General features: G+C 41.5%; 1 protein-coding gene across 4 annotated transcripts; it reads left to right on the top strand.

Moving 5' to 3' along the window:
- The first annotated feature begins 12,583 nt into the window (after positions 1–12,583).
- On the top strand, positions 12,584–69,275 carry UTP25 (UTP25 small subunit processome component). 4 transcript variants are annotated; one of them, XM_072647932.1, is made up of 13 exons: positions 12,755–12,969; positions 14,272–14,311; positions 15,854–16,094; positions 17,325–17,519; positions 18,997–19,091; positions 19,775–20,188; positions 28,952–29,171; positions 32,280–32,482; positions 34,157–34,339; positions 34,818–34,930; positions 44,606–44,851; positions 64,808–64,858; positions 69,126–69,275. In XM_072647932.1, the coding sequence occupies exons 1-13, from the start codon at positions 12,857–12,859 to the stop codon at positions 69,172–69,174; spliced, it is 2,163 nt and encodes a 720-aa protein (XP_072504033.1). In that variant the 5' UTR covers positions 12,755–12,856; the 3' UTR covers positions 69,175–69,275. The 4 variants fall into 4 exon arrangements, with proteins under 4 accessions (XP_072504034.1, XP_072504036.1, XP_072504033.1 ...); XM_072647933.1 differs by lacking the exons at positions 64,808–64,858; positions 69,126–69,275 and adding an exon at positions 56,776–59,054 and having other exon boundaries at positions 12,584–12,809; XM_072647935.1 differs by lacking the exons at positions 64,808–64,858; positions 69,126–69,275 and adding an exon at positions 56,776–58,229 and having other exon boundaries at positions 12,754–12,969.
- Positions 69,276–71,779: the final 2,504 nt, after the last annotated feature.

The following is a 71,779-nucleotide window of genomic DNA, read 5'->3' as shown; positions in this document are numbered from 1 at the left end:
TCTCCCTGAGTTTCTGTTTCCTCACCTTTAAAATGGAGATTATTTTATTTGTACTCTCTATCTCACAAAGTTGCAAGGTCACTGCTTCATTAACATTGAAGTGCTATATAAGGTACTATAGTACCCTTAAAGTGCTGTAAGAGGCAGCTAGGTGGCTCAGTGGATAGAGTGCTGGACCTGGAGACAGGAGAACCTGACCTCAAATCTAGCCTCAGACACTTACTAGCTGTGTGACTCTAGACAAGTCACTTAACTTCCACCTGCCTCAGTCTCCTCATCTGTAAAAGGGAGATGATAATAATATCACTAGCATCCCAGAGTTATGCGGAGAATCAAATGCAGTAAAATTTGCAAAGCTTTTAGCACAGTGCCTGGTACGTAGAAGGGCTGTATAAATGCTAACTATTATTATATAAATATGAGTTGTTGCTGTTAACCATTTGCCCTCTCTGAGTCTCGATTTTCTCATATGTAAAATGAGAATGATAATACTTATACTACCTCAACCAGTTGTATTATAAGGAAAGGTTATTGTAAGGAAAGCATGTCTGAACCTTAAAGTACAATACAAATGTCAGTTGTTACTATCATCATTTTTGTATAGCCCTGATAAGCATTAAGAGATCACAAAAATTCAAGGCATATATGTAGTTATAATGCCCAAATACATTAAATACAAGGTAGTTTGGGGGGGAAGCCACTAGCCCTTGAAGGGAATCAAGGAAAGTTGTATAAAAAAGAGGTTAGCCTTTTCTGTATATGATCCTTGCAGGCTGTCTGGTGAAGCCTGTGAAACCCTTCTAGGAATAATGTTTTTTAAATTATTGAAAGAAATGTTGGATTTTAGTTAGAGACTGGTGAAAATAAAGACATAATTTTTTTTCCCTATCCATGTTCATGGGCTTCCTGCAGATTGAAGTATCATCTTTCCTCAAATGATTCCCAACCCAAATGATTTATCCAACCCTAAAGTTTCTCCTGACTTCCACGCTTTTATCTCTAACTACCTGGTGGCCATCTCTACCTGGATGTCCTGCCAATACCTCAAACTCAATAGTCCCAGAATGGAATTTATTTCTTCCCAGAGGCTCCTCCTCCAAAATTCTCTGTTCCTAAGACCACCATCCTTCCAGTCACCTTGCTTCATAAACTTTGGTTCATCATTCTCTTCATCTCAATCAGCAACTGTATCTTTCAGCTCCCACTCTGTGCCAGGCACTAGGCTAGGTACTTAAGATACAAAGCCAAAAAAATAAAATAATTCCAACTCTGAAAGGGCTGATATTACCTCTATGACATCTCTCAAATCTATCCTCCTCCATCCACTCATACAGAAATCATCCTAATTCAAGACCTCTTTATTGTCTCTTGGACAATATATTGGCATGGTTTCTTTGCTTCCAATCGTTTCCCTCTTCAGTCTATAATCTACACCATTGATAAAATGATTTTTCCCAGGCCATGAGGCTGACCATGTCACCCAATGTGCTTCATTGTTTCCTTATGGACTATGGGTAGGAACTACACTCTTCAGCCTGGAGTTTGAGGGTTGTTGAAAATCACCCTTTTGGCCCCCATTTCTCCTATTGACTGGTCCTTTCAGTTAGAGATAGTACTCCAAGGAGCAGTTGCGCAATAAACCACGTGATTATTTTACAAACACCAACAAAATCATATGTCAGAGTCAGAATGGACCATACCATGCCTAGTCCAAAATGAACATTTTGTACAAGGGGAAGCCAAGTCCTACAGAGATTAAGTGATTTGCTTGAGGTCACACAATGAGTTAGTGACAGTTCAGTCATTTCAGTCATGTCTGACTCTTCATGGACCCATTTGGTTTTTGTTTTTTTTTTTGGTAGAGATATTGGAGAGGTTTGCCATTTCCTTTTCCAGCTCATTTTACAGGTGAGGAAACTGAGGCAAACAGGGTCAAGTGACTTGCCCAGGGTCACACAGCTAGTAAGTATCTGAGATCACATTTGAACTCAGGTCTTCCTGACTCCAGGTCTAGCACTTCATCCAAATGAATGTCAAAAATAAACATTTTCTACATGAGGGGAAGAAAGGCTTACAGAGATTAAATGACTTGCTTGAAGTCACGTAGTGAGTTAGTGACAAAGCCAGTATTAATTCCAGGTTTTCTGCGCCACCTCTCCCCTCCCCTCCCCCTGTCATGGGAGTCTCCCTTATTAAACTATTATCTCCTTAAGCTCAGGGATTATCTTTTGCCTAACACAATGCCTGACCCATAGTAGGCACTTGATAAACACTTGTTGACTTAACTCCTAGTCCAATGTTCTTTCCATTACACCACAGTGACAAGACAAGAATTAGTTAGTTCAGAAGTCACCTGGGCAACCAAGAGGGAGGATAAAAATTCTGGATCCCTGGGAGGGGCATGACAGAGTGGGAGGAGTCTCTGAAAGGAAGATAGGCCAGCAACAAAAAGTTTCTCCACTGCATAATTTTGTGGAGCATTATCCCTAATACACTAGCTTCATTTGCAATTGTTTTAATGCACCATTGCAAGTGTTTTTGTGTATTTCAGGCATCTGTATACTGTAGCCCCTCCTCCTCCATGCATATCTCGGGAGCAGTGACGATGACTTCCATATCTTCTGTATGTCCCCATTGTGTCTATTAAGGTATATCCCCGATAGATGCCCAGGTGACCGACTGACGACACATAGATGCCTATTATGGGGAGATCAGCCTTTGGAATAGAATTATATGGGGCAAAAACCTGATTGAAAACATAAATTTCTTCTTTCTGAACACTTGTTCTGAATACTGCTCACCAAATCACCAAGCAGTAATTCTACCTTTGAGTTCTCATGCTTACCGTCGTCCGTTTTCCCTTCTTTTCTTACTTCGCCTTTTTTTTTTTTTCACACATTATAAAATAAAGTCCTGGTCCCATTCTGATAAAGAGGCCCAGCTGCTCCCCTAAGTTTGCCAGAAGACATCATCGATGTGCTGAGGCCACTGCGAATGTCAGTTGTGATCAGTCAGAGTAATTGAAGGGCAAAGCTGTTGCCACAAATCAAAGGTGGAAGCTATAAATTTAGGACCACACATCATCTCACACACTCGTCAGTGGTGACAAAAAGCCCCCACTGAAAATGACTAATGTTTTCAATTTTCAGAATGAGCTTTTAAGTAATCTAAGTTAGAAAGACCTTAGTCTGATAAGTTGGGTTCAATGATTTTTTAAGGTCCCTTCTGGCTCCAACATTTGATGAGTTCTATGATAGATAGTACCTCTAAGGTACAGAATAATGGTGTACTCCAGTACAACTGGGAAAGGCAGTTCTGCAGAAAAGGGAGGTGAGAAACTATGCTGCTCACAGATAAAACATTATCATCAAGTTAGCACCACCAAAGGCAAATATTGTAGTGCTTGGAAAGACACGTTGCTAAACCCAGTTAATAAGCAAACTTAGTGTTTGTTTTGAGTATCCAATGTTATCAAGATTTCCCTGTCTAGTACTGAGAATAGACTGATAACATTGACATAAATTGGAATTTGGACTTTTAATAAAGAAAAACCAGGGTGAAGAAAGACAATGGAATCTGAAAGACCTATGTTCAAATCCCTGTTCCACCCATCATAAGTCTCTTCATTTGCAAAATGGGATTAATAATTCATGTACTATCTCAAATGAGATAATTAGTGTATATGAATACAACTTCTGGGTTATAAATTACCAAACAAATAAGTTAGTATAAAGTGCTTCCCCTTTCATATTAAAAAATGTTTGACTAGTGAAAGGGGGCTTATAAAGAGCTTTTATATAAGGAAAAATGATGAAATCAACTTATGAAGAAACACAGTCTGTCAGATAAAATGCGGAGATATATATATCTATATATATATTAATTCTGAGGTGCCTAGGCTGGCAAGTTAAAGGCAGCTCCTGGCATGAGAACAGACTCCATGAGCTGAAACTTTGAGGTAGGAGTGCTACTCTGGCAGAAGGTGGAAGGGTGGAGTTTGTGGATGCAGAACAACCCTCTTCTTCTCACAGCTCCTACTGCCCCCAAAGATGTAGAGTATAATAAAAATAGCACTTAGACATGTTTGGGATATTGAATAAGTGCTATGTTTTTATATAGAGAAAGTTTTACAGATTCAAAAAAACAGAAAAACACAATCTTGTAAGATAACCAACTTGATGAAATAAGGTAGCTTACAGATATTTGAGATGTACATGCATGTGTATTTTACGGATTCTTACGATGCTCTCTTGGGTGCAGTCTTCTGCATTCTTATAGACAAAGTCATGCACATGAAAACTTGAAATTTGATTTATACTCCGATTTTTCCCCAGCAAATCAATTGCTTTATTTATACAAGGATATCAACATTGCAAAGAAAAACAACTTTGAAAGACCTAAGAACTCTGACCAAAACAAAGTTAACCATGTCTCCAGAAGACCTAGGATGCAGCATGTAATCCACCTCCTTCTAGAGAGATTATAGACACAAAATGCAGAAATATACATTTTTTTTTGATAGGGCCAATGTATAGATTCAGGGAACCTAGGCAGAGCAGTAGAACTCAGATTTCTAAGTTCAAATCTAGCCTAAGATACCTACTAGCTGTGTGACCCCGGGCAAGTCACTTCACCCTGTTTGCCTCAACCCTCTTTGTCTGTAAAATGATCTGGAGAACGAAATGGCAAACCATACTAGTATCATTGCCAAGAAAACCCCAAAAGGGGTCACAAAAAGTTGGACATAACTAAAAAATGACTAAACAATAATAACAACTGTATGAATTCATTTTGCTTGACTATACCTGTTACAAGGGTCCTTTTTTCCCTTTCTTAGTAAATTGTGGGAGAGACTGGTCAGTACGAGGGAGGTTAGCATTAGTGAAGCCAAAAGAGAGGGCCATTGTAGCATTTTTTTTTCAAATACACAAGAGAGAACAAAAGGTTATGTAGAAGGAAATATCAACAAGCAGGACAGTTTTGAAAGTATCAGGAAGAACTTATATAGTTTGAAAAAAAGCAAATTCTATGAAATAGAGATTCATAATTTCATGTAAAATTCTCTTTTGTGTTCTGTGTGTTGGAAATGACTTTTGTGGTTTAGGTTTGGAAAAAAATGTTCATAAAAGATGGAATAGTTGCTGGGAAGCTAATTGGTTAATTGGAAGCTAAAAGGTTAATTGGAAAAAAGTTGAAAGCTGCTTTGTACTTTATAGCAAACTGATAGAGGAAACTTCTGAGGGATGTGTGATGATGTGAGAGATGTTGCTCCCTGTTTGAGAAGGAGAAATAGGAGAAAGATAGGTTTTGCATCTGTGAGAAGAAGCTTAACTGGCTGATAGCAGCTTGGATGATGACAAATCCTGCTGAGGAAAGAGATGACTAGGTTTGTCTGAATGGCCCAAAGATTCAAACTGAGGTCTGTCATTCTCTGGATTGTGGGAACCACTTGTCCCTGCAGTAGCAGAATGCTTTTCTTAATGCCCTTTTTAAAGGATATTGATGGATTTAAAGAGCTTGTCACTGCTTTAGCAGCTCAGGAATGGAAGAGGAACAGATTCCTTCTCTCCTATCCCCACCCCCCCACCCCCAGAACAGTGGTAGGGAACAGAAGGAGAGCTGATAGTACAGAAATACCTTCCTGAAGGGTCTAAGACCTGAAGGCCAGGTACCAAAGACTCCTCAGTTTCCATATTCTCTCCCTGCTAGGTTTCTGAGTTTATACCTTCCCTCCCCCCACAAATACTATGTGCATTTGTGTCCTAGGTTAATGTGTGGACTGTAATTTTTTTTATTACTTCATTTGCCTTATAAAGAGTAACTATGATATTGTGATTATTTTTGCTTATCATTATGTAAATGTTTTAACTTGAGTTAATGGTGTCATTGTGATGACTAATTTTGTATAAATTGGAAGCATATCAGTGGGTCTTCAGGTGTTGCATTGTCAAGTACCACACCAAGGTTATTTTTAGGCCCTCTGAGTTATGACCAGCACGGTTGTGGCCTCTCTGGGAACCACAGACCTGCCAACAGGAGTACAGGTTGGTTGAGTAGTTCAATTCAATTCAATAAACATTTATTAAGTTCCTGTTACGTGTCAGGCACTGTGCTAAGAAAGAGAATGACTGTCTTCTGCTACAAGGCAGAAGCAGCTATGTGGTGCCATACGGCATAGAGGACCGGGCTTGGTTTCAGGAAGAATTGACTTCCTGAATTCAGATCTTACTTCAGACACTTACTAGATGTGTGACCATGTCTCCAGAAGACCTAGGATGCAGCATGAAATCCACCTCCTACTAGAGAGATTATAGACACAAAATGCAGAAATATACATTTTTTTTTTGATAGGGCCAATGTATAGATTCAGGGAACCTAGGTAGAGCAGTAGAACTCAGATTTCTAAGTTCAAATCTAGCCTAAGATACCTACTAGCTGTGTGACCCTGGGAAAGTCACTTCACCCTGTTTGCCTCAGTTTCCTCATCTGTAAAATGAACTGGAGAAGGAAATGGTAAACCCCTCCAGTATCTATGCCAAGAAAACTTTAGAATGACAAAGAGTTAGACACAACAAGATTCTCAAGGGGCTTGTAATTTAATGGAGGAAGGACAATGCACTACAGGATCATGGGTGGAGGGAAAGGGAGCAGGGAACATCTTGTTCAGTGAAGTTGAAACCAAATAGAGCAGCAGCTGCAAAGTGGAGTGAGCTGAAAGTCCAATTTCTGCCCTCTATAAAGGCTGGCTTTGGGAGGACTTTGATGCTCTACTCTCCAGTTTTCCAGTCAGAAGGCAGATGAGGCTAAGGGAGGTGGTATCCAGGCTTGAGTCATCAGCATGGTCAGGAGATTAGAAGTGAAGAGCTTTATCTTCAGAGTAGCATCTTGTTCAATGGAGTTGAAAGTTGAGTTAGCCAGCCCAGAGAAAAAGAGTGTAGGTCAAGGTCATGCTATGCCATGATGCTTCATTAGGTTAATAAGATGCAATTCTTCACATATGAAAATGACATTACTGATCTACTGTCTCATCCTATGCATGGAGACAACACATGCTAGTGATTGAATACTGGAGATACGAATGGGAAAAATTCCTTCCTGAAAAATGAGGGGTAGAGTCAGAATTTGCATCTAAGAGAACAAAAGCCAAATGTCAAACTGGATTTATCTGGAATGTCAAGATCCAAGGGGCTGAGGCACAACAGGCAGCCACGTTGAATTTAACATTTTAATTTAATGATTTATTATTTTTTAATTTATTTTTGCATTTGTTTTTTAAAATTTTGATTTCTGAATTCTCTCCCTCTTCTCCCTTCCCCTCTCGTGGAAAAGGCAAGCAATTTGATATAGATTATATATGTGCAGTCATGAAAAATATATTTCCATGTTAGTCACATTGTGAAAGAAAACACAGACCAAAACAAAACAAAATAAGAAGCATGAAGAAAATTTTTAAAAATGCTTCACTCTGTATTCAGACTCCATTAGTTCTTTATCTGGAAATGGAGAGCATTTTTCATATAAGGCCTTCAAAATTGTCTTGGATCATTGTATTGGGCAACCTAGTCTAGAGGGGAGATTCAAGCTGGAGGAGATCAGAAGACACAGAGGAGTATCAGTGAACTAATTATTTGACTCAACCTGCTTCCCCAAGGCTCTCACATTGTATGGTCACAAGCCATAACTATAGATGAGATGGTGAGTTTATCAAGAGGGTTGTCTGGGTCAAGAGTGCAATCTGGCCAGGGTCAACCAATCGGAATCATGGACTAGACTATGATACCACCTTCATGAGGCTCGTACCACACAACTCGAACTTTCCTGTTTCTGTGATGGATATCCATCCCCTTCTCTCCACTCAAACAGCTGCCAACCTAATTCAGGCTCTCATCAAGTGTATCTGGCCTGTTGCAAAAGCTTCCAAATTGAACTCTTCCCTCTTTGAAATTAATAATGATAATAATAGCATCAGGCATATGGTGCTTTAAGTTTTACGGGGCCTTTTACTTAAGTTTACTTATTTGATCCTCACAACAACCCTATGTTGTACGTCCTACTATAATCTCCATTTTGCAAGTGAGGGAAAGTGAGGCACAGAAAGATTAAACAACTTACTGAGGATCACACAGTAAGTGTTTGGGGTGGGATTGGATCTTTCGTCTTCCTTCCTACAAGTCTTATGTTCTAATCGCTGTGCATCTAATGGCCTTTGAGGGAGGAGCTATTATTTATCCCCATTTTACAGATGAAGAGATTTTTCCAAATGAGTTAGTTGCCAGGGAAAATAATTATCAGATTTTTCCATTCCTATTTCTTCCTACATTTAGCAACAACTGTCCTCTAAATGAGTGATTTTACGATAAACTAACTGCCACATCCAGGAAGAAACAGACCACTTGGATCAGAATTTCCATGCAATTTAGTGGATGTTAAGTAGCCAGCAGTGGTCTCTGCAGGGGCTGTGTGTTCGTCCTTCATTGCCAAAGAAGACCATGCCATCAGAGAAATGATGATATGACTTGTACTTGACTTTGTTTTGAGTGACAGAGGGCTGTGCAGGTCACCAGCCTCACTTCTCCTCCAGAGTCATCTAAATCCAGTGACCAGATATTCATCAGGATGACTGGAGATGACCCAGAATGAGGTAGTTGGGGTTAAGTGAATTGCCCCAGGTCACACAGCTAGTGAGTGTCAAGTGTCTGAGGTAAGATTTGAACTCAGGTCCTCCTGACTCCTGCACCGGTTCTCTGGCCAGGGTACTGCCTAGCTGCCCCTAAAAATCTGAGGTCGAATTTGAACCCAGGGCTTCCTGACTCCAAGCCCAGAGCTCTATCCCTTGAGCCACCTCCCTGCCCTCTGCAGGGGCTGTGGATGATGTGAGAAAGTCCTCAGGTTTGTTTCACTGAACTGGACTTCCACTAGTTATCTGAGTAGTGTAGAAGTAGGTCCAGAGTATGGGAGCTAGCACCTACTGGTTCATGAAAGATGACTGATAAATTGATAAATCATGGCTTGATTTTATTGATTGTGTACACTTAAGAAAATGATATTATAATATAGAATGAATAATTAATGATAACAACATTAACAATGCAGATTATACTTCAAAGTAATGCAAAGGTTGCATTTTTCAGAGAGTTTGTTGTTAAACATTTACCTGCACACCCCTGGGTAAGTCCCAAATTGCCTGGTGAAGGTTTCATAATTGTTGCAGCACCAAAGATTGGGGGCAGAAGAAGATGGTCTAGTAAGTGTGTGCTGGGGTGGGGTGGGGATGCAGAGGAGATTGCAATCAACACTCAAGAAGACTCTCCAGTTTTTCCTTTTTATATGGAGAAGGTCCCATCTCCAAGATCTCTGCAGTATGTCAGCCATTTTTCAATTTTCTAGTTCTCAGGGCTTCTAGGACAGCTAGATAGAATTGCAAGTGTAGATTTGGAAGGTTTTATCTGTCTTACTTCCACTTGGGATGTTGGGATCAATTATCTATAGAAGTGAAGGTGCTTTAAAATGAACATGATTAAATTTTAGAAACAGGGAGAAATCTTCCCAAACGGTTAGTGTGTATGGGGGGGGAGGGGGGAGTGGATGTATGGCAAGATAGTGAAATTATTATAAATTTCAATTCCCAAGGGAGGAAGGGGGACTGACCAAAAAGTATCCTAAATAGTTTCCTTTATCTTTTAAAGTGCTTTTTCCAGAGCCAAAGAAAATGGCCTTGAGGCATACTCCTTAGCTGAGGACAATAGAGTCTTTGCTTAAATGAGTTTTCAACTTTCCCTTGGGAATCTACAAATGAATTCCGACCTAGGCTAGGGTTTGGAGACAGAGGGATCTTAACCTTAGGCGGGAAAGGCATCAATTACCAATGTCAAATGAAATACAGATGTGTCTGCAAGCATATGCATTCTCTAGCAAGCAAGATTGATTTGTTTACATTCACAGAATAGTCCTTAGAAAATCTTCAACAGCAAGCGCATCCTTTTATACCTTAAGAAAAAGGAGTTCAAGAATTACAAACCAGACATGGTAGAAGGCATTGTGGCATTGATGCCAATACTTCTCCTTTGCATACCCTGATGTCTTAACTAGAAACTAACTCTCCATGTCAGGAGCCACTACTATGCCCTCTGATCTCTTCTGCTTATGAGATTGTGAACAAGTGTAGCAGTTACTTCTCTTGAATGCCTGCATATTCCCTCCCTTAAGGATTTCTGTTCTCAGCAAGGCCCTTGCATCAGTTCCAATCTGCATGGGGATCATTTGACCAATAATGGAACACAAAACAAGCATGAGAAAGCTGTATAATTTACAAACCCTTAGTGAGTGGCATGAAGATTATATACTGAATCTCCCTCCCTCCTTCCTTGGAAGGCTACAGTAATTGATGGAATTCTTGTAAGAAATTCCCAAATGTGAAGGTCAGTGTGGTCAATTTGGTGTCTTATATGTAGATAAAGTAGATGGTCACTCATAAAGTTGTTTAAAAAGTTTACAGAAAAAGCCAAAAAGTCTCCAGCCAGCTCCCCAATTCTAGACATTAAATTCCACAAATTCCCACAATTCCACAACTAAAAAATCACTCCCAGTGGTACTGTGGAAAGAGTCCTTTATTTCTAGTCGGTAGTTCTGGGTTCAAATACTGTACCCATCATTTAGCCACCTGTCCGTGTGACTTCAGGCAAGTCACTTAAACTTCCTGACCTCAGTTTCCTTATCTGTAAGAATCATTAGGCTGGAAAGATAACCTCTAAAGTCACTTTCAGCTTGAGGTCTATGATCTGAAGTACAAATATCTCCTGGAAATAGAAATGCCTTGTTAGTAATGATTGTGGATAAATTATTTTATCAGTTCAAGTTCTGGAGGAGAGTGCTGAGTTCTTCAGGATTAGGGGTGAGGGTGAGGAAAAGGAATCCAGAAGAGAGAGTGCCTGGGAAAGTAGGAAAAAAAGGAGGGTGGAGAACTCCAAAGACACAAATGATTTCACTTTTCACTCTGGGTTCTGTGAACGGACATGTATGCACATGTAGTTAGACAAGTGCACAGGTATGTTAAGCTGTATGTGCAGGTTTTATGGGGGGAGGGACTTTCACTGGAGGCCTATGAGAGAGGTTTAAATTCTGGGCCCTCAAGCTAAAATTTCAAGAAGGGCCCCTTTACCTTTTGTTAACTGTCTTAAAAAAAAACAAAAACACCCAACTGATCTTGAGGGGTGGAAAGGAGCTTCAAAAACCTGCTTAGGTGGTATTTATGCCTATCCCTGAGGCTGTTCTCATACCTCAGACAGAGGAAGTCCACAGATGAGGAAATCAAGAATAAGACCACCTCCAAGGGTGCCAAGAGCTCAGTTTTTGAAAATGTCATGGTTCACTTAGTCTGAGGGTTATAATCTAAAATGCAGGAGGGAAAATAGCCATTTCCTGATGTATCAGATGGGACTTAAGGTACCGTTCATGGGAGCATTTCAGAGTCTGTGTTCACAAGTCTTCCTTGATTTTAATTAGATTTGAGCTAAGGTGAAAAGAGCCTTGTGCTTGGAATCAGAAAACCTGGTTTCCAGGCCTGGCTCTGATATTCACTAACTTTGCAGATTCCTTTAGTTCTCTGGACCTGCTTTTCTTATATGTAAAAAAAGAGAAAATAATGCTTATGTCATCTACCTCATACTCAGGAAGACCTAGGTTTGAATCTTGCCTCAGACACTTTTTAGCTATATAACCCTGGGCAAGTCACTCAGTCTCACATTCCTCATCTGTAAAATGGGGCTAAAATAAAACGAGGCACTTGCCTCGAAGGGTTGTTGTAAGGATCAGATAACACATGTTGGATAACAGATAACACTTTGCAAAACTTAAAGCACTAGAGAATGGCTGGCTGGCTGGTGCAGTGGAGTCAGGAGGTTCAGAGTTTAAACCTGGCCCTGGGACCCGGGGCAAGTGCCTTAAGTTCTATTTGCCTCAGTTTCCTCATCTGTAAAATAAGCTGGAGAAGGAAATGGCAAACCACTCCATTATCTTTGCCAAGAAAACCCCAGATGGGGTCACGGAGAGTCGGATAAGACTGAAAAATAAAAAACCAGGGTGCTTGATAAATGACAGCCAGAGGCAGAGTGGTAAATGTTTAACAACCAGCTCTCAAAATAAGGGGGGACATGGTGGACACATCTTAAAGTTTAATCTGCGTTATTGACATTTTCTCCATCCCTTTCTGAAGTCTCCTTGTTCAGTCATGTCCGGCTCTTCCTGACCTTGGGGATCATAGCAGACCAGTACTTTCTTGGCAAAGATAATGGAGTGGTTTGCCATTTCCTTCTCCTGCTCATTTTTACAGATGAGTAAACTGAGGCAAACAGGGATAAGTGACTTGCCCAGGGTCACACTGCTAGCCTGTCTGAGGCTGGATTTGAACTCAGGCGCTCTGAGGCGTCCAACTAACTCTAGACAATCCGAAAAAAAAAATCAAGCCCTGATTTTTATTTAGCACTTGCGCATTCTGAAGTGCAGAGCTGTGCACAGACAATGTAACCATCCGCTTGCTTGAGCACACCCAGACTCAGATCCAGTGGGGTAGGTCCTGCGCAGGCGCACAATAGCGGCGAGGCGGGGCTGAGGAAGGGGAGAGGGGGAGGGGACGCGCCGTAGCACCGCCCATCTTGCGTTCCGGGCACTAGCGGTCCGCTAGGGGGAGACAGCGATAATTGGAGAACGCTGCGTGCCCGTCGCCCTGTCGCAAGGCGGCGCCGAGCGTGCTTTACGGCAGCCTCGCTTCCGCCGCCGAAAAGCGACAGAAGAGATTGCACGTGGGAACGCCGGTAAGTTCCGTTTCCTGCTCGGAGAAGGTAGAGGGAATCTCGTAGCGATGGGGAAACGGAGGAGCCGGAGCCGAAGCCAGAGCCAGGTGCTGAGTAGCCTCAGTAAGAAGCAGAAGAAGCACCTGCGGGACTTCGGGGAGGAGCACCCGTTCTACGACAGGTCTGGCCGGGGCCCCAGGGCCTGGCTTTTCTTCCAGGCACTCCCATCCTTCCGAGTTTATTTGACTCAAACTTTGAGCCAGTTTCATCTCCTTAATTTGGGAAAAACTCCTAGTTCTTCACATTAGGGACTTTACAGAGAGTTTGGTTCTGGGTTAGGTGAATTCAGGTCCTTCCTGGAGCGGTGACAGACTGGCTTTTGTGACATTTCCCGTCACCCCGTTTGGCCTGTAGCCTACTTTGGTGTTACCGGTACAGCTTTAACTTGTGCTCCCGCCTCCGAGCCTTTGCAGGGGCTGGTTCCCATGCTTGAAAGGTCTTTCCTCCTTAGCCCGAGCTTGCTGCAGATGAGCGGATTTGCCATCCCGCACGGAAGGCCTCTGCTCATCTCCTCATTTGTTAGTCTGTTTGATTTTGCCTTTACGTTGTTTGAAGGGGGAGGGGCTGGCGTGGCGTGGCGTGCTACTTGCCTCGAATCGAGGAAGATCCTGGGTTCAGGTCCCTCCTCTCACACATTCTTATGTCGGTCGGCAAACGTTGATGAAATGTCTTCTAGGTGCCGGGCCCTGTGCCAGGCACCTGGGGGTACAAACGTAGAGACAGCCCCTGGTCTCCGGGAGCTCCCGTTCCCATAAGGGAGGCACCAGGCAGACGACTGTGTATAAACCAGTTACATGTGAGATCGATGGGAAATCATCAGCGGAGGGAAGGCGTTGGCACCAGGAGATTGGGGTTTTAGCCGATGTCTGAAGGAAGAAATCACAGAACGTTTGTGTCGGTGGAGGCAGAGAACGTGCAGACCTGCCTTGGTAGGGGGAGTTTTCTCCTGGCCGTGACCCTGAAACTGATGAGGCCCCGGAGTCTTGTTACACTTAGATGGCTACTTTTAAGAATGTCAGTTTCCTAAGGGCTCTGTCTCCTCCAACGCCGTGCCCAGCGCGGCGTAAACACCAGTAAGTGGTAGTGCGGAGGTCGGAGGCTCCTTCCAGGGGACGTGGGGGGAGGAATGTGAGCCAGACATTTTACTAGGTGCTGGTGGCTGGTGATAGAATAAAAATAAAGACGCCCCTCTCCTCAAGGAACTTGCATTTTTGTGGGGTCTTTGATCTGGAACTGTCAAGGATCTCTCTCTGTTCTTAACTTCCCATAAGGCGTTTTGTGTACCTTTTCTGTGGTACTTATCACACATTGCCTTGTTAATAAATTGGGGTCACTGTTTTAGTATACATTTATTCAGTACCGCTTTCTTCCCCCTTCGTTTGTTGATAATTGTTAGAATCTTATGTCAGCTCTCTTTTTACAGGGTTTCTGGAAAAGAAGCAAAGCCTCAAATCTGCAAACTGGTAATGCTCTTTAGTTTATTAAAAATAAGTATAGGCTTGGTTATGGGAATTTTTTTAAGTTTGTTTGCTTGTTATTTTAATGATTACATAGCAAGGATTGATACACTTCAGCGCTGTTCATCCACATGAGAAAAAACAGCTGGATGAGTACTGTCTGTTGCCCAAATTTCTACATAGAGTTGATTAGCCACCCTATAGAGCTTGTCCAAAGGGGGCAGACAGTTTGAAGGAATAAGAGGAGAGGATTGGCTTGCATTGCTTTCAGGAAATTTGACCCTTTATTTTTCATGAAACCAAAGACTTAAAAAAATCCTAACATTTTGCTAGTGTCTCTGAATTTGCAACCTGACATGGAACATCATGGTCTCCAAAGAATTAAAAATTAGTATCACACAAGTGACAAGAGAGAGGTACATGGAAGGTGTGAACAGACAACCACATCTGACTAATGCAAAACTCTGGAGAAGAGCCGGTGATGTCCTTTTAAGTCATCTGTTATTTAGAGGTAGAAAAGATAGGTGGGCCATGTGTTAAGAGCTAGCAATGATAGGTAACAGCTAGAGTGTTCCGCTAAGTGCCCTTGAGATGTCATGAGAAAGTGAGGAAGGCCCCTGGCATGTTGGGTGCACCTTCTGTGGTGAACTCTTGAAATAACCAGGCCATGAATTATACAGGAGGGACAGCCACAGTGGGTGGAGATCTACGTTGTTGGAGAGAATTTTCAAGCAGTGAGATCATAGGTACATGAGAATATGGAAATGCTTATGGGATATTAAAAATAACTGAAGTACAAAGACCTCAGTTTTTGGAGATTGCTTTCGAAACCACCGCATGTAGCCTGGCAGGTCCTTTAAAAGGCAGTCAGCTTCCTGACCACTGGCCTCATTTATAAAATAACCATTGAAGAGACATAGAGAAGACAGGAGTCTGTGTGTGTTGGATTTTGAACTAGAATTCTTTTGTTCTAATGCAATTTCTTCCCTCTGAATACTGCTTTAAAAGAAGGCTATTATCTGGGATCGAGATTTATTTGACTCTTATCTGGGATCGAGATTTATTTGACTCATACTTGGAGCCAGTTTCACCTCCTTAGTTTGGAAAAAATTTGAAGCTGGAAGGCTCTTAGCTCTTTAGATTAGGAATTTTACAGAGGGTTTGGTTCTAGGTTAGGTGAATTCAGAATGGTCACACCTGTAGGAGAGTGCCAGTTAGCTTGGCCTGAACCTGTTACATTGGGCTTTCAGATCTGTTTTTGGCTTAGTGTGGGATAGTATAAGCTAACAGTGAAAACAGTGTCATTTTGTTTCTTATCAGAGACTCTGAGAAAACAATAGACCTCTTTGCCAAGCCTTATTCTCATAGGTAACATACTCTGTATCTTGGGACAAGTCACTAAACTTCAGTTTTCTCAGTTGTAAAATAAGGGTAATGTTTATATTACTTGTCCCATGGGACACCCTGTGGAAGATTTCGTAATCCTCAGCGTGATTGTCGTCACTGTTATTATTACTGTTTTTAAGATTGTTTTGTTTTTCCTTTTAGTCAGAGAATTCAGATCATTCAGGTTCAGAGAGTGATTCAGACAGTGAACCAGAAAAGATCTCTGAATACCACAAGTTACTTGCCACCTTGAAGAATGTTTCAGAGGAGGAGGAAGATGAAGAGGAGGAAGAGAGTTCCATAGAAGAAGAGGCAGAAGTGGAGAGTGAAGTAGACCATAGTGACAGCAGTTTGGAGAAGGAGGAGGAAGAAGACGAGGAGGAACAGGAAGGAAAGAGGGGAGGTAGTTATCTCTGAGTAGGTAAAAATTTGCCAACCCTGGGGACCCAGGTGTGGAGAGACATAGGCTGTGTACTGATAGTAGGTTGGGACAATAGATGGATAGCATGCATGGAAGATGGAAGGGAAGGAAATCTTGTTCTGGGGAGCTCCCATTTTAGCGGGGAAGGAGAGAAAACCCTAGATTAGAAAAGAACACATGGCCATAAAAATAAATTAAAACCCATTTTAAGAAACATTTAAAATGCAAACTCATCTGGTGTAAAAGTTTGTGCCATTTATCAGAGGGGTCCTAAGTGCTTAGAGATAGCTAGAATTGATTGTGGACAGCTTCATGTGTTAGGTGAGTATTCCTGCTTGAAAGAATTTTGGTTTCACTCTAATGTACATGTGACCTTTTACTTTTACATGTCTTAGTACTTGTTTTCCTAACAGCTCAAGATTTTACATTTCCCATTTTCCGTCATCTTGCGTTATCATATCATTGTTTGAGGAAAGTAATTATCTGCAAAGGCTTTCTGTTGAATTGCTTTATACAAACCCATTATCCTTACAATAGTAGGAATTGGTGCATCTTGCTGTCTGTACCTGGGTCTCCTCAAGCAGTTAATAAACATCTGTTAAGCATTTCTAGGCCCTGGGGAGACGAAGACAGAAATGAGGAGCTTACATGCTGTCGTCAAAAGTAATCCATTAAAAGGATGAGTTCTTAGCCATCTTCTGAATTCTTACTGTTAGTAAATAAGCATTTATTAAATGCTTACCGTGTGCCAGGCACTGAAAATACAAACAAAAGCAAAAGTATAGTTCCTGTATTCAAGGAGCTCACACTATAATAGGGGAAGCAATATGCAAATTACTTGGTATATACAAGATGTATACAGAGTACCTAGGTGGTAATCAAAGAAGGAAGGCACTAGCGATGAAGAGGTGGAGGGCCTCCTCCACAAGGCAGGATTTGAACTGAGCCTTGATGAGGTAGAGGGAGAACCTGCCAGGCATGGGGGACAGTCAGTGCAAAAGATCACAGAGTGGGTGGAGGGGACCAGAGTGTAAGAGGAAGGGACCAGGCTGTGAATGGCTTTCAAGGCCAGTACCCAGTTTGATACTGAAGATAATAGGGAACCACTGGAGTGTTTTGAGTGGGGAGAGTGAAGGGGTTGACATGATCAGAGGAATCAAGCAGTCTATCATCAAGGATCATGACTTTTTGTTTCAATATATATCACAATAGGAAAAGAGGCTGATATGGTCCCATCTGACCCTGAGGATAAAGATGGGGAAGCACCTTCCCAACAGAGAGCTGAGGACGAATTCACAGATAGGAAACATGAATCAGAATTCAGCTTGGAAACCAATTTCCTAGAAGAGACTATAGACCATAAGGCTCTTCAGAAGGATGGTAGCTCTGCTGTGAAAGCCTCAGAAGGTAAGAGCTGAGAGCAGAGATGAGCAGGTGTTGTTAGGGAGGGTGAGGATCGAGTGGGCAGGTAGACTCATTTGATACCTGACCAGTTGGTCGCAAGCTTTATGAGGCCCAGCTCTTTTCTTTCTGACCTGTATTCGTTGAAATGGGGAACTCTTTTCTTTCCACCAGTGCAGATCAACAACTCTTCTGTAGCTTGTAGCCTTGTGAGTTAGAGGTGACCCCTGAGAGGCAAGGAGGCTTATCCAGAGTCACAGAGCCAGGGTGTGTTGAGACTTGAGACTTGAACCCAGGTCACTTGGCCTTTACGAGACGACTTTAAGGCAGGCTCTTTGCCCACTCTGCGCCACCATGCTAACTCCGTAGGCACTTTGTTCCAGAACCCAGGCGAATCCACTACCCTAAGGTATTTTGCATGGCCTATGGATGGCTAAATAGAACATTGGAAACATCTGGGCCATGGAAACATAGCAGAGCCACAGTCTGAGGATTGTAGGATTTGGAGCAGGAAGCAGCCTTAGGAATAACCTAGGACTGCTGCCTTACTTGTTTATCACATCAGGAGATTGACTCAGTATACCTATAGTCCCATAGGTAGCAAAAGGCAGGACCTCTAACCCCATGTCTAGTATCCTTTCCATAAATTATGTCACCTCGGTGTCTTACTACCTCACTGTTTTTGTCGAGGAGGTTCTGGGCTCAGTGACTTCGAGAAGCAGATTTACGTTTGTGTTTCATATTCCTTTAGAGTTCATTTCACCCCTCTGTGCTGCTGCTACCTCCTGAATCTTTGTTTCTCTTCACAGAGATTCCTTAATCCAATTAGTTAGGACAAAGAGCTGCACAATACGCAGGCTGCTGGAGTTAACCTTGTGGATTTGAAATTCCTGGTTTAGAACGTGGTCTGAGTTATATTGAAGTGACAGATTCTATCCCTTGTGGGCCGTTTCATGTTGCCATTTTGCACACCCTCACTCTATAGAACCCCCATTCTCTCTGGCCAGCCATCTGTCAAGAGGTGAGATTGACCATCTAGTAGTTAAGAGAGTTTGATGGGTGACCGAGCCATCCTAACACTTGAAAACCATAAACAGTACCCATTTTGCAAGTGAGCCACTGGTAGTTGTGTTTGTCAACTGAAGGCAGCATATTTATTTTGGGAAACTATGAACCTGTCATAGTCACGATAACTGACTTTAAAGTTTGTCAGGTATATTATGTAGATGATCTCCTTTGAGCCTCTCAACAGTCCTGTGGTTTAGGTAGTAGAGTTACTATTATGCCCATCTTGCAGAAGAGGAAACAAGTTCAAGAGAAGTTTAATAACTTATCTGTGGTCTCTCAGCCACTGTCAGACGCAGGATTTGAATGCAGGTCTTCCTGGCTCCCAAGTCCCGTGTTCTTCTGCTGTGTCTCCACTGTTTCTATAACCTATTGATATTTATTAATTTCTTGAATGTACTGATGATGATTGTTTCAGCAACAGATCCATTTCTGCAACATACAAACAAAGAACTGAAAGAAAAAGAAATCCAGGCTATCGCCACAAACCCCAAAATTACCCAACAACTAAAAGTAAGTACAACTGTCCATCAAAGCTGTGAGTTAAGACAAGGTTGGCATGGACCAGTGCAGGCTTCCATTTTCAGAGTTTATGTCGAGTGACCTATGAATTTTAACATGTTGACAGATCATAGTAGCAAAGGTTGTCATTGTTAAAACATTATTAGTGGATTGGAGGAGAGCACAGTTAAATAAGGTGTCATTAGAATGTTCTGGCCATCTCCCTGGCTTAGGGAAGCCCAGAATGAAAGCTCCCTGCATGAATATCACAGGTGGACCTGGGAAAGTCTTCTCATCCTGATCAGTTCCTCTTTCCTCACCCTACTGTGTCCCTGAGGGTGAGAAGAAGCTTGGTTCACTTCCTTACTCTTCTGCTATGTATCAGTCAACACAAGATCATTCTTACCATCCTCCTCTGTTCCTAGTTCTGAACTCTGTATTATTTTACATCTGTGCATTTCCATCTGTACATTGAATATTTGTAACAGTCAGTTATTTGAAATAGATTCAGCTCCCGACTATTTATAGAAGAGTTTATTCTCTCTCTTATTCCCTTCATTTATGCTAAAGTAAAGAGCTAACTTTAGAATAGAAGAACCATGATGTAGTATAGAACGGAGAGCCAGCCTTGAAACCAGGATAACTTATCCAGGCAGATAAGTCCTAATACACCTGTTTTTTTCTTTTTTCCTCAGTGGTCAACTCTGGGTCAACTTGTTTTTTCAACCCAGTTTCATACACTGGACACTTTTAAGCCTCCAAAAGACATTGACTTGATGACTCTCCATCTCCAGAAACCCTTGGATTCCACATGGCCCAAAATAAACAGCCAGTTCCTCTCTGGCCCCTCAAAACCAAGTGGGTCCTTCTCCCCTTTACAAAAAGAGCTCTTCTCAATTATGAATTCATACCGGGACTTGTTGTACCCAGAAAGGACAGCACTGGGAAATGGCGAAGAGATCCGCCATGTGTACTGCCTTCATGCCATGAACCATGTTCTCAAAGCCAATGCGCAGGTGCTCGGTAATAACAGCAAACGCCGAGATAAAAAGCCGAGGGCCGGTGAAGATGACGATGCCTTCCGGGACCAGGGCCTCACTCGACCCAAGGTAAGAGAAAGCAGACTGGCCCAGCTTCCCACAAGGATGCTTTAGGACTTTTTCTTTAAATAGATTTTCTGTCTTTTATTTTTACATTACCTACATTTCCCCCTGTATCTTATCTCCATATTCCCTCCCAGATAGTCATTGCTTATCCAATGTAATCACTTCAAAATTCATTATTTTTTAAAATATTCTTTTAAAAAATTTTGAGTTCTAAATTCTCTCCCAACCCCATTACAAGTCAAGCAATATATTTGTTACATGTATGAAATCATGCAGAGCATATTTCCATATTAGCCATATTGCAAAAAAAAAAAAAAAGCAAGAAAAATTAAAAAAATGAGAAAATTATACTTCAGTTTACACTCAGAGTTCATCAGTTTTCTCTCTGGAAGTAAATGGCATTTTTTCATCATGAGTCTTGTTATTATATTGATCATTGTGTCTGATCATTGTGTTGCTCAGATTGGTTGTCCTTACAATATTACTGTTTCTTTACTGTGTGCAAGTTGAAGAACTGAAAAATTAGCATCAGTGAGGTAGCTACCTTGATGCTGTGTTCATCCTCGTTGAAAACATTTGACAACATGGCCAAAAACATCAAGCTAAAAAGCATGGGAGCAAGTACACAGCCCTGTTTCACTCCATTGGTGACTGGGAAGGCACAAGAGCTTTGTCCATTATCTAGAACCCGGGCAGCATACTGTCATGAAATTGATGTACAATGCTAATGAACTTCTCTGGGCAACAGATTTTGACATAATTTTCCATAAGCCCTCATGACTCACCAAAGTGGGGGAGTGTTGGTGCATGAATTTCTTTTTGCAGATGATTTAGCATTCAGTGCAACCTCTGAAGCTAAGATGCAACGGCGTATGGATAAATTCTCTGTTGCTTGTGCTGATTTTGGCCTAACACTTAATACCAAGAAAACACGTTCTCCATCAACTACCACAACACTATTCATATGCGGAACCATCAGTTATAGCAAATGGAGAAGTTTTGAATGCTGTGGGTAAGTTCACTTACCTTGGTAGTGTACTTTCAGGGATGTACACATTGACAGTGAGGTTGAAGCATGCGTTGCTAGAGCTAGCTCGGTGTTTGGGAGGCTCTGAAAAAAAGTTTGAGAAAGAAGAGGTATTAGACTGACTACCAGACTGAAGGTCTACAGAGCCATTGTGCTGACTTCAGTGTTGTATGCCTGTGAAACATGGACAGTCTGCCAGTGCCATGCCAGGAAACTGAATTGCTTCCATTTGAACTATCTTAGGAAGATGCTGAGGATCACCTGGCAAGATAAGGTACAAGACACTGAGGTCTTTAACTAAACTGCCAAGCATTCACACTGCTTCAGAGAGCACAACTCCAATGAACTGGCCATGTTGTTTGAATGCAGAACGTACATTTGCCAGAAATACTGTTTTAGGGAGAACTCACACAGGGCAAGTGATCACATGGTGGTCAGAAGATGTGATACAAGGACACTCTTAAGATCTTGCTTAAGAACTTTGGCATTGATTGTGTGACATGGGAGACGCTGACACGGGACTGCTAACGTGGCGTGCCAACATGAGAGAAAGTGCTATACTCTATGAGCAAAACAGAATTGAAACAGCTCAAAGGAATCGCAGGATGTGCAAATTTAGAGTATCCACCCCAAATGTTCACACAGATTATGTGCCCGACCTGTGGTAGAGCTTTCCGAGCTTGTATTGGTCTGATCAGCTACAGTCGGACACGCTGAGACTTGACTCAAGCATAGTGATGTCATCTTGGTCCTCCTTAAGAACGAAGGACAAAAGCCATCCAACCACTGTATGCAATGACCTCCCAGTTCTTCTAACTTCGCTTGGCATCACTCAGTTCATCTTGGTCTTCTCAAGCTTTTCTGAAACTGTCCCCCTCAGCCTTTGTTAGAGCACAGTGGTATTCCATCACAGTCGTGCTGTTTTTGTTCAGCCATACCTCCTCAATTTCTGTTCTTTGCTTCCACAGAAAGAGCTGCTGTAAATATTTTTATACATATAGACCTCTTTCTTTTTCCTTTGATCTCTTTGGGGAACAGACCTAGTGGTGGTATTGCTGGGTCTAAGGTTATATATGATTTTATAGCTCTTCGGACATTTCCAAATTGTTCTCCAGAGTGGTTAGATCACTTCACAATTCCACCAGTAGTGGATTAATGTAACTATTTTTTTCCCCTCATACCCTCCAGCAGTTGTCTTTTCTGAGAGGTGTGAGGTGGGTACCTCAGAGTTATTTTAATTTGCCTTTCTCTGATCATTAGTGAATGATTTAGAACCTTTTTAATGTGACTATTGATAGCTTTGATTTTCTTCTGAAAACTGCCTGTTCATATTCTTTGACCATATGTCATTTGAGGAATGTCTCTTTATTTTTTATTGGTTTGACTCATTTTACTATATATTTGAGAAATGAGGCCTTTATCAGAGAAACCAGATGTAAAATTTTTTGAATAACTTCATTGTCTATGGTACCTTTTATCACAATGTAGTTTTCCTGATCATCTCTTTTAATTAGGTCTATTTTTGCTTTTGCTTTGTCTGACATCGTCAAGTGCTTTTTTTACTTCAGCTAGAACATAGTAAGTCCTACTCCAGCTCGTGTATCTTTCCATTTTAAGTATATCTTTTGTAAACAACATTGTTGGATTCAGGTTTCTAACCATCCTGCTTCTGTTTATGAGTGAGCTCATCCCATTCCCGTTCACAGTTATGATCACTAACTGTGTGTTTCCTTCCATCTTACTTTCTTCTGTTTATCCTTCTCTGTTTTTGTCCTGTCCTCCTCAAAAGTCTGTTTTGCTTCTGACCACTGCCTCCCTCAGTCTTCCCTCCTTTTTATGATCCCTCCCATCTCTTCCTCCCTCCTCCTCCCTTTCTCTTATGCCCTTCCCTCCATTTTCCCCTTTTGAGTAAGATGGACTTTTGTATCCAGCCGTGCATGTGCGTGTGCATGTGCGTGTGCTCCCTCTTTGAATCAGTGCATTGCCCACCTTACCCTCTCTATCCCCACGTCCCATTTACCCTCCTACTGTAAAAGCTCTTCCATGCATGCCACATTTACGTGAAATAATTTCCCCCATTCTTTCTCTTCCCCCTCTCCCACTGCATCACTCTTTTTCACTCCTTTTTTTTTTTTTTTTTTTGAGATCACACCAGCACAGATCAGCTCACATCCATGCCGTTTGTTTACGTAGACTGCTTCTAACTGCGATAATGACAGTTCTTAGGAGTTACGTGTGTCTTCTTCCCATACAGGAATATAAGCAATTTAACCTTGTTGAGCCCCTTAAGATTTCTTTCATGTTTACCTTTTTATACTTCTCTTGAGACCTGTGTTTGAATGTCAGATTTTCTAGTCCCTTCTGGTCTTTTTATTAGGAATGTTTGAAGTCCCTTGTTTTCCTAAGTGTCCTGTATTTCTGTTTTGCTGGGTAGATTATCCTTGGTTGCAATCCTAGCTTGATGCAGCCAGATGGTTCGTTGGATAGAGCCGCAGGCCTCCACTTGAGAAGACTCATGTTGAGATTCAGCCTTAGACACTGACTGTTTGCCTCAGTTTCCTCTTCTTTCAAATGAGCTGGAGAAGGAAATGGCAAATCACTCCAGTTCTTTGTTAAGAACTCCCCAAGAGGGATCATGAAGAGTTGGACATGATTAATGAACAAAGCAACAAATACTAGCTCCTTTGCTTTCTGGAGCATCATACACCAAGTCTTCTACTTCTTTAATGTGGAAGCTGCTAAGTCTTGTGTGATTCTGACTGTGGCTCCATGGTATTTGAATGGCTTCTTTCTGGCTGTTTGCAGTATTGTCTTCTTGACTTGGTATCTCTGGAATTTGGCTATAATATTCCTAGGAGTTTTCATTTTGGGAAGTCTTTCAGAATGTGGTCAGTGGATTCTTTCCATTTCTATTTTACCCTTTGAATCTAAGATATAAGGACAGTTTTCCTTTAACAATTTCTTGAAATATAGTACCTAGTCCCTTTTTTTAATCATAGTTTTTTTTTTTTAGGTAGTCCTATACTTCTTAAGTTATTTATCTTTGACCTATTTTCCAAGTCAGTTATTTTTCCAATGAGATATTTCACATTTTCTTACATTTTTCATTCTTTTAACTTTGTTTTAATGTTTCTTGATGTCTCATGGAGTCATTAGCTTCCATTTGCTCAGTTCTAGTTTTTGAGGAATTATTTTCTTTAATGAGCGCTTGTACTTCTTTTTCCATTTTTCATTTTCCATTTCTACTTTTTAAGGAATTCTTCTCTTTATTTTTTGTGCTTCTTTTTCCAAGCTGTTAATTCTCCTTTTGTAATTTTCTTGCATCATTCTCATTTCTTTCCCCAGTTTTTCCTCTACCAGTCTTATCTTTCTTCAGGTCTTCCAGGAATTCTTATTGGGCTTGTGTTCAATTAGCAGTTTTTTCCTTTGAGGCTTTGCTTATAGGTGTTTTCACATTGTTTTCTTCTTCTGAGTTTGTGTCTTAGTCTTCCCTGCAACTGTATTAGCTTTTCAAGGCATAGTTCTTTTTTTTTTACTGTTTGCTAATTTTTCCAGCCTGTTTCTTCACTTTGAACTTTATGTTAAAGTAAAGTTGAGCTCTGTTCGCCTGGGGTGGTAGGGAGGCACTGTGTGTGCTAAACTTCAGGTGTTTTCATGCAGCTATTTTCAGAGCTAGTTCTGGGGGTCCGCAAGTTTTTGGTTTTTCCAAGGCTGATGGGTTATGGTTACTGTTCTTTTGATGTTTTAGTCTTTAGCCAGGAATGGCCCTTGCTCCCCTGTAGCTGCAAGCACTAGTATTCCTTTTGGCCCAGGAACTGTGACCAGGGTCCCTGTTCTCTGGTGACTGACTACAACCACTTCTTTCCACCTTGGAATTTTGATCCAGAACTGTTTAGGGTCAATAGAATTGCCAGTCATTGACAGTTATACCCAGTGCCCACAAAGGGTCCACTTTTATCTCTTTCTGACCGGTTGTCTGACCCATTTACTGTCTCTGAGCTAAGAGCCCCAAAGCTGCTGCTGATGGTGGTGTTGCCTCCTACAATGTAATTTTTTTTAAAGACAAAAAAAAAAATCAGCAAAACTAATTACACATCACATTTTTCTTCAGTATTCCTAACCTACAGATGCTCACTTCTGCAGAGGAATGAGGGAGGTATCTTCTTAGAGCTCTTTTTGGGGGCCTAGCTGAATCATGTGCCAGAGATGCCATCTTATTGGGTCAGACCAGAAGTTCTTACAGTATCCATCTCAGTGTTTTCTGTCTGATACTGGTACTATGGCATGTTCTGGGAGAGTGAGTTCATGGCCTCCATGAGGCCATACAGAAATGGAAAAAAGATGTACTTTTAAATTTTGCTTCCTACTTTCCTTTAGTATTCCTGTATAAATCATTAATCTCTGAATTGTAGAACATTACTGCTTTCTTAGAATGTAAAAGGTCATCTAAATCATTTCACTGGTGATTATCACTCAACGAGTACTTCAAAGCAGACCAGCACCTCAGTCTTTGTTGGTGCCACATCCTGAGGGCACAAGGCTGGAGAGAAGTTAAATGCCTGGCCTGCTGTCACTCATCCAGTTTGTAGCAGAGCTAGGCCCATAGTTCAGATCTCCTGCCCTGCCCTACACAGTCTTCAAGCTCACGTAGACATAATTTATTGAAGTCCCCAAGTAGTTCTTGTTTTTATTTCTACTGAAGGTGCCTCCGCGTTCAAGCTCAAAGCATCAAGGCATCTAGTGGTAATATTGAGGAATTTGGCTAACAAGACTTTACTCTCCATACTGCATTAAGGATTTTTTAAAAATTAGGTCATGTCTTCTTACCAGACTTTCTAGGCTTGCCATGATGTGTGAATTTTTTGGGACAAAAGAAAATAATCAGCTTTATAGCCATAAAGTAAAAATAAACCTTACAGTTTTATGTGTTAAAATTTTTAAAAAATATATCTTCTTTTTATTGTAGTCTCTCATTTTATACAGTTTGGCATTGAGTTCAGAAGACTTTGGCATTCTTAAATGAAGCCCCACTTCTATCACATTAGATACTAAGCATACATTGGACAAACAATCCATTTTTCCAAGCTCAACCTCAATTATAACCCATAGATTTTCAATGAGAAATAGATAGGTGGTGCAGTGATTTGAGTTCTGAGCCTGGAGTCTGGAAGAGCTGAGCTTAAATCCAGATGGCCATGTGACCCTGGTAAGTCACTTTACTTCTGTTTGCCTCAGTTTCCTCATCTCTAAAATGAGAATAATAGCATTTCCCTCCCAGAGCTGTTGTGAGTATCAAATGAGATAATAATTGTAAAGCATTTGGCGTGGTGCCTGGCACGTAGCGAGTACTATATAAATGTTCGCTGTCATCCTCACCATAGTCCAAGCTCGTTTCCAGGTCATGGAGCACTTCCAGGACAATTTTGCTTCTCAGCATGTCAGTATATTTATGAGTTCATCATTCCTGCCAGGGGGACTTAACTTCCAGGTTCACTGGAAGCAAAAAAATCTGCAAACCATGTTTTGAGGTGCACTTTTGAAAGTCTGATACAGATAGTTCTGTATAGATCTTACAGGCTCCTAGACTTCTGACAATTGTTTTGGTGCAATCGTGAGTGAAAAAGTGAGTTCCATCTGTACTTTTTGCCCAGTCTTCAGTACTCTAGAGTCTATATTTTTTTACCTGAGTAAGAAAATTTGTTCTTCATAGTAGCTCTCACAAACTGTTTTGTTTTATTTATTTTTTTTTTTAAATACTGGTGTTCTCCCAGTTCTTAGAATTCTAAGAAGCTGACACTGCGCCTCTATTTGGGACCCAATCATAACTCTTCAGTTGCCAGGCCACTCTGCAGGTCTTCAGTGGTTTTCTAAGGGTTACTTATGCTATTTTGCAGCAATAGTTCATCAAGTTTTTGCTTAATTTTCCATCACATTTTTCTTTGATTTTCATCGCAATTAATTGTGTTTTTCATTGTGGGCTCAAATGATTCTTAAAATATTTGGCTTTCCCATGCTCCCCTGTTCCTCCTCCTCTTCTCCCCCTTTCCCACCACCCCAGGGAACCTCTTTCTTGCTTCATTGTACATTACAGAGTGGCCTACTTATTTTTCCACACAAAGAACTTTCCATCTCCCATCTCCATGCTTAGCTGGAAACAGCTCCAGGCTGTTTCCCTTCTCACTTCCACCTCTCTGAATCTCTCCGAATCCTTAGTTTTCTTCAACTCAATAGCTGGTTTTACTAGATGAGGCTCTTTGTGATCATCACAGACTACTGACCAACTCCCCCTCACCCCTTCACCCAACTCCCCCTGCATTACCTCATATATACTTTCTATATACTTTTATGTATGTATGTTCTTTCCCTGTGGACTGTAAGTTCCTTGAGGGCAGGGAAAATCTCAGTTTTGTTTGTTTCTCTAGTGCCCAACTCAGGTCCTGCCATATGGTAGAGATTTAATAACCATTTGTTCTTTGATTGATACCTCAGAAGTAGGAGGTAGGATGCCTCTGAAGCAAATTTATGCTAAGGAAAATTGCTTGAAGGGTGTCTCAAAAAGATGCTGTATTGGTTAGTAGATATTTATTAAATTTGTTCTGTGAGTGCAGCATTCTCGTTCAGCTCCTCTTGGCAAAATTCTAGAAAAACTACTTGCTTTGAGCAATAGGTGTCTCCTAATAAGTTCCACATAAATTGAATTTGCTCATCAGTTTCCATTTTCTCATTTACCTGTGTTCTGATTACAAGGATATTTTATCTTGATTTCTGGGGAAAATTGCACCTAGGAAGCTCTGTTATTTTCAGGAAGCATGCATTGATTCTTTTGTAATAATAGAAATTAATCACCCATTACCACACAGTTCATCTGTTGTATGAGTCCTGGTGATTATGCCCCTGAGGTGGCTTGGAGTGAGCACTCTATACCAAGGAACATTGCCATCTCCATTAAGGTACTTCTCCAGGATGTGCTTCAATAGATTCTCTGGGGATGTCATTAAAAAGGACTACATTGGAAGAGAAAAATCACCTTTCCTACATGAGGACTCTCCCTAGGAAGACATTGGCCTTTTACAAGATTTGCAGAGGGAAAGAATTCTAGAGTTAAGTGTTTGATTGTGGAATAGTTACTTGATTTAATTTTAATTTTAAAAAATTACATTTCTATTGAATTTTATATCACTTTAATTTCCAAATATGTTTCTCTCCTCTCTCTTCTTGCCTAGCCAAGCCTTATAACAAAAAGTTTTTAAAAAAGGAATTAAAAGACAGTTTAACAAAAGCAATCAGCTGAGTCTGAGTACATGTGGTGTTTCTCTTCCAAAGTTCTCACTTGTGTAAAGAATGGAAATAAGATACAGTTTTTTCCATCTTTTCTGTCTGTCTTTCTCATCTATTATTTTTAATTTTTTTGCAATTAATAAGCATTTATTTTCTCTCCCTCCCATCCCCAGCCTTTGGGGGAAAGAATGAAAAACAAAATCCTTCTACTAAATAGGCATAGTCAAGCAAAACAAATTCCCCCATTGCCTGTGTCCATAATCAGACTTGGAGTCCATCACTCTGGAATTCTGTCAACCCCTTCATTATTTCAGATGTGTAAAGTAGGGCTAAGCAAGGCCTAGTAGTGATTTGCCGGAGGTCACATAGGTAGTAAGTAGAAGAGCTGGGACAGGACCTGCATCTCAAGATCCAGTACTCATTTCTCCCTCTCTACCCCATGGCCTTTTCTCCCTCTGTAGGTGTTAATTGTTGTTCCATTCCGGGAGGCTGCTCTCAGAGTGGTCCAGCTCTTTATCAGCCTCCTAGAGGTGGGAAGCAAGAAGAAAATAGATGTGAGTAACAAAAAACGTTTCAAGGGAGAATATGGATCTGACCCAGATGAGAGACCTCCCAATCTGAAGAGACCTGAGGACTACGATGCTGTGTTTGCTGGCAACATTGATGACCACTTCCGGATAGGTAGGTGGGAAAATTGAAACAGAATGAGACCCCCCTATTTTGTGCGCCCAGCATCCCAGGTCATAACGATAAACCTGATCATTCTGCCCCGGTAATCAGGCATCTCTTTTCTCTTTTAAAACACTTGTCATTGAAGTCTGACAGCCAGTTCCCTCTAGTGGAACCCTCCCTCATCACAAGAAAGAAGCTAAATAAGAGAGACCAATAAAGCAACTACATCCATCAAAAGTGTAACAGTCTGCACCCACAGCATCCAGGCTTTCTACCAAGAGGGAGTGTATTTCATCATGGTTGGGGCCCTAAGAAGAGTGATACTGCCCTTGGAAAGGGCATGGTGTAATGGGGAAGATGTTTTCTGGAGAGGTCTCACCGGGGACACTCACAAAGCACATAAGAAGGACTTAGGTTTATAACAGGGAGTGCCTAAAACACTGCTGGGTAAAGCCCCTTTTGTAATTGTGGGAGGAGGTTCTTAGAGGACTTGGAGTGGTTGGAGCTATTTGGCATAGTCTGCTGAGGTTATTCCTGAAGGGCCTTCAGGACAAAAGGGTAGACTCCTCTCACCCTCCTCAGGTGACTGTGGTACTTCTTGATGCCCCTTGCCTCCCTTTGTCATTCCATGTCCTTCCTGCCTTGAAAAGCCATCTCAAAGGCCATTTATCCTAGGAAGCCTTCCTGGGTGGAACAGGTAGCAATGTTTGTCATTCTCCCTGAAATAATGATTGGTTTTTTTGTGTTTTTTTTTTTGCACCTGGAATTTCTTCAGGACTCAACATTCTCAATTTGTAATGTAGACTAGCTGTGTAAATGTAGTTTCTCTATGTGTGTTCTGACTGATACAGATCTTTATATCCCTTGTCTACCTGTTCCTTTCTATCCTTATACCATGCTCTGTGTACAGGAAGTAAATATAGACTGGCTTCACGGGCTGGTGTCCATGTCCATGAAGTGAGTCTGTCTAGTGGGACCTGCTCAGGAGGGCCTGCTGGGTAGTCAGGAACCCAGCACTGAGCAGAAGAGGCTCACTGCATTGATTTCCCTGTTAGGGGCAGCAGGGGATGAGCAAACTGGAGTAGAAGCAAGAGGGCCTGCAGGTTGACTTTGAAACCAGAAGAACACCCATGGGGCTTTCCATTGTGCTGAACAAACAAACTTAATGGAAGAGGCAGTCATCAGTTGTATTTTTGTAGTGGGAGCCCTCCCTGCAAACAAGTAAAGACAGGCTGAGACGTCCCACAGTGGGATGTGCTGGCCAGGTGGATGGTGCGGCTGTTGTTCGCTTCAGTCCTCGTTCCTCCCTGGCTCAGCAGGCAGTATGTCGAGAGCTCATTCGTGGGCTGATTGTCAGAAGCTCCTGTGGTGAGGGAGATGGACAGGCTCAGCAGGGTAGAGGCAGGCTTGCTCTTCACTGCATGATAACAACCTTGGGAGGAAGGTTATTATCCTGGTGCTGGGGAGGGTCTAGGTGGGGGAAGGGAGGAAAAGGTTGTTCGTTGTTACGAGATGCTACATGTGTCCATCCGATCCATGCAGGGCCTGAAATAATAGTTTAGTGGTATCCTGGGGCTGTGTTTTGAACCATGACTCCTTTTTTTGCCCACAAGTCCTGTTTTCATTTGTCATTATTACGGGACTTCCACTGAGCAGTGCTTGAGTTAACTGGTTCCAGCTCACTGTAGAACTGTGAAGCCAGCCCTCTCTCTTACAAGTGTGTCTGTGTGTTCTTGCCCCTGGGTGACCAGGGTTCTCTTTGCTTGGTTGCCCAAAGAGGGTTAGATTTGGAGTCAGAGCATATGGGTTCACATTCCAGCTCTGTCACTTATTACTTGTGGGCAAATCACTTAACTTTTCTGGGCCTCCCTTTCCTCATCTTTAAAATGAGGGTGTTTGGGCACTTCTCTCTTCCTTCATAGAGGTGGGGTGGTGAGAGGGACTTTGGGTGGCAAATACTGCATACTATGTCAGGCTTAGTTGATGTCTTGGTTAGTTTTGCTGAATTTTTCTTTTTCTCTGGAGGACAGAATAGGGAGGTATATATTGAGAAATTAAAAGCAAATATATCTTGTGAGCATTGTTTTTAAAAGGGCATTGAACTAAGTTTTTCTTTCCATTCTTTAAGTCTATGCTACTAGGAATATTTGTGACTTTAATTTTTTTCTCCTACTTCTGACCACACTTACATAAAGGATCAATTCTTGACAAGAAAGTTAGGAAAGAAACACAGCCTTTCTTAATTGGTAATAAAGTTGTTAATTATTACTTTTATTAAAGGGCTAGTATAGAAGATAATAAATTTAGAACATGGTTTAATAGATGTAGATGGATAGGACACCTGGCATCTTAGACTTTTGGCTCTGTGGCCTAATCATCATGCAACCTGCTGGGAAAGACATATGCCCTGTCTCCTAGCTGTACTAAATACTCCTGTGTGATTCTTACCTACTCATTTCTGTTGTCACTTAAAAATGAGATTGGAAACAAGATATTAAGATGCATCCAGCCTAGGTCTGCCTAGGAAGGATCATTCAATAGTATATGCTTCCTACCAGTCCATGTACTAGGAATTAGTGATACAGAGACAAAAAAATGACAGTTACTAGTCTCATGGAACTTCCATTCTATCAGGGGATTTATCTCTCAGACAGAATTAAAAGAGATCTCAGACATCAGCTCTTCCAACTCTTATTTTACAGATGAGAACTGAGACCTGTTCTGAACTGAATCCAAGTCACCCCTGGAGCAGGTGTTAAAGGCAGGATTTGAACCAGGTCCTTTTCCTCAGGCTCCAGTACTCTTTGTACTGGGCCACAAGGAGAGAGGGTGCACCTCTAAGAGCTTCCAGGGATGATACTTTTTTTAACTGGTGTTTATCTAACGATGAAAGGATTGTCCCTGTTGGCAATGTGTAACTGTACCGTGGGCAGTCAGGGACAGAGTTGAATTCAGTAGCTGCTATCTGATTGCTAGGCTGAATGGAAATTACTGGTAAGAGGCTAGACCCAAGCACCAGGGCTTTATGAAAGGCACATCTGAGATCTTCTCTCCAGCATAAACACCTCCCTGTTAAATAGTGAGCCCTTTACGATGTTTGTCCCGTTTTTTGTGCAGGAGTTGCAGTCCTTCAGCGAAGCATCCGCCTTTATGCTCCATTTTACTCCTCCGACATTCTCATTGCCTCCCCTCTTGGCTTGAGGACCATTATTGGTGCAGAAGGAGAAAAGAAGAGGGACTTTGACTTCTTATCTTCCATAGAGATTCTCATCATTGACCAAGTTGACATTTACCTGATGCAGAATTGGGAGCATGTCCTGGTAATAATGTTCTCCTCAAATGTGTACTTGCTTTCTGGTATAAACACTTGATGATAAAGAGATCCAGCTTGAAGTCTTGCTACTTATTCAAGTGAGTCCTCTTAAGGCTGTTTCTGGGGTAAAAGAGAGCCCACCAGCAAAATATTTTGTTTTTTCCGGAAGTCAGATTGAATTTATTCAAAGAAAGAAGAGGAAAAAAACCCCAAACTGATGAGTTTATTGACAAAAGTCTGAATTCTATGTAATGTTGCACACACGGACCCCTCACATCTGCAGAGGAGTTGGGGGAGGTATTGTCTTGGATTCTTTGGGCCACGCTTAAAGAAGTTTTGTCATTTTGCCACATTCATTTTTCATTGCTTTTTTTTGGTGGTTCTTTACATTTATCTTGTTGTGACCATTGTACATATTGCTTTCTTAACTCTTCTTTCCTCTGCATTAGTTCACTTCAATCTTCTTTAAATTCCTCACATTGGTTGTTTCTTATAGAATAGTAATTGTTCGTTATATCCATATGCCACAGTTTGTTTAGCTTTTCCCCAGTAGGTGGGCTTCTACTTTGTTTTCAGTTCTTGTTACTAAAAAAAAGTGCTAGTATTTCAATATTTATGCAACTCTTCTTTTTATCAGTGACCCTCTAGGGTTAGATGCCTAACAGTGGTTCTCTGTGTCAAAGGGTATGAACATTTTAGCTATTTTGCCTGCATAATTCCAGATTTCTTTCCAGATTTGTTGTTGTTCAGTCATTTCAGTTAAATCAACTCTCTGAAATCCCATTTGGTGTTTTCTTGGCAAAAACTCTGGAATTGTTCACCATTTTCTTCTCCAGCTCATTTTACAGATAAGAAACTGAGGCAAACAAGGTGAAGTGATTTACCTAGGGTCACACAATCAGTCAGTTTCTGAGGCTGGATTTGAACTTAGGGAGATGAATCTTCCTGACTCCAGCCCTGGCACTATGCACTGTTCCACCTAGAAGATTTTATGATTGATCCTGGAGATGACAGGGAGTAACATTGGAAGTCACTGAGCAGAGGTGTTAGGGTGAACTTACCAAACTTTCTCACCTAGGCCTGCTTTCATCATGTATGGTAGCTGTGGGCTTTAAGGTGCCCCTTGTGTGCCTGGGAATCAGTTTTTTCTCTGTTGGTGATCAAACCTTTGACCCTGGTCAAGGCCTTATCAGTTTCAGGCTCTTGGCAGAGAATCTGCTGGTTACAGACTGATAAGTGTCCAGATGGGCCTGGACAGGCACTAAAGATGAGTTTGACAAGGCAGACACTTCTTTTCATGGCATTTGCATTTTCTTTTTAAATTAAGAACTTAAATACCAAATAAAATGAGCAGTTCTGAACATAAAAGAATATAAAAGATGATTGTCCATTGAAACCACGAATCTCTTATATACAGCAGGCTGTATAATTAGCTTTCAAAGTTGCTCTGCTTGTCTCTGTTTCTTTCAGGCCTTCCATTCTCTTCTGTTCATTTTTTTAAAAATGGTTCATTGATGGCAAACTTTTCTTTTTGGGGACTATCTCCCCTCCCAACTGAAAGCAAGAAAGGGGGTAAAACAGACTAAAATCTTTGTATCAGATATGTGTAGTCAAGCCAAACAAGCCAACTCATCTACTGCCCCTGACAGTACATGACTCATTCTTTCCCTTTTTTTGGCAGCATCTGATGAATCATATGAACTTACTTCCCTTGGACCCTCATGGGGTGGACTTCTCTCGAGTGCGCATGTGGAGCCTGAATAACTGGTCCAAGTATTACCGACAGACGCTGCTGTTGGGTGCCTTGCAAGAGACCCAAATCAACTCAGTCTTCAGCAAATATTGTGTCAATCACCAAGGGCAGGTAGGTTCCTCAAGCAGAGTAACAGCAGAATCTCCCATTCCTTTGGTGGTGCAGTGCAGAGCCTGGGGTAGAGTCAGGAGGATCCGAGCTTAACTCTGGCTGGGAGACCCTCAGCAAGGCACTTCACCTCCGTTTGCCTCAGTTTTCTCATCTGTAAAATGAGAATAATAATAGCACCTACCTCCCCAGTGAGAATCCAATGAGATAATAATTGTAGCCTGCTTAGCATAGTGCCTGGCACATAGATGCTCTGTAAATGTTAGCTTCTGTCATCGTCATCCTCCTCCTCCTCAGTAGTATTGTTATTTCATTGTGGGAGGTGACGTGTCCAAGGAAAGGGGAAGATAACACTTAGCTCCCACCCAGGCAGAAAAAGACTGTGAGTAGTGGAGGAGTGCCCCAAAGAGAAGTCCGTGTCTAGTGCTGTGCTGTGCTGGGTCTTCCTTCCCTTTCTTAAGATTCGAATGTTTTTTTATAGGTAACTGTGAGGAGCATCCCGATGATTGGCTCCATTGGTCAGGTCCTGGTGCAGCTCCCTCATGTCTTCCAGAGACTAGAAGCTGAAAACTTGCTTTCTGTAATAGATGCCAGGTAGGTAAACAGCCCCCTGTGGTATACCTGGTTATTCGGACTTAAGGAGGCATCTAGAGGACTAAGCTTCCTGCTGAATTTACGGGATTTTGTTGACCTAAATAAATGACTCCCTCATCAACCCCCAATGACTGAGAGACTTACTGCACCTATAATGTTGTGTAGAACAGTCATGTTGGTTGGCACACTTCTCATACTAGCACAGTGCTGTGCAAATGGCATTTTTTTTAATAAATATCTTTTTATTGATAACTTTTCTTCTTCCTTCATCTGCATTTCCCAGTGTATCCCTCTGCCTCCCTTTTCCAGAGAACAAGTCCTTACCTTTTAACCAAGGCTGAAAAGAGGAAAAAAGAACCCAGCGTATCAAAACTCACTAACAGAAGGGAGAGGTTTGATGTTGTATGTGATTTTCCACACTCAGTCCCTCACCTTTTAAAGTGGTGGACTGAGTCAGAGCATTGTTTTGGGTTTGGATTTCATCTTTATTGCTGTTCTTTGCATTTATAGTGCTGGAGTCATGTATATTGTCTTTTTGGTTCTGCTGTCTTCACTTTGTCCCTTTCTTGAAGCCTTCACACACATTGTTTCTTACAGCACAGTGTTCCATTCCATTCATATTCTACAACTTAGCCATTTCCTGCTTGATGGTCATCTACTTTGTTTTCTGTTTTCTTACTTTTACTAAAAGTACTCCTATAAATATTTGAGGGTATAAGGGGCCTTTCTGCCATTGATTTCCTTGGGTTTTATACCTATCAGTGGAATCTTGGGATCAAAGGCTATTGACATTTTAGTCAATTAGGTAATTCTAAAATTCTGTGCAGATAATATGCTAAGAAATATTTGTTATTAAACGACCGTTCAGTATACAGAATCTTGTCACTTTTACCTTCCAGATCTCAGGACACATTTCCTACCTTTTATCAGTCAGTCAACAGGCATTTATTACTGTGATAGGGGTCCAGGTTACAAGGCAGAAATAAAACAATCCTTGCTCTCAAGGAGCTTACATTCCCTTTACAGAGACAGGTGGATACCTATATGTAGAACAAATAAAAGACAGATGCCAGGTAGTTGGGGAGGAAGGACAGTAGTTGAGGGGATCAGAAAAGACTTCTTGTAGATGGTGGCTGAGTTTGGAAAGAAGTGAGGAATTCTGTGAGGCAGGGATAAAAGGGGGAGTGCATTTCAGGCCTGGAGGACCACCATCGAGGAATGCCATGAGGAATAGACAGTCCAGTGAGGGAAGGGGAGGAGGATCTAATGAACCTGAAAGATAGGTTTGTCATCCCTGGATGCATCAGGGAACCATTGGAGTTTATTTTTTTTTTTTTTTTTTCATTTAATTCAACTTCTTTATTTTGCAGATGAGAATATTGAAGACCATGTTTTGTAGGTTGACTAAAGTGACAGTAACTGTTGAAAGTGGGAATTCAATCCAGATCTTTTGATTCGAGAACTTGTGCTTTTTCTACTCTACTCTGCTCTCTTTTTGTTCTGACAGTTGCCTTATATCCATTTCTTCGAAGATATCAAAAGATATTTCATCGAATGCTTTGCTGGAATCAAGGTGTATTGCGTCTATAACATTCCTCTTATCAGTCAGTTTAATAACTGTTAGAGAATAAGTGAGCTTTGGCATAATCCATTCTTAGGCTTCTAGTGACCTGTTTCTCTTCAAGGACTCTCAAGCTACACATTTCAGAATTTAGACCAGAGCAGATGACGAATTCACATTGTCTTGAGAAGCCAATCTTCTCCTTTCAGAAAATTGGAACATCTTCCATTCTCTACCATAGGTTAAAGAGTTCTTTTAGTAGTTTGGGATATAATTAGTCTGAGCCAGGTAACAAGGCTCATTTATTTTTTTTTTTATTTTATTTTATTTTTTTTTTATTAAATTTATTTATTTAACTTTTAACATTCATTTTCACAAAATTTTGGGTTACAAATTTTCTCCCCTTTTATCCCCTCCCCCCCCAAACACCAAGCATTCTAATTGCCCCTATGACCAATCTGCTCTCTCTTCTATCATCCCTCTCTGCCCTTGTCTCCATCTTCTCTTTTGTCCTGTAGGGGCAGATAGCTTTCTATACCCCTTTACCTGTTTTTCTTATTTCCTAGTGGCAAGAACATTACTCGACAGTTGATCCTAACACTTTGAGTTCCAACTTCTCTTCCTCCCTCCCTCCCCACCCCTTCCCTTTGGAAGGCAAGCAATTCAATATAGGCCATATCTGTGTAGTTTTGCAAATGACTTCCATAATAGTTGTGTTGTATAGGACTAACTATATTTCCCTCCATCCTATCCTGTCCCCCATTACTTCTATTCTCTTTTGATCCTATCCCTCCCCATGAGTGTCGACCTCGAATTGCACTCTCCTCCTCATGCCCTGCCTTCTATCATCCCCCCCACCCTGCTTGTCCCCTTATCCCCCACTTTCCTGTATTGTGAGATAGGTTTTCCTACCAAAATGAGTGTGCACTTTATTCTTTTCTTTAGTGGAATGTAATGAGAGTAGACTTCATGTTTTTCTCTCACCTCCCCTCTTTATCCCTCCACTAATGAGTCTTTTGATTGCCTCTTTTATGAGAGATAATTTGCCCCATTCAATTTCTCCCTTTCTCTTCCCAATATATTTCTCTCTCACTGCTTGATTTCATTTTGTTTTAAAGATATGATCCCAACCTATTCAATTCACTCTGTGCACTCTGTCTCTATGTATGTGAGCGTGTGTGCATGTGTAATCCCACCCAGTACCCAGATACTGAAATGTTTCAAGAGTTACAAATATTGTCTTTCCATGTAGGAATGTAAACAGTTCAGCTTTAGTAAGTCCCTTATGACTTCACTTTGCTGTTCACCTTTTCATGGTTCTCTTCATTCTTGTGTTTGAAAGTCAAATTTTCTTTTCAGCTCTGGTCTTTTCATCAAGAATACTTGAAAATCCTCTATTTCATTGAAAGACCATTTTTTCCCCTGAAGTATTATAGTCAGTTTTGCTGGGTAGGTGATTCTTGGTTTTAGTCCTAGTTCCTTTGACTTCTGGAATATACTGTTCCATGCCCTTCGATCCCTTAATGTAGAGGCTGCTAGATCTTGTGTTATCCTGATTGTATTTCCACAATACTTGAATTGTTTCTTTCTAGCTGCCTGCAGTATTTTCTCCTTGACCTGGGAACTCTGGAATTTGGCCACAATGTTCCTAGGAGTTTCTCTTTTTGGATCTCTTTCAGATGGTGTTCTGTGGATTCCTTGAATATTTATTTTGCCCTCTGGTTCTAGAATCTCAGGGCAGTTTTCCTTGATAATTTCATGAAGGATGATGTCTAGGCTCTTCTTTTGATCATGGCTTTCAGGTAGTCCCATAATTTTTAAATTGTCTCTCCTGGATCTATTTTCCAGGTCTGTTGTTTTTCCAATGAGATATTTCACATTATCTTCCATTTTTCCATTCTTCTCTCTTTGTTCTGTGATTTCTTGGTTTTGCATAAAGTCATTAGCCTCCATCTGTGCCATTCTAATTTTGGAAGAACTATTTTCTTCAGTGAGCTTTTGAATCTCCTTTTCCATTTGGCTAATTCTGCTTTTGAAAGCATTCTTCTCCTCATTGGCTTTTTGAACCTCTTTTGCCAATTGAGTTAGGCTAGTTTTTAAGGTGTTAATTTCTTCAACATTTTTTTGGGTCTCCCTTAGCAGGGAGCTGATCTGCTGTTCATGCTTTGACTTCATGTCTCTCATTTCTCTTCCCAGCTTTTCCTCCACCTCTCTAACTTGATTTTCAAAATTCTTTTTGAGCTCTTCCATGGCCTGAGCCCATTGGGTGGGCTGGGACACAGAAGCCTTGATTTCTGTGTCTTTGCCTGATGGTAAGCATTGTTCTTCCTCATCAGAAAGGAAGGGAGGAAATGCCTGTTTGCCAAGAAAGTAACCTTCTATAGTCTTATTTCTTTTCCCTTTTCTGGGCATTTTCCCAGCCAGTGACTTGACCTCTGAATATTTTCCTCACACCCACCTCACCTCCTGATCCTCCCAGCCCGTGTTTGTGGTCTGAGATTCAAATGGTGCTTCCAGCCTCAGGGCTTTTGGCGGGGGCAGGGCTGCTATTCAGTATGAGATTATGATCTGGTGCTGAGATCGGGGCAGGGCCACCTCTCAGGCTCAGTTCCCTCAGGGGGTTTATGCGCAGACCTTCCGCAATGGATTCAGGCTCCCGCCCGCTTGGGGAGCCCCTGTCTGCAGCCGCCTCTCAGCTTCTATCTGGGGGGGGGGGGGGGGGCCTGAATTATGGGGGCACCCCACTCCCCTCTCGACCCGCCAAAGAGACTCTCTCACCCACCCCTGTCACCTGTGGGTGGAGGGACTTGTGCGGCCGCTGGAGATCCCGTCCCTGAAGCCTGCTCGGATCTGTTTCTCTCGGTGCCACAGCCGTGGCCGCAGCAGGTCTGGGCTGGGCTTTGTGTCTGCAGCTCGACGGACCTTTTGCGAGAGGTTTGCAGATCCCTCTGTGGGTGGAGGGACCCGTGTGGCCGCTGGAGATCCTGTCTGTGAAGCCTGCTCGGATCTTTTCCTCTCGGTGCCGCGGCCGCGGCAGGGCTGCACTCGGCGCCCAGTCCCGGCGCCCAGTCCGCAGCGCGAAGGACCCCCCGGCGAGAGGTTTGCAGGTCTCTCTGGAACAGAAATCTCTCTCGCTCCAATGTTCCGTGGCCTCTGGGTGCGGAATTCGCCGTGAGTTACTTCCCTGTAGCCATTCTATGGGTTGTGGGTTCAGAGCTATGTGTATGTGCGTCTTTCTACTCCGCCATCTTGGCTCCGCCCCCGACGAGGCTCACCATTGGAGTTTATTGAGTATGGGGTGGCATGGTCTGATTGCTGCAGAAGATAAATTACTTGGGCAGCAGTGTGGACAAGGTGCACTAAGGTCATCAGTGTATGAATAGAGGAGAGGTGTCAGGCGGGAAGGATGTGGAGGCAGAGCCGGCAAGACTTGGCAACTGAGGAGGTCTATGAAGGAAAGAGCCAAGGACAGCGCTGAGGCACTGGAGAAATGGGGAGTGGGGGGAGCCTTTGGCAAACATGCCCCCTCCTCATCTTCACTTTTTGAGAGCCTTCTCTTCTTTCAGGGCCCTTACTAAAGTCTACCTTTTATGCCATCTTTTTGTGTTCTATATTTCATACTTTCCTTCTCCTTAATTGTATGTCCCTTGAGGGCAGAGCCTTTCATGTTTTATCCTTGAATTCCTGACACTTTGCATTTCGTTTTTAAAATAAACATCAGTTAAATGGTAAAAGATTGCTTTCCTATACCCTCTCCATCATAGCTCTCTCACTGAAGAGTTGGCGATGGTGCTCAGGCTGTGCTGGCAGAGGGGCCTTGGATTCAAAGGCAGGTCTTTCGTTGCTCAGGCCCAAGGTCTTTATTTTAACCTCCAGTGAGAGATTTTCAGACTCTGAGGAAGCAATTCACTCCCTAAACAGACTCACAAGACATAGCAACCAGCAAGCTAATGCGCTAATTTGCAGTGAGAAATAGAACTGCCTGACTCAGATACTCACTGGTTGTTCAGGGCATTCTCTTCCCAGTTGGAAAGTCTAATTGGAAAGGCAAATTAATAATAGAAGGTTGCTTAGTGAGTATAAATCTCAAAGAAAAAGAATTAAATGGTCTTCAGGGATTATTGTTTGCAGGCTGTAATAACCTCATCTATTCCATAAGCATAGACTTGTCATGAAAGTTGGATGTTGGAGTTGGCCACTCAAGGCACCCTCTCCTCCTGTGCAGTGCTGAAGGAACATTGACAAATTCTCTGCTGTTGAACTGGCCATTTTTAATATTACTTGGTAGTCACCAAAGCATTATAGCACTTTCTTACCAGAGGAGCCAGTATTTCCAGAATAATGGGATTGTAGAGTGCTCAAAGTTACCTTAGATATCCTTGATTCTCATTTTCTCATTTTACAACATTATCGTATAAACTATTTTTCTGGTTGGACCCACTGCAATGCGCAGCAGTTTGTACAGTTCTCAGGTTTCTCTTAAAGTATCTCATGGGTTATTTCTGCAGAGGGATAATGAAATTCTCTTTATGTTGGTTTTTATTAGTTTTAATTTCAGAAGGTGATATTCTTTGATATTACCATGTATGATTTTAGGAGACTTGCTATGGGGCTGGTAACCCCCTGGGTACTGATTGTAAATATTGTCATGATGAATGTTAAGTCCTTTGTCAGACCTTGGTTTTCTCTAGGTACCCTAAAATGGGCTTGATGAAGTCCCAGAGTTACCTTCTGTGAGCATGGACAGTTATCTTTTCCTTCATCCCCAGCTCAAACCTGCCTCTAAGAAGACTTCCCAATTCACTCCATACCATTCTAATCACTCATTTTGTGTGAAATGTTCACTTTTTACACGGGTAACTTTATAAGGTGTCTGAACTTGTGGAAGAAATCCTTAAATTTTGGACATGGAGAGGGATCATCTGGTCTAGCTGACCTCATTTATTGAGGAAAAAGCCGAGACACAGATTGATAAAATGACTAGCCCAAGATCACTGAGATAGTAAGTAACAGAGCCCAGACTAAACCCTTGTCACCTGACCAGCTGTGTAATGGTCTGGTTTTGTGCCTTCTTCAGATACTGATTCCATAGTATTGACAGAGTAGTGTAATTGAATAAGCTTAAAATACTTGAGTTTGAATTTTGGCCGTCCACTTGTAGCCTGTGTGATCTTGGGAAAGTTATTTCTCCATTGTAGGAAGGGAGGAGGGAAACAAGCATTTATTAAATATCTGTTACGGGCACTGTTGTAAATGCTTTTCAGATACTTGAAATTCATAGCAACCTGAGAGGTAGGTTCTCTTAATATTCCCATTTTACAGGTGAGAAAACTGAGGTTAAGTGATTTATCCGGGGTCATACAGCTAGTAAGTACCAGTGACCAGATTTGAACTAAGGTCTTCCTGACTGTAGGCCCAGCATTCTAATCTACTGTGCCACCTAACTGCCTCCTGGGCCTTATTTTCTTCATTTTTAAAATGAGGGGTTTGAATTAGAACATGGATTGGTAAACTGGCCTAACAGTCAAATCTGGCTACCACCTGTTTTTGTATGGCCCAAGAGTCTTTGCATTTTAAAATTAAAAATGTTTTTAAATGTATATATATTTAATTTAAAATAAGACAAAATATAATTTAATAATGTAAATATATTTAATAATATAATTATTTTTCAATTAATATGTATTTTAAATTACAAAAACCATTCTTAGCTGGCAGGCCATACAGAAACAAGCTGTGGCTGAATAACTGTCAGACTGTAGTTTGCCAACCCTTGGACCAGATGGTGCGGTCTCTGAAGTCATATTCAGTACTGAAATCCTGACTTGACAACATGTGCAAAGCTTGATTATGCATGTGAGTTCTGGGATGTATTGGATTCTGTATCATTCTGCCTAATGAATTGTATTATCACTTTTAGAAAATATAAAATTTTATTTTAATTTTCATTGACAAGTTCAGGTATTCAAAATAAAAGCAAAAGTATGAGAAATGTAAGCTTACTTGATAACTCCTTTACCCTAATCCCCCCCCAAACCAAGAGATTATTCATTATTAAGCAGACAATTTTGTTTTGGTCTGTTATTTGCTTATCATTAGCCTCATGCCCCAAGGTGGGCATACTGATTTGATTAGTACCCAGATTGTCCTGCTTTAGTGATTCTTTTTAACATTTTATGTATGTTTGTCACAGGTTTATAGATGCTATTGTTATTTTCACTGCATAATTGCTACTCTGTCCATTGGGGTTTGGGTTTAATTTTTTTTTCATCCTAAATCATTTCATATATTTCCTCTAATGTAACTTTGACTTTTCATTTGTTATTTCTTATGATACAATAATATTCAATTACATTCATATACCATAATTTGTTCAGCCATCCTCAATTAGTTAATATCTACTTTATTTCTAATTATTTGCTATTATAAATGATCCTGTTAGGAGTATTTTTGTGCCAGTTTTTTTTCCCCTGTCATGACCTGCTTGGGATGTAATCCCAGCAATGAGACTGCTGAGTCAGACAATGTGCGCATTTCTTTAACTTTAATAGTTCCGTGTTGCTTTCTACAGTTCCACCAGGTAGGTAGCAGCACACTTGTTTTATCACAGCTGCATTGGCTTTTTTAATTTTTCCCCGTTTGATGAATGTTCAGTGATTCCTCAATTGTTTTAATTTGTATTTCTCTGGTTATTAATTATTCCATGTAATGGCTAATATTTGTATTTCCTCTTTTTAGAATAGCCTGTTCTTATTGCTTGATCACAGAGCAATCAGTTATGCAGGATTTATTGAATGCCTACTCCATGCTAGATACTGTGTAGGTCTGGGGATGCAAAGATAAGAGGAAAGCAGCTCCTGCCCTCCAGGAGCTTATAGTCTAGTCAGGGAAAGGAGAGTGTACACATCCAGGTGCAGCTAGGGAGAAGGAAGGGGCAGGTCAAGAAAGGTTTTTGTACAAGCCCTAGGGACCATATGAGGTAAAGGGGAGGAAGACATACATTCTAAGCATGAGATACAGCCAGTTAAAGCTTATGGGATGCCATTTATGAGGAACAGTAAGAAGGCTAGTTGTGATGCACTGTCATGTTCACGAAGAGGATTATTGTGGAATAAGGGTAGAAAGGGAGGTTGGAGCCAGGATCTGTAGGGCTTTAAATGCCAAATAGGTAAATTTATATTTGATCCTAGAGATCCAGGAAGACCTTGGAGTTTGAATAGGAGACACCAGTGTCTCCTAGAGAATGACTTCTAGTTTTTTGTGTCAGGTCCACCTAGATCTTCAATGTTTGATTCACATGGCATTGTTGGTAGAGTCTTGAACTTGGACTTAGTAAGATCTTGGATCCAGTGCTGACTTTGACACTTACTAGCCTCAGACAACTCCATAGGACTTACTTAATAAATCATAGGCCTGGGTGGAGGATGGAGTTCCTGTCTTTGGAGTTGTCCCTCATGGTGATATAGCAGGTACTTGATTTTAGTACAACCTCTGTTTCTTAAAATTTGTTTCTTTTATTATTCTGATGCGTTGCTTTGTTGTGGAAAAGCCTTTATTTTTATATATTTAAATCTCAAATCAAATATAAATATAATTCATCTTTTTTGTCTCTTAACAGTTTAAGTCATTGTTTAGAATTTATCCTCTCTCCATAGTTACAAAAGATATAACAATATCCTAATTTTTCAAAAAAAACTTTTTTGCGTCTTTGATCTCCAGACCTGGGAAAGACACCATAGACACAAGGAACTACAGACCAGTATCATTAATGATTACAGATATAAAAATATCAAGTGAAATAATAAACTACAACAGTAGAGCCTAAAATGAGCTCCTGAAAATCAAGTGGGACTTACATCAGGAACGTCATGATAGGCTATGTTGGGGAAAACAGCATTTGAATCCAAGTCAGAGTGCTTTCAAACCTTTATTCTTACTTTTGGCTTTCTAGCAGCTCTTTGCGGTAAACAGGACAGGTTATTTTGCTTGTTCTACACCTTGAGGAAGGTGTAATGCAAAGAAATGAAGTAGCTTTCTGAAGGTCACTCTGGTAGTTAGGGGTGGGGCCCACTCTAGAATCTTAATTCATGTGATAATTTGATTCTTTTCACCAGGTTTCATTTCTTTGTGGATAAGATCTTACCTCAGTATCACGATGCAGTTATGTCTCACACTCTCATCTATGTCCCATCCTACTTTGACTTTGTGCGGCTCCGAAATTATTTCCAAAAGGAGGAGTTAAATTTCACCCACATCTGTGAATATACTGAGAGGTCTGGTGTCTCCAGGGCCAGACACTTCTTCCTCCAAGGAGAACGTCAGTTTCTGCTTTTTACAGAACGTTTTCACTTCTATAAAAGGTAAGACAAGGCTGGATTTGGTTATTTCCCCTTCCCCAGGTGGAGGTATGCCAACAAACTTCGGAGGAATGCTTTGTGTTATTAGAAAGCTTCCACCCCTCCCCCCTGCCTTCTCCTTTACTAGAATAGCCAAAGAACTTCTCTGAGGATAGATGGGGGTCTCACCCTCCGTGTCACTCATTTCTTTTTCTAACATGGACAAGAAATAAAAGATTCAAAGGTAAAGATAGGTGGTCCAACCCCTCATTTCTCAGGTGAGGAAAATTGGGCCAAGAGAAACCACTAGACTTTCCCAAGGTCACACAAGTTGTCAGGGCATCATAGGACAGTATTGGGAAGCACAGTTGCCTGGAATAACATGCAGTTCTGGACAATGCATGACAAGACAGACTTGATGACATTGGAAAAGTAGCCAAAGAAAGAGCTAGGTTGATTGGTTTGTCTGAGCATTATGTGGTAGAGGTGATCTTTGTGGCTGTCCTAGTGGATGTCAAGGTAGGGGGAAGAAGGTTAGAGTAGAGTATAATTAGGGGGATTCAGATCTGGTTCAATGACCATGCCAGTGGACCAAAAGAATTACTCGGCAAGCATTTATCAAGCCACTACTACGTACCAGGCCCTGTGCTAAGGACAAGGACACAGAGAGAGGTAAAAACATGCTCCCTGCCCTCAGGAGCTCACGTTCTAGTTGGGGAGCCACCATGCAAAGAGCTATGTACAAACAAGCTACATGCAGGGTAAATTGGGGGTGAATTCAGAGGGAAAGCATTAAGATTAAGGAGAACTGGGAATAATCTTGTGGAAAAATCTTTGGCTGAGACTTGAAGGAGGGTAGGGAAACCAGGAGGAGGAGGAGAGGTCCAGGCATGAGGAACAGTTAGTGACAGTTCACAGAGTTGAAGGTGGAGTGTCATGTGAGGAACACGAAGGAGACCTGTGCAGCCTGAATCACGGAGTGTGAATATGAAGGGCTTTACAAACCAAACAGAAGTTTATATTTGATCCTGGAGATTATGGATCTCACTGGAATTTGATTGAATGGGGGGAATGACATGGTCAAACCTGTGCTTATGGAAACATCAGTTTGTCAGCTGAGTGTAGGATGAATTAGAGGGGGGAGGGATCCAAGGCACAGAGACTAACCAGCCGGTTGTTACATTGGTATAGGTCTGAGGAGATGAAAGCCCGTACCCTGGGGTGGGGGTTGGATCAGGGAGAGAGGGGAATGTTAGGAGAGAAGGGTATATATCATGAAGGTAAGAAACGGTAAGACTTGGAGGCTGATTGGATGTGGAGGCTGACAGTGAGCAGTTGAGGCAACAGTTAGGTTGTTAGCCTGGGTAGGTGGTGGTACCTGTGATAGTAGTGGGAATGCTGGAAAAGGGAGGAAGGTTTGGGGGCAAAGATAACAAGTCCCATTTTGAACCTAATGACTTTAAGGTGTCTTTGGGGCATAAAGTTCAAAATGCTCTGTAGATATTTGCAAGTATAAGACTGAAGGTGAGCAGAGAGATTAGGGCTTTACCAGTGGATCTCAGAATCATCTTCATAGAGATGTCATTGAATCACTGAGAACTGCTGGGATATTAGCCTAGTAGGAGAAGAGAAGGCAGCCCAGGACAGAGCCTAGGGAGGTACACACAATTAGGCCTGGATGATCATCCGGCAGAAGGCCCTGAGAAGGAGCTGGCAGAGGAGAACCATTAGTCGCTTTGGAGAGAGCCACTTCAGTGGACTGATGAGGTTAGAAGCCATTCAAGGGTTGCTGTTGGCCTGAAATGAGGTGTCTAGTTGAATACCCTATGAATATTTCAGCAGTGCCCTGTGCTGTTTAGCATTTTAGCCTGTGCTGTGGATGAATGCACAGACGATGTGCTTAGTACATTTCCAAATGACATCTGAGATTAGGAGGGTAAAAAAACACATTGGACAACAGAATGAGGATAGTCTTAACCAATAAAATGATGGACCAACTCTAAGATGAAATTTGATAGGAGCAAATGTCAACTTCTACATGGTTCACATAATAAATTTCACAAGAACACCAGGAATGGCTAGATAGCAGTTCTTCTGAAAAAAGATCTAGAGGTTTTAGTAAAATGCAGACAGCATATGCCATGGTAACTAAAAAAGCTATATTAAGAGAGAGAGAGTTTTGCCAGAATTAGGGAGATAATAGACCTGCTTTATCTTCCTGTGGTTGTTCATGCTTGGAGTACTATGTTCAGTTCTAGGGGTCACATTTTAGGAAGGATATTTATAAGCTGTAGATTTTCCAAAGAAAGGTAGCTGGGGTGGTGAGAAGATGAGAGCTTTGTGAGGATTAGTTGAAGGACTTGAGGATATTCACCCTGCAGAGAAGATTTAGGAGGGACATGGTAGCAGTCTTCAGGTGTTCAAATTGTGAGAGATATCTAGAAGCAGAAGAGTTTGCCTAGGCTTCCACCCCACTGGGGTCTTTTCTAGGAGGAGCCAGATGTCCACTCCTCACAGAATTCCCGGTAAAATATAGGTTTGACAAATGGCCTCTGAGATCACTTCTAATTCTTGAAAATCAGTGGGGCTTTACCAACCCTTTGGTCTGATAAGATGTAGGCCTTAATGTGGAGCAGAAAGGTAGTGTTTTATGAAAAACTCAGTGGTGAAAGTTCAAGGGTCAGTGATGGAAACTCCTTGAGGGCAGGCACTCTCACTTTTGTGTTTGTATCCCCAGTATCTGCTGCAGAGCCTGGCACGTAGTAGGTACTTAATTAATATTTGTTGACTTATTGGTGGTAGCTGAAGCCTGAGTCTCCAGGCAACCTCTGACTCACCAACGTTTATGTAGCTCTTACTCTGTGTTAGGCACTGTGCTAAATGCTGTACAGCTGTTATTTGGTTTGATCCACACCACAACACACATAAGAAACCGAGGCAGACAATGGGTGAGTGATTTGCTCAGGGCTCCACAGTTAGTGAGTCTGAGGCTGGATTTGAATTCAGGTCTTCCTAACTCCCAATTCAGGGCTTTCCCCTGCATCTGCTTGCTGCCTGACCTTGACAGATGTACTGTCCTGCTTAACTTCTCTGTAGCATTTGACCTTGCTTATGTCCCTTTCCTCCTGGGTTCTCTCTTCTGGGATTTCATGACACTACTTTTGCCTCATAATCCTGTCTGTTACTCAGTTTCCTTTGCTGGTTCATCATCGATATGATGTCTCCCAAAACTCAGTTGGGCCCTTTGAAAACTTTTACTTTATAGTCACTCATGGTCACCTCATTAGGTTTGTCATCTTTGTTACTACTGGTTCCCAGATCTCTTTGTCTAGAGCTAGCATCTGTCCTAAGCACCAGTCTTGCTTTATTAACTCCTTATTGGACTTTTTGAACTGGATGTCTTAGTAGGCATTGCAGGCTCAACATGGCCAAAACAAAAACAGTATCTTTGACCAAGCCCACCTCTCTTTTGAACTTCCTTTTTTTATAAAAGAAAAATGTGTGTGTGTGTGTGTGTGTGTGTGTGCGTGTGTATGTATGTATGTGTATACCTATGTGTATGTATGTCTGTGTCATTTTGTATGTGGTAGATAGTAAATTTTTATTGATTGATTGAAAAGGGTATGGACAAGTTAAATTCAGACATTAATGAAATCTAGGAACTCTGGGGGATCCTTTTGAAGTTGAAGGAGATTGTTTTTAGGCCAAATAAAAGCAAAAGCAATTGCTTCTTTGCACAATGAGTAATAATAACAATTCATATTGTGTAGCACCTTAAGACATATAAAATTCCTTCCCCATAACAATTCTGAGAAACAGGTAGTACCAACATTTGCACAGTTAACGCCATTGTCCAGAAGTAGGCAGCTAGGTGGCCCAGTGACTAGAGTGCTGGGTGTAGAGGAAGGATTGGTCTAAGTTCAAATCTTGACTCCCACCATGTTATTTTGTCTGCCTTGGTTTCCTCATCTGTAAAATGGGGATAATAACAGCACCTACCTGCCAGGGTTGCTGTAAGAGTCAAATGAGATAACGTCAGTTCCATGCTTTGTAAATCTAAAGGTATTCTAAGCTATTCTATGGTATTCTATGCTAAGAGAAGTTAAAATGCTGATTTCTCCAGAGAGGTTTTGTCACTTGTTTTACAGCTTTAGTGACCCTGGTAAATGCCACAGCTGCCAATTGAATCCATGTCAGTTGGCTCCAAGAGCTTGTCCAGACTAAAAGCAAATATAAAAAGCTTTGAGATAAGTGGCCTAAAAATTGGATTGTAGAATTTTTGCACTCATACCTGTAATGGATTCATTAGATAGAGACATATATCCTAACCTGTTTAAGAAAACATAATGGAGACCCCCCTCTCATTCTCTCCTACACTGTGGTATAATAATCACATTAGCTAAAGCACTTCTGCTGTGCCACTAAAGGACTGGGGGAGGGCGGAGGACAGGGAGGAGAGAAAGAGAAAGTGTGTTTTAGATGTTTTTAATTCTATGGGAAAAGTCCTACTGTCAGGAATGAAGTATCAGACTAAGTGAGTCTGACTGGGTGGAAGGGAAGCCTAAGCTTCCCCCCATCTATGTGATAGAGCTGATCATTTTAGGGAAGGAGGGAGGGTGTCAGGACACTTTAACCTGCCCCTCTACTTGGTTCTATTTGATTCTACTTTCATCTGAGATGATCTTAAGTTCCTGAAGGTGTATGTATGTTTAGGTTGCACCTAACTTTCATAATTCCTCCCCCTCCATCTTTCTTTTTGCCTGAGAGACTTGCATAGGTGCACTATTGTAGAAAAACAAAGGAATGATTTCTAATCGACTCTCTAGGGGTCCAGTGTTTACTTCTTGTACTTTCTAGGCCCCAGAAAGTAGCTTTGGACTAGGTAGCATTAGGAGTTTGGGAATTTTGTTTGTATTTAAATAGCAAGATGAGTGACTTGGCTCTGTACATCTTAGGGGCGGGAGGAGACTTACTGGTTTCTCGTTGGTTGACTTTCCCCTATACCTTCTAATTCCTCCAAGGAGTAGGAAACCTGAAGAATGCCCGGAGAGGGTGTGTTCTGTGAGGGAAGCATCTCCAAAGCTGCCTTCTGGGAAGTCCAGCAGGATTCCTTAGGCACAGTGAGCTCTCCTTTCCTAGAGCTGCCCCTGTGACACTTTCATTTTGCTTTGTATTACAGTTAATTGATTACATATATTTCTTATTTTCCTGCAGCGCCTCAGAGAGCTTTTATTTGTCTTTCTGACCTCTTCATACCTAGTACAGGTCGTTCAGTAGTTGTTGAATGAATGATTGATCTCAAACCCTGGGTAATTCATAATTCTTTCTAGCTCTGTACTCTGCCATGCCATGGTTTTTGGAAGCAGCGTGCTCTTCCTAATTATGTCTTGCATATGCTTTTACAGTTGCTTCCCCCTGGTGCAGGCTAATTGTGTCAGTGGGGAGTAGAATCCCAAGGGCCAAGGAAAAGCCAGCCTGAGATTAGAAGTCTGCCTCATTCTGTCTATGAAGTCAGTAATCTATCTGTGGTTAATTGAGAGCTGATTCCATTACTACTATCTGGACTTCATTCCCAAGTAGTCAGACTAGGCTGTTTAGCATAAGAGCTGATGAAGGATCCCAGGATCCTTGCCACTTTTCCTCCCTTCCAGTAAGTATATGTTTTCAGGCAAGTTTGGAAAATGTGATGTATTTCAGGAGTCTTGTTTTCTCTGGGCTTGACAAGTGAAACCAGATCACCTAAGTGAACTGGGTAGATTGGAAAATTTCCCACAGTCCTTGTCTGGAGAAAGCTTAAGTGATGCTTGAGACCAGGGGCTACTCCCAAACTTGCCTGCTGCTCTCCTGATTCCCGCAGTATAAGGTGACTCTACAGCTTCATTGATTTACCTTAATTAGGTGGGAAAGACTGTCATTGCTGCCTTAACAAATAGAGAATTGTTTGTAATTAGCACTTTAATTATTTGAATAAAAGTACTTGCTGTGCTTGTGAAAGCTGTCCTCACTCTTAAGTAGGCTAAACACTTCCTTCCTTTATATTATTCATTTTTTTAGCCACAGCAAACTCCTTCTTTGTTTCCTGTTCTTTGCTAGCACAAAAAGTGTGACTTCTATTTATCATTTTATAATTTTTATTTTGGGATAGATGTAAATGAATTCTCTAGAGAGAGGCAATGTGTCAGAGTGATTAGAGGGTTGGTCTTGAAGATACTTGGTTTAAGTCCTGCTACTGATACACACAGACACACCTTGGAAAAGTCATTTAACCAGTCAGTGCCCTGGGAAGCTCTAGCCTTGAAGTTGCAGAACAGGGAGAGTTGCCTGAACTAGTTAAATAACAGCTCTAATCCCTATCCTTATTCCTCTGGCTTCCCATCATTTTTATATCGGCAAACAGTTCCTTCTTGTTGGCGAGAATCAGATCCGGAATAGCAATTCCCTTGTTTCCTCTGCCTTCTGAAGGATGAAATTATTAAAGCAAGTTAAGAATTTATTAGGTGTTCTGCCTTTAGCAGAAAGAGAACTTGATGTGTCTGGATAATTTATATTCCCCAGTCAGGCCTCCCAGCCAGGCTTGAGATCGCTTCCCGGATTCATATTTTTTATTTCTTTCCTGATGGTCTCCATGATAAAAGTTACTGTCTCTGCTTTGACCTCCTTTGAGCTCCATTCCAAATATTCTCCATCTTTCTTTCCCTTACTACTCATGCATTAGTCCCTGACTCAGTGGATGGAGTGCCGGGTCAAGAGTTAGAAAGACCAGAGTTCAAATCCTACCTCAGACACTAACTAGTTTTTATGACTTTGGATGAGTCACTTAACTTTTGCTGGCCTCAGTTTCCTTGTCTGTAAAATGGGGATAATAATAGCACCTGCCTCCCAGGGGGACTTTGAGGGTCAAATGAAATGCTTGTGAATGCTTGCCCTAATCCTTCTCTCTTTTACCTATCTTATTTGTCTTGAATAACACATACCCTCCCCAGAGCCATATTCTAGTTACAGGTCCCATCTTATCGTATCTCAGTGAGATTGGTGAGGTTAAATTTGCCTCCTTTCATTAAGGTCTCTAGTACATTCTGCAGGTTACCTACCCATTGTGCATTTGTGTGTGGGTTTCTTTTATGGATCACAGGATCATGGTTTTAGAGCTATGTGGAAAGATAAAAATTAGTATTACCTCTGATTTCTAGATTTCTGTAATTGAGTTAGCCTCTGCCTGAATTTCCTTTGCTCAGGTATACAGTTTTCCCTCCAAGTTAGTTTAAAGGTGTGGTTGAAAAGAAAAGTTGGTATCATTCATGCTTTCAGCCCCTGGAATGACTACCTATTGTCTATAAACCCTAACCATCTCAAAAAAAGATTCACCATCCCACAAAAGACATGACGACTGACCTAGCTTGTCCTTGTGCAGTTAGGAGAGATTTGATCTCTCTCAAGGGAACAGCAAACCTGGTGGTTACTTGTCCCCTAACAAAGATTATAAGAGGCACATGAGTCCCATAAAATAGTGGACACTCCTTGTCAGTGAGGGGTGAGATTAGCCACGCCTGAATGCCAACTCACTTTTCCTAGTCTAGTATGTTTCAGTTTCCTCATCTGTGAAATGAGCTAGAAAAGGAAATGGCAAACCATTCCAATATCTTGCCAAGAAAAGCTCAAATGGGATCACAAAGAGTTGGGCACAAGTGAGAAACAACTGGACAACAATGCAAAACATTCCACACCTCCCCAGTTTTCCTCTCCTCTTCTGCATGTCAATAGAGAGGGTCCCCCTTCTCCTTGGGCTCACTGGTTTTACTGAGGTGGCCAGTCGGACTCACTCTGTTAACAGTTACGTGTGTCACCTTTAATAAACTGATTTTGCTTGGAGTGTGTACCTCAGTTTACCTTTATTTCAATTACCCACAACAGTTGAAAGGGACCTTACAGATCAACAGATCTGAGACAGTCAGAGGTTAAGTGACTTGCCCTGAGTCACACAGCTTTTATGTGTCAGTGCTAGTGTTTGAAGTCCTGACTCAGTTTCTTTGTGCTGCCTGTTATATCATGGGGCCTCTGAAGCCATGGGTTTTATTTCTGGTTTCTCTCTTGTATTTTGTCTTTAGTGAATTTCTGGGTCTCTCAATCATGAATCTTCCTTACCTTTCCTACCTATTCTTGGTGTTTTCTTGTTTGGTAAATTCACTTAGACCACTTTATCCCTCTCCTGTCTCAATTTAAAGCCTCTTTGATGAACCTTGCAAGGTTCCAAACATCTTTGTTAAGTATGTTCTATCCCTAACCTGGAATCCATCCCTCCTTTCTTTTAAGCTGTGGTTCAGAATTTTGAAACCTGTTCTCAGACACTGTCTTCATTCACAACCATTTACTTTCCAGATCTGCCTTTCCTGAGTGAGATCACAGATCTAGGAACCTCGGAGGTCACCTAGTCTAGCCCAGCCCTTTTCATTTTACAGATGAGGAAACTGAAGCCCCAAGAGGTCAAACTCCCACTGGTAGTAAGCTTCAGAGGCAGATTGGAACCAAGTCTCCAGATCCAATAGCAGCAATAATTAACGTTTATGTATCACCTGCAGTGTGTCAGGCACTGTGCCAAGTACTTTACAATTAGAATTTAATTTCATCCTCACACCCACCCTGGGAAGTAGTGTTGTTATGGTTCCCATTTTGCAGATGAGGAGACAAAAAATAAGTGACTTGTCCAAGGTCTCGTTGCTAATAAGTATCTGAGCTGAATGTATTTGAACCCAGATCCTTTGTCTCTGGGATCCAGTATTCTTTCCTTTAAGTTCAGCGCCCCCATTCTCTTATGAGACCCTTTTCTCACTCTCTAGATTCCTTTTTGCAATATCCTTTGTGCCCTTAGAAGTAGACTTCAGATGTGACAAGTCTCCAGAGAGGTTCTCAGCCACATCCCCAATTAATAGCCTGGGAAGACAACAAACCTCCCTATTAATGGAACAATCACACCCGCATTTGGAATGGTATTCTTCTGGGAGGTACCCTAAGATGAAGGGCTATCTCTGTGGGCTAGGGAGATGAAGGAGTCTTGGAGCTGAAGTAAATCTGGGAGGAGTAGGGAAGAAAGATCTCCTATAGCGAGGGAATTTGTGACTAAATACACACGGTCTTGGGGCAGGAAGGCAGGGAATTTCCCTCTCTGACATGCCCAAGAGTGGTGGGTGGTGGCTGGAGGGGGGATGTGAAGAGAAGGACAAAAGAGAAGGATCTTGGTCTGGAATATTTACTTGTCTTTGGTGAGAGCTGTCATCTGACCTCAGCCCTAACCTGCTGGGCTGCCACCTGGGGTGGCAGGCAAGTCTCCCGGCTGTGTGTTGTCCTTGCACTGGAGGCATGGTGACCAAGAAAAGCATTTGAATTGCTTAACTAATTGCTTTCCTGTCATTTCTAATGGGCCCTCCACAGGGTTTTATACCTACATGGAGTTGGGATTTCTGCCATGAAAAAAACAAAGCAGCATTGTTGTGACTAATGGGGACTTTGAAGCTTTGAAGAGCTTTTTATTTTTTTCTTTCTGTGAGAGAGACAGACGGACAGTGTCTTACCCTCATCTCGGTCTCATTCTGATGAGGCTGAGAAATCCTTCAGCTGCATTTTGTTGCTTCTCTGTGTCACATTTTGAACTCTGATCTTCCCTTCTCGGCCCTAGCCTTGTGGGGTTCCTTGAACAAAAACTCATTACATGAATACCTTTCTGTTTTTCTCCTTGGCCTTCCGTTCCTTAAATTCTGCCAAAGCAACAACATGCTGTACCAATTTAACTTTATTATGCTGATTGGACGGTCTCAGGATTGTGGAGTTACAACCTTAGAAGTTGTCCAACCCCCTCATTTCCTGGATGAAAAATTCAGAAAGCATTTATTACGTGTCCAGGTTGGACCATCATCGAGTTACAGTGACAAAAAAGAAAACAGCCCCTCTCCTCCAGGGCCTTGTGCTAGGAAGACGTTGTGTGTGTGTGCAGATAAAGAAACCGGGAGTATTTGCATTGTCTAAGAGGACAAATGCTAATATCTTGGCGTCACAGAAGGTCTTCTGTAGGCCGTGACACTGAGCCTCAGTGACACTAACATTTTTTGAATAAAAAATTTTATTCTACTCTGTTTCCTTGATGGATCTGAAAAGACATCAAGTTGTTCTTAAATTCTGATCCTTATTAAAGGAAGCTAGAGGTCCAGGACAGAGATGAAGAGGGAGCGTGTTCTAGACGTCAGGAAATCCTAGGGCAGAGGCTTTTGAAGGTCATAGAGGGCATAGTATGTGTAGGGAACAGTTGGCAGGCCAGTTTGACTGGAAGGGAAGGAGGGTGCTTCAGGGCAAAAGTGGGGAATAATAAGTAATAAGCCTGGAAAGGTAGACTAGACCTATATTGTAGAGGGTTCCCGACTAAGAATCTTGTGTTTTATTCCAGGCGAGCCACAGGAAATACTTGAGTTGAGGAGTGATATGGTTAGATTAGTCTTCTACTTCTGTTTTAAAAACCATCCCCATACTCTCTTTTCCTAAGATTTAGTGCAGCCTCATTTCCCAGCCTTTGTGCATCTTGGCTCTTTTAAATCAGTTTCCAGCAAACTTTTATATCTTAATTTTTTCAACCAACATTCCTTTGGCCTCTTGACTAGCAGAAACTTTATTCTCCCCAAGAGTACTCTCTCCTCTAAAGGTTGCTTTCTCCTTTTTGTTTCTGGAGGAATTTTTGTTGTTGTTGCCTTTTTATTAGGAATTTGCCAAACATCTGAAACATGAACACTTCCCTGTTCAAGGAAGGACAAAAAAGAAGACTGTGTAGGAAGCTTGAATCTCTGCTGTATCATGTTTTGTTTTTTCTTAAGTACAGTTCAAATTTATGTGGTAGTTGTAAATCTTTTATTTTCATGTTGCCTAAAATTTCTCCCAGTATACCTCCCCATTCCCAGGTAGCCATTCCATATAACAAAGAATTTTATTTTTAAAGAGGAGAGGAAAAAATATGAAAATTGATCAATACATTCAAAAATTCTGATAATATATGTAATGTTGCACATCTGTGGGCATCCCACTTCTGCACAGGATTGAGGGAGGTCATATCTCTTCTGGGAGGCCATGCTTGTCATTTGTAACTTTGCAGCTTTCATCTTTGATTGTTTTGTGGTTGACGTGGTCATTCCAGCACTGTCTGTTCACCTTCCAAACTTCCTTCTGAGGCCAATCCTTTTCCTGTCTCCCATCTGGGGTTTGTGTACTTCTTGATCACTCTGTAGCTTTCGAAGCTGTCCATCTTGTCTGGCTTTTTTTTTGTATCCCTAGTACTTTCTGTATTTTAGGAAGGTACTTAAAATAGTTAATGAATTCAATTAAATAATATTTAAAGTTCTCTATAGATCTAAATGAAAATTTAGGGATATCCACATACTTGCCCAATATTTACCTTGAAAAAACATGTCTGCACTTAATTATATTCCCTGCTCTGCATACAGCTCATTTTTCTTTTTTTTTTTTAATTGTATTTAATTGTCTGACTTTTTTAATAGCTTTTTTCTCCCTATTTTCTCTCCATTTAAAAAAAAAAAAAGATGCCCTTACTGACTTTCCTTCTTTCAGATTAGATATTCCCACTAATCCCTCTCCCTGAACCTTTCTTTCTGCCTCATCTGGCACCTTGTTCCATCGGTCAAACTTCTTCAGTTCTCTCTCTGCTAGCTTTTTAACAAACACATTCAACTGTTGCAACCCCTGATTTTAGAGAAGAGGAAGCGAAGTCCTCTCTGTCTCTTTCCCTACACCTATGGACGGGCACATGCATGCACCCACTTATTTATACATTCATGTGGACAATCAAGAGTTAACTATTTTGATCAGAGAAACTCTTAGTAGTTTTTCGTGAAGTCTTTCCTATTGCTGTACTCAACACATGCCTCTCTTTAGGTGATTCTTTGTCTTTTCAACAGGTACACAATAAAGGGCATCAGGAATCTGATTTTCTATGAATTGCCAACCTATCCCCATTTCTACAGTGAAGTCTGCAATATGCTGAAAGCCACTGGTGGTGGGGAGGAAGCCACATGGACCTGTACTGTCTTGTATTCAAAGTATGATGCCCAGAGACTGGCAGCAGTGGTTGGTGTGGAGCGGGCTGCCCAGATGCTTCAGTCCAAAAAGAACGTTCACCTCTTTATTACTGGAGAAAAATGAATTGGTCTTTGGTGATGTAACTCACCAGATGACCTGGTGCTGAATGGATGTGGTTCGGGATGCTGAGGAAGACCTGGCAGCATCATTTGTGATGGGATACATCTAAAACAGTTCACCTTCTAAGAGTGTGTTTGAAAAGTTTGTGTAAACTGAATTTTTGTAAATCAAAGACTTTTCCATACTTAGGGGGGGTAGGGCCAGAGGAAGATAAGTTGGGAGACTCGTATTTAAAAGAAGTATACAGTGGGATCCTTCTGTAAATAATAGATTATTTTTGTAATCACTCCCTATTTAATTTAAGTTGTTAAGTTTATATATTTTGTCTAGCAAGTTGTTACAAAGCAGGGCATACCTATAATAGGTTGTGCCAGTCAGAGATGGGACACAGAGTGGCTGGTGGTAGGTTACCCCTTATTGCTATGTGTGAGGCAGGTAGGTGATACAGGTAAAGCACAGGGCCCAGAGTCAGGAAGACCTAAATTCAAATCTTGGGCAAGTCACTTAATTTTTGCCTGCCTCAATTTCCTCATCAGTAAAGTGAGGATCATAATAGCACCTGCCTCCCAGGGTGGTTGTGAAAATCAAATGAGATAATGTTCAGTTTATTAAATGTTTATTAAGCATCTACTCTCTGCCAGGTACTGTGCTAGCTGTCCCTGCCCTCAAGGAGCTTACAGACTGAGGAGGGAAGACACACTAGGAAGCTAGAAAGGGAAGGGGGTGTGTGAGGCTGACTGGAGGGGCGTCTTGTTCCATGGAGTTGAAATCAAGCAAAGGTGCAGATGGAAAGTAATAATATTTAAGTGTTTTGCACTGTGTCTCACTCATAGTAGTGCTTAATAGATGCTGATTTCCTTCCTCTCTGCCTTTTTTTTGGATGTGTATCCCTTTTAAAAATTGTTGCTATTTACATCCCTCTTATTTCCCAAGGGTCATATCCCTAGCCTGACCCTCAATAGAACTATTTCTGTAACAAATTGCAATGAAGCAAGACAACTCATTATATTGGGCACGTACAACCTGTGGTCCACCGCCTCTCTTCCGAGTGTCAGGAGTTCTACTGAAATCATGAGTAATCACCGTGTTGATCAGAGCGCTGATATTTTTCAGTAACTCATTTTGCCTTGTTGAAGTCATTGTATACTCTTCTCTGCTTCTGTTTAAGTCTTGCCAAACTTCTCTGAGTTAATATTAGTTTTTTTCACAGTGATGTTTCATTTCTTTGCCGTAATTTGTTCAGCCATTTCCCAGTTGATAAGCACCCATATGCCTTATAATTCTTTGATTTCTTCTAAATCCCAGCTAAAAATTCCACTTTTTCCAGGAAGCCTCCTCCAGCCTTTCTTAATTCCAGCACCTTCTCCCTGTTAATTATTGCCTGTTTATCCGGTATGTAGCTTGGTTTGTGCATAGTTGTTGTTTTCCCCGTTAGATTATAAGCTTCTAGAGGGCAGGAACTGTCTTTTGCCTCTTTTGTATTTCCAGTGCTCAGCACGGTGTCTGACCCATAGTAGGCACTTAGTTTTTATTGATTGATTGTCACCACAGAAAACATTGTTTTAAATATTTTGTATATTTGGGACCTTTCCCCCTTTTGCCTTTGAACTTCTGTAGGTGGTCATTATTAGTATCATTGGGCCAAAGAAGATTTAAAATGTTATTTTGTGATATATGTATAACACACACATATGCACATGCGCACCTGCCTCTATTTGGCATTCAAAGCCCTTCATAACCTAGCCCCTTCCCCCACCTTTCCAGTCTTCTTACACCTTATTCACCAACACTACTCTAAAACCTCAGCTGCAGTAGCAAGCTTTCCCCAAGCCCTCTTCATTCCAGTGCCTTCCTTCTGTTAAAGATCTCCTGTTTACCCTGTAGCTAACTTGCTTTGTGTACTTTTGTTTGCATGTTGTCTCCCCTATCAGACTGTAAGCCCCCTGAGGGCAGGGACTGTTGTTTGCTTCTTTCTGTCCCTAGTGCTTAGCACCGTGACTAGCTTGTAGCAGGTGCTTAATACATGTTTATTGATGAATTGCTAGTCAGTCCTCATCTTTTTCTCCTAAGCCCCAGTCCCATATCACCAACTACCTGTTGGATCTTTCTACCTTGAGATCCCAGGGACATCTCAAAATAAGGGGACAGCTGGGTGATGCAGTAGATAAGAGTACCAGGCCTGAAGTCTGGAAGACTCATCTTCCTGAGTTCAAATCTGGCCTCAGACACTTACTGTTTGCGTCAGTTTCCTGATCTATAAAATGAGCTGGAGAAGGAAATGGCAAACCAGCATGTTTGGCAAGAAAACCCCAAATGGAGTCATGAAGAGCTGGACGTGACAAACTACTGAGCAACAGCCATCTTAACCAACTTGTGTGTTTTGTCAAAGGTGCCGATATATCTGGCCAGGAGGAGATACTCACACTTAGAGGGGGAGGGCAGATATTAGCCCAAAAGGTGACAAAGAGGTGAATTGGTTGTGCCCCTGAGGCCTGGCTCACAGCAGGCGTTTTTTGATGCTTGTCAGCAGTGAATGAAGAACCAGCTAAGGGGACTCAAAATGGGAAGTCAAATAGGAGAACGTGGAAGGACAAGTGGCCTGACAGCCTGTAGCCCCTTAGAAGGTGTGGTCAGCAATGTCAAAAGCTGCATGGAGGGTGCAGCTGAGAAAATCATAGGATTTAGCAATTTTTTTTTAACCTTCGAGAAAACAGATCCAGTAGAGTAAGGACAATTGGAAGTCAGATTGTTAAAGGCTGAAAGGTGACTAGTGAGGATATGGAGCTTGGACTAGTCTGAGGTTTGTCCTTTGACTCCTACTTGTACTTGGTGGTTGTTTCCCATGAGTTGTGTTGGTCATTTTCAAAGAGGACTGTGACATCAGGGAGATGATGACATGACATTGATTTGAGTGAGAGAGGGCTGTGCAAGGTCACAAGCCTCACTTTCTTCAGAGTCTTTTGGGACCAGTGGCCAGACATTCAAGACTTGGACAAGATAACCTTCCCCCCTGAACAAAATCTGGTCATTCCCCATCACAAGACGTTGGACTTTGGAACAACTTCTGCCAATGGATGGATAGTTGAGTCACCTTGATATTCCAGACACGAGTCCAAGCAATGAGTGTCTCAGAGATCTGAGCAGAATTCATTTTCAAAGCTAGTCAGTCCCTTGTGCCTTTTTTGGGAGCAGTTTGCTATTCAGTGCTGGGTCGTTGCTAACCCAATGGACTCCTCCTCTCGAACGTAAAGCTCTTTTGGGAGAAAAGGCAGTAAATGAGGCTCATTCATTCAATACAACATTGTTGAAGAAAGCCTCCTTTGCTCAGCTCTGTTTAGGTATTCCAAAAGATGCTAATGAAAAAGATATGGTCTCTTCACTTTCAAAAACTTGAAGTCTACCTACCCAAGGGGATAATCTGTGCACCCATGGAAACATACCAGGGTAGAAGCATGCCAGTGTATTTATGCATGTATTAAGTGCTCTAGGAAAGGCAACATGGTATGAGGGAGAGAGAGAGGACTGGACTTGGAGACAGGAAAGACCTGAGTGCAAATTCTGCTTTGGCATTTAACCAGTTATGTGACCATGGTGAGTCATTTAATTTCTCTAAGGCCGAATTTTCTCATTAGTAAGATAGGAATAATGCCTGTAGGGTTTGCAAAGGGAAGCAGTGTGGAGAAAAATATGGATGGGAAGCCAGGAATACTTAAGCCTGCCTCTTTGTGACTAGGCAAAACACTTCACTCCTCAGAGCTCTAGGCAGATCTCTGAGGTGCACAGAAGGTACTCACCTGTACCAGGAGAGGAAATTACCTGACCTGGGAGTTTCTTATGCCAAGGAAATCACAGGTCTAAGCTCTATCCTATCCCTACTTTTTTTCAGTGAGTTCTGAGAAGCAAATGAAATAATGTAAATAAAGGATGTTACAAACTAAAACTCTATAATCATCAGTTTGTTATGTAAAAGCTGGTGCAAAGGGAGTGATTCGGATAGGCTATGGTTAGGGAAGATTTCCTGAGGGAGATGTTATTTCCAAACTTTCTACTTCAGGGACTGATTTCATCGGTGTAGTTCTTCCACCAATGCTAATTATCACCCCTCTGTAGGTGGTAGCACAGATTTAGAGCTAGAAAGGACTGTTGAGGCCACTGGGTTCAACCCTCTCATTTTACAGATGGAGAAACTGAGGTAGAGAAGTTAAGTGCTATAGCTAGTGTCTGAGGTAGGATTTGAACTCATCTTCCAGACTCCAAGCTTGGTCCTTCATCCAGTGCACCACCTAGAGTGGCTATGGCTTTAAAATTTTATCCTCTGGTGGCTAACCTGGTATGAGCTTTTCTAGGTTGGACCAGAAACATGCAAACTGGCCCACTTGCTGCTCCCTGTACATGATGTTATGTCTCCCACCTTTCTTGCCTTTGCACGTGCCCGGAATGCTCTCCCTCCTCACTCTTAGAATCCCTAACTCCCCCAAGGCTCACCTCAAATGCTTCTTCCTACAATAGAGCTTTCTAGATTAGTGCCCTTCCATCCCCCTCCCCCAATCCTTTGTATATATTTTGGATTTATTTTTATATGTGTAGTATTCACCTAGTAAAATAGAAACACTCTCAGGGCAGGGCCCAGCACAGTGATTAGGACATAGTAGGTGTTTGATGTATACTTGTATTGAATTAATTCAAAATGAATTGACTCTGCCTTCTGTCTGGAAGAAAAAAAGAATCAACCGGCTAGAAGCCTGAAAACAGTGTGTCCTCGGCCCAATTATAACTTACTTTTTAAAACTGCTTAGTTTGAGGTTGTTTTTTAGAGGGGACCAAAAGGTCTTGAATTGCTAATGCCTCCTCCAGCTGGCTGCTCCATATGCAATATTTAAAAGAAAAAATGGAAGGCGCTAAGCCTAGAGGCCAGAAGCTAAATAGCCTTCTCTGGTGGCTTCCAGTGGACTTGTAATTGAATGCAGATGTCCCAGGGGATAGGGAAGGGGCTGGCGCTGGGATTTCCTACACTCCAGGGATTGAGACTGGGAAGGCACTGCCACTCTAATTGCCACCTAAGGGGGGCAGAGCAGGCCAGCTAAGGAGCTGATGGAGGAGAGGGGAAGCAGCATTGGGCTGGGTTCCACCATCTGTCCCTTCCTGAGGCTAAGTGAACTGATCTCCATCCTGCTGGCGTCTGGGATTTATGGGCCGCTGGTCTCCTGAAACAGAGGGGAGCCACTGGGTGGGGACAGAAGGAATTGGAAGATTCTTGTAACCCTCTGAAAAGCCCCAGTCGGTCATTGAGAACAGCCGGCAGAAGGCGGAGACCTGTTTGCAGCAATAGCAGAGAAGGAAGCAGAAAATTGGTGATTTGGCGCTGTTTCAGGGACTGGCCCTCCTACGCTTAGAGCTCAGGGCTCCCTGGGGCCACTGGCTACATCATGTCTCCGTTCTGGTTTTCTTGGGATCCACAGAATGTGATTTAGGGAGGAGTCTTGTCATCCGGGCCAGCCCCCACATTTTAAGAACAAAGAGATCCAGAGAGGGGGAAGTGAACTTCACTGGGTGACCCAGCTAGCTAAGTAAAACATCTGGGAACAGAATCCAGGTGTCCTGACCCCAATTCAGAGCTTTCCTTGTCAGCAAAGAATTTGATAGAAGGTGGAAGGCTTCTCTGCACCCTGCCCCCCTCCCCCCCCATCACCTCTCCTCTGGGACAGAATGGAAGGGTTGAGGAAGGCGGGGTGGCTAGTAAGATATCTCCATTTAGTGGAGAAGAATCAAGGGTAGTCTAAAAACCCCCAAAGCCATTTGTTGATCCCCCACACCACCCACCCCAGTACTACTCCCTCTCCAGAATCTGCCATTTTGACCTCAGTCTGTCTCCCCACCCCAACTTCCATTAGAGGTTTTTTTGGTTGCTAAGGTAGTTGTTATCCCCCTTGGAGCGCAACCTAAACAAATCCAGGGAGAAAAAAAAACAATACAGCCCCTTTTTAATTACTTGTTGTATAAAAAAGTTACATCCTGTTTGGATCCTTTTTTTAACTTTAGAAGGAAGAAAGGCAGCACGTTCAAAAAAAAATACATTCCAATCCCTACGTGTCCAATCCCTACGTGTCCAATCCCAGGTCAGGCCTGCTACATGTAGCTGGCATGCCCAGCCAGGCAAGGTTCTCCCCTTTTTGGCTTTCCTTTACAAAGTATGAATGGCGCTGGTTTGACCTGAGCCCTTTTTGCCTTTATTGATAAGATTTTTTTTTCTGGGACTAACTCGTTAGGAATGAGTTCCCAATCCAGAACTATGGGCTTGATCTTTCAAAAAAGGGCTACGTGTGGTAGCTAGAGAGAAAAAGTAGGGTAGGGAGTCTGATGGAAAGAGAGAAATGTTACACAGACCAAGAGATTTCCATAGAGAGGCCTTTGTAGCCATGGAGATGGAAAGGGTAAGCATGATCAGCATGCTGGAAAGACAGGTTGGTAGACGTGCGGAAAGGGCCAAATGTTCTGGGTATCAGTTTGAAATCATGCAAGAAATATGTCCCCCCCTTGACCTAGTGATCCCACTACAGGACTTACATCCCCAAGGAAGTGAAAGATAAGTACAAAGGTATAATATATGACATAATGTAATTATAAAAAATACCTGAATATTTAAAGCAGCACTCTTTGTGGTAATGTAGAACTGGAACAAAGTAAATATTAGCAGGTAGATGGCCTGAACTGGAGACAGGTAGACCTGAGTTCAAATTCGGCCTCTGACACTAATAAGCATCACTGGGCAAGTCTGCCTGCCTCAGATTCCTCATCTGTGAAACGGGACTAATAATAGCAGCTGCCTCTCAGGATTGTCTTGAGGGTAAAATTAGATATTTATAAAGTACTTTGAAAACCTTAAAATGTTATATAAATGCGAGCTATTGGCATGGCCAAAATACCATTGTAAAGAATATTCTTGTGCAATGAGGAATATGAGGAATTCAGAGTAACACGAGAAGGTTTGCAGGAACAGAAAAAGCAAAATGAGCAGAACTGAGAGAACTGTAATTTACAACAATTTAGATGAAAAGATCACTGATAGATGAATTCTGAATAAATGGAAAAGCCAATGAGAGATGAGAAGAACAGATAATGAAAACTGCCTCTTCCCTTAGAGCAGAGAGAGGAAGTGCTACCTGGGGGGACTGTTGTCTACACTGTCAGATGTGGTCACTGCATTGGATGTTTCCTCCTTATTACTTTTCTTTGTTACAGATGCAGGGGCACCTGGGTGGTGGAGGGGGTAGGGTGATGGGTTTGGAGTCAAGAAGACCTGAGTTCAAACCCAAGCCTCAGGTACTTACTAGCTGTGGGAGCCTGGGTAAGTCACCTCACTTCTGTCTCAATTTCCTCATCTGTGAAACAAGGATCCTTTTAGCATCTTCCTCCCAGGAGTGTTTCAAGGATCAAATGAGATAGCATTTGTAAAATGCTTAACACAGCGACTAGCATAGAGTAGGCATTTAGTAAATGTTTGTTTCATCTTTTCCTTCATGGGGGTGGGGTGGGAAAGTGTAATCAGTCTGAAGGAGTGCAGTTAAGTTACTTTGATATAAATACAAAAGGCATCAAAGAAACTTAGTTTTTAAAAAATAAATGAAACCAATATATGCCAAGTCTCCCAGAAAATGAATTGGGGCCAAAAGGAGGAAGGAGGCAGGGGGAAGAATCTTAAGTGAGATTAACTTTACTGCAAGAAAGAAAAAACTGAATTATTTTAATGACTCGTTAAAAAAAATGCTTACCTAGATTTGTTTTAAAATGAAGGAGGAAGAGAAGGAGAAAGAAGATTGGGGAGACAGAAATCCAATGGAAAAGGTGGGCTTTACCTATCAGCTCTTAATTCTTTCCCTTTCTGGTTGAGCCTCACCTAAACTAGTATTTTAAGTGTACAACAATGTGTTTAGATCTCTAAAAAGGCGGGGACCCTTCGGGGTTCCCTTAACTGCTTAGATTTAGATTTGAGTCATTTGTATTTTCTGTTGGGTTAAATAAAACTTGCTATATCTTGACATTTTGTTAGCCAGAATGCTTGCATGGCTACTAAGGGCCTGTAGAGAAACATAAGCTAAATTTTGATATTCCCAAGATGAATCAAATTAGAATGTTCCCAGGGGAAACCCAGAGTGGCAGCACTGGCCAAATTATACAATTACCAAAAAGCCCTCGTGATTGAACTTAGCCTTGGTGTGTTAAAAAATGCAAGTCTTTGACCATAAATTACATATATTTTAGTCTGGAGCTTAGCTGTTCAGTGAAGGGATAATCCAAGTATAAGATATACTTTTCCTTTTAAGACCCTTTTCACATGAAGCAGTATGTTTTTATGTAAAGGAAAATATTTATATTAATCATTGCATGACATAAGATAGTATTGCTATTAGAGATCAACATTGTGGTACCCAAAAGGAGTAGGATAAGAATTTTGTTTTGATAAAAACTTCTAATAGATGTGTGATGAGGGTCTGGCACTTATGATGGTATCTCCTCCCTTAGAGAGACTAGGGAGTCTTCTTGTAGGTCAGTTGTAGTGACATGCAGTGGCAGTACCTTGAAGAGACACACATTCAGTAGTTCTAGTCTACTTACACATGTCTAGGATGGGCCTTTTTTGGGCTGGACATGTAGCCAACTGAAGATGTGCAGGTGCCTTATCAGAGACTAGGGCATTTTCTCTTTGACTACCTGCTCTTGGCTCATGGTTGGACTGCTTTGCTGACAACATTTGGTGAGACACAATCCTATCAAGGCAGAGTCCTTGGACTCTTCTCACCATGACCAAAATGTGGTTCAGTGAAAAATGGACCTTGGTGCTTGGTCTCTGCATTTGTTTGTTTCAGTGTTGGGCAAAGGGATTGGAAACTTTGATTTTATGAGTTCTGAAATGTCAGGAGAGCAGCATCCTAGCATCCAGCTGAGCAGCCAGCTCACATTAATGTCCCAAGGAGTAAGAGGTGATCAGGAATGATGTTCGAAACCCAGCCCTGTGGTAGCTGAGGTTAGGACTCATTCAGCAGTCATAAACTTGGTGGGACCAATTTTATGTAGGAGTTGAGCTAAGTTTGAGCCCATTCAGCCCACAGATTGAGGTGGGGGATAGGAGAGAATGTGCCTCCAAAGTGTTGGGAAAAATATCTGTTCTTCTTTTATTGTTAAATCTTCAAAGTAAATATCCTTTCATGAAAGCTAAGTGCTACTCAATGGTTAAACGGAGCCAGGATTTACTGGAACCTAACAGTGGAGAGAGCAGAGCCAGTGAGGGCTTGAGCTGATAGCAGTGGAGCAGAAATCACCTCAGCTCCCTTCAGGCTATCCTAGAACCCTTAGGGACAGATGTAGCCTGGGAAAGATCTGGGAAAGTGAGGCCAGTACACATTTGTTACACGCGTATATGAAGAAATAGCTTTCAGATGGGATTTGAGCAGTTTTGTATAGAAATCAACTGTAATATAAAATAATAAGACTGAAATCCCTGTGTGAATGATGCCTTTGTGTGGGGAACACTTTGGTATTATAAAGAAGCAGAGAGAGATTTTTTTATTTATTGGAGAAACAGTTTGAAGGACACCAAAGAGATATCCTGACACCACCGGAACTGCAGGCATTATAGTCACTTAGCTCCTTTGTATGTAACTGTTTCATAACTAAAGAGGATAAAACAAAAATAATGTAAAATAATATTAATATGTGGAGATGGAGGCATGATTTTTAAAAGGAGTATTGATTTGATAGGGAAAATTTGGGAATTGTATTTAAGTAAAGGGTGAGTCATTGAAAGTTAGGAGGCTCTAATGTAAACCACTAAAATGCAGAGGATCTCAGTACAAGACTCTGGGGAGAAGAACTGAAGGGGAGGGAGGGGGAGAGAGAGCTGCAAAGCTGCTGCAGCAGCAAAAAAGATGAAGACGGATGGCTTCAGCGGCATGGTTCCTGATTGGTCCAGAGGTGCCACTTACCCCAGCATATGAGTTTTCTTCCTTTATGTGATTCCCTACAATGGTTCTCTTAATCCTATGCCCCCTCTTCACCATAGATATTGAATACTTTGGTGGGAGACTACGATCCATGTTTTTATATACATTGTAATGTATTTTATTATTTAAGAATTTGCTTTAATATATTAGTATCTATGATATCATTATTATTAAATTTGCCTTATTGCCTGTTTATAATCTAAAAGTCCCTTAGTGTAATTAGTTAGTGGTACATATAAAGCACTAATAGGGTGTATTGCCTACAGTTAGATGAGAAAACACGTAGGATGGGGGCTCAACAGTTAGAGTGGTAAGTAGGGAAAGAGTATTTTCCTTTAATAGGATTATCTCCAAGGACTGTAAAAGACCTTGTGTGGCTGAGTTGGTGGTGGTGGTCCATCTATGGGAAACTCCACTTGTTAGTGTAAGACCAGCTTAGAATGGGTGAACCAAAACAGGGGGAGTAGGAGTTACCATGCCTAGGTGAGAGGCAGGAGGCTTCTACAAAGTGTGGGTTTTGATTTTACTTTGGTGTAATGAAGATGCTACTTTTGTAGTATTACACAAGGAAGTGAATGGTCCCTTGATATAATCATACAGTTTTGTTGACCAGATTCTATCCTTTCTTCTTCCTGTTAGCTCACATTTCCATTGCCCTTTACAATCTATAAAGCACTTTTCTCACAACAATCTTTGAGACGGATAATACAAGTATCATGCCCACTTCACAGATGAAGAAACAGGTCCCTCAACTCCTAAGTGTCAGATTCAAATCTCAAACCTGTTTCTTCTAACTGTCCTGTGCTCTTCATACTGACTTTCAACTGCTACTCTAACGATTTACTGTTTAAATTTCCAATCTGATTATGACCATTTCGTTATGTCAGAAACAAATTACAGCTATTTTTATCTTCTCTTTTCGTCTTCACTTTTTGTTTCCCATTTGTTTCCTCTCTCAATGGTTTTAATTCCAGGAGGTGACTGATCAAATATAAGATGGGATAGGAATAAAGCTTGGACTTATGATTCCATTGCCATAGGGAACTTCCAGATGAGGGAACTCTGGTTCCCAATACTGGTTGGCACTTTGCAGTATATAGTCTTCAAGAGCCCTGAGAAGTTGTTGACTTGCCCAGGATCAATCAGTCATTATGTATCAGAGGCAGACTTTGAAATAGGTCTTTCTGGCTCCAAGACTAGCTCTCTGCTTAATATTCTATGCTGCATCTCCATCTCAGGCTTTTTTAATAAAATATTTATCATCAAAACCGTGAAGAAGCAACATGGTGTTATGGAAAGAGCGCAGTATTGGACATCGGAAGACCTGAATCCAAGTGCCGGCTCTCCCTCTGTCTAACTGGAGTTTTAGTAAAAGTCATATCCCCTTTCAAACCCTCAATTTCTTCATCTGTAAATTGAGGATGAAAATGTCTGTGTATTCAAAAGAAAGATAGGAAGGAAAGAAGGAAAGAAGGAAGGAAGGAAGGAAGGAAGGAAGGAAGGAAAAAGAAAACGTCTGTGTAGTGGGAGTATTATATTAAGGTCCAGTTCAAATCAGATTTGGCCAATTAATCCAATGTATGGTAAAGCAGACATGAATACATTCCCAGAATTCAAATATGAAGACCCCAAATTTGAAGAGGCACCTAAACCCTAGTCTTGGATTATCTATTTGTCATGAATTAATTGTGTAATTAACCAATAGTAACAATAAATTTTAATTTCACTTTCAAAAAAAGATATTTATTGGAACTCAAAAAAGTTTTTAATGTTAAAATTGTTTTTACATGTAATTGGGGAAAAATAAAATATTAAGCTAAAAGAAGAAAAATTCAAAGATGTTCAAACTGACAGATTTAATTGACTCAGGAAACTAAGGCTCAGTCTGGCTCCCTGGTTGTCTTAGTACAAAAGCTAAGAAGAGCTCCTGCCCCTGCCCTTGCCCCTGTGAACACTTAGGTAAGCAACACAGAGACAGGGTATCCGTGCTCAGCTGAATCAATGCCAGGCGCTCAGTGAACTTCCTTGCTGAATATCCTTCCTCTGTTATGAATATGTAAATCTCCTTTTGGTAACTATCTAATCTTCAAATGTTTCATATTGTTCCACAGTTATAACGGAGGTATCACACTAACCTGGTTGCTCCTCTTAGCAACATGAAAACAACATGAAAAGATTGTTATGAAGAAAGTACTATGTGAAAGTATCTATCATCTCAAAACTGTAATTTCCAGATGAGACTTATTATCCTTCCCCTTCCTGACCTCAGTTTTTCTTTATCTGATGTTAGCTAAAAGGAGGATAGAGTGGAATGGTGAGAGGCTTGAGCAGGAGGTTGTTGCAATAGTCTAGGTTGGAGGTGATGATGCTCTGAACAAAGGTGGTGGCCTTATGCATGGGGAAGAAGGATTGAAATTCTGCAAGACACCTGTGATGCCTGATGAGTTAGGAACATCAGTCTCGAAGATGAGGGAGAGTGCATTTTCAATCCTGGCTGACCTAGCAGAGGACACAGTCTTGAACCCCTGAAGCTGGCTGTGATCTGGGTGGTGCTCTGCTCTAGACTGGCACCTGGAATGACTGCAGGCAGCCAGACTGCTGTGTGCCTTATTTGGAAGCTGGAATGCAGTGCTAGTCTATCTATTCTCTCAGCTGAGCCAAGGCCAAGAGCTAATACACATCTGGACAGCTGAAGGAAGCCACCATAGAGACATCTGTGCTGATGTCCTCTGGCCTTTGTCCCCACTGACCTCTGAGACCTCTTCACCCCACAAGATGGACTTTTGAGAGAGGAGGTACCCTTGGCTCACAGCTAGTGTTTGCCCAAGTTAACCATATGTGTTTATGGTATGGATTTTAAAAAGCATTTTTTCACATTGGGAATGTATGGTCATCTGTGGGAGATATCCTTGAGCTGAGAGAGCAAAGAGACCTGGGTCCTAGGACCAAGTCCATCACTGACATGGTTCATAAGTTTGGGAATGTCACATTTCTCTAGGCTATATTTTCCTCTCATAGTGGAAAACTAATTTCTGTCCTTTAGCTCACAGGAAAAGTATAAGAGTGGATTTTACCATGGCCCCATGCGAAACATGGTTTTCCAACATCACAAACTTCCCAAGGGAAAAAATTGTTCAATTTACTAAACTTAGCTTCCATATCTAGTCTAGGGCTCTGCACAAAGCAGGGTTCAGGTCAAGCAAATGCGGTTAGTTGGAACGCAGAAAGAGGCTTCCCCTTCCCCCTCATATTAAAATTTTTAAATTTTTATTCTGAACTTATATACAAAATAAAATGGTCATTTTCATATGCATAATAAAATAGAAAAAGGATTGTACATGAAACTGTGAATGTCTATTATATACAGTTTACTTTTCTTTTGAAATATGTAATAAATTCAACATGTTAACTTTTAAAGCTGTCTTGCTTGCTAGTGATTTTTTTCTGACCTTTCTATTCTCTTATATATAAAAATACTTCTCAATAACCTTCCTTTCCTCCCTCCCTCCCTCCTTCCTTCCTTCCTTCTTTCCTTCCTTCCTTCCTTCCTTCCTTCCTTCCTTCCTTCCTTCCTTCCTTCCTACCTTCCGTTTTTTTCATAAGAAAAAAATACTTCTTTTGTTTTCTGCAGGGATTTCTCTCCTTGTGGTGATGATTCTGCTGCTAGAATTGCAAATCATCTTTGACAGTTTTATTAAAATCTTCAGTTCCTGGAACGCCACGGACAGTTTTGAGGCTGCATATCCCAACCAGGGGCATCAGTAAGAGGCCATTCAGATTAGGGTAATTTCTGAGAACACTCTGGTCTGAGGGGTGATATACTAGAACTTATCAGAATAAAGTGTTTAGAATGATGACATCTTATCCTCTTTAAGTGGCCATTCTCAGTTGTAGGACATAGATAATTTGGAAGAGGTTCAAAGAAAAGCAAAGGTTACTTAATAGATGGTTGAGTTAAAAATACGCAGGAGTAAACAAAGGCTTATGGTAAGATGTGTGAATCTTTAAAGTTTCAAGCCCTTGATAGGCAATGAATGGTTGTTTTCTATCTCTGTTGGGAACACAACTAGAGGAGCCATGGTATATTGTCAGGAAGAGACTTTGAACCCCCAACTAACTCATAGAATTGGCACTAGAAAATGATTAAAAGTGATTTAGTCCAATCTCCTACCCAGTGCAAAAATCCTTTATGCATTATGTCTGATTAACTGTCATTCTGTTTTCCTTGGGGAAAAAAATGTCCAATGACACAGAGTTCAGTACTGCAGTAAGAAAATGTATTTTATTTGAAGACAGCTTTAATTGTAAATTCTTTATATAGAGGCAAAATCAGTTTCCCTGTAACTTCCACCTATTGTTACTGATTTTTCTTTTAGCTACAAAGAATAAGCCTAATTTTTTTTTTACCTATTCCTTATTCCAGAAAAGAGATTTTCAAATACTTGAAGATAACTGCCACCTCTCCCAAACCTTCTCATCTCTAGGCAAAGCATGCCCAATTTTAAAACTATTTCCCATATGACATGTTTCTATCCCTTTCACCATCCTAATTGTCCTCTTACAGTTCTACTCTAATTTTTAAATTAAGTAGTAGAATAAATAATTCTACTCTAAATCTAAATGAGATGCTCGTAACTGAACACAATATTATAGATATGGTCTGACCAAGGCAGAGTATGATGGGATTTTTAAAAATTTAAATAATATTTTATTTTTTTCTAATTACATGTAAAAACAATTTTTAGTATTCGTTTATCATTCAAAA

Source organism: Notamacropus eugenii, chromosome 2 (genome assembly GCF_028372415.1).
Source record: "Notamacropus eugenii isolate mMacEug1 chromosome 2, mMacEug1.pri_v2, whole genome shotgun sequence".
In the NCBI taxonomy this organism is placed as follows: domain Eukaryota; kingdom Metazoa; phylum Chordata; class Mammalia; order Diprotodontia; family Macropodidae; genus Notamacropus; species Notamacropus eugenii.
Note: the sequence above shows the minus strand (reverse complement) of the source record. Positions and strands in the feature narration are given on the sequence as shown.

Bases quoted from the DNA above. Each gene is read 5' to 3' on its own strand.
- UTP25 (XM_072647935.1), top strand. From the start codon at position 12,857: ATGGGGAAACGGAGGAGCCGGAGCCGAAGCCAGAGCCAGGTGCTGAGT. The intron at 29,172-32,279 runs GTAGGTGGGAAA...TTTTTTGTGCAG, and splicing joins TGATGACCACTTCCGGATAG to GAGTTGCAGTCCTTCAGCGA. The intron at 32,483-34,156 runs GTAATAATGTTC...TTTTTTTGGCAG, and splicing joins AGAATTGGGAGCATGTCCTG to CATCTGATGAATCATATGAA.